At 37.5% G+C, this 72,089-nt stretch overlaps 2 protein-coding genes and 1 long non-coding RNA gene across 5 annotated transcripts; 1 reads left to right on the top strand and 2 right to left on the bottom strand.

The window, feature by feature from the left end:
* LOC109228284 (ubiquitin-like protein 5) lies at positions 34,557–35,152 on the bottom strand. Its single transcript, XM_019393438.1, has one exon. The coding sequence runs from the start codon at positions 34,984–34,986 to the stop codon at positions 34,765–34,767; it is 222 nt and encodes a 73-aa protein (XP_019248983.1). The 5' UTR covers positions 34,987–35,152; the 3' UTR covers positions 34,557–34,764.
* Positions 36,185–45,941, bottom strand: LOC109227080 (serine/threonine-protein phosphatase 6 regulatory subunit 3-like). Of its 2 annotated transcripts, none has more exons than XM_019392079.1 (19): positions 45,639–45,941; positions 45,124–45,227; positions 44,864–44,950; positions 44,680–44,755; positions 44,482–44,556; positions 44,323–44,376; positions 43,155–43,214; positions 42,927–43,037; positions 42,198–42,292; positions 41,879–42,084; positions 41,531–41,628; positions 41,078–41,181; positions 40,788–40,968; positions 40,495–40,617; positions 39,834–39,916; positions 38,360–38,501; positions 38,093–38,122; positions 37,856–37,917; positions 36,185–37,302 (listed from the first exon to the last, which is right to left on the bottom strand). In XM_019392079.1, the coding sequence occupies exons 1-19, from the start codon at positions 45,672–45,674 to the stop codon at positions 36,483–36,485; spliced, it is 2,547 nt and encodes an 848-aa protein (XP_019247624.1). In that variant the 5' UTR covers positions 45,675–45,941; the 3' UTR covers positions 36,185–36,482. The 2 variants fall into 2 exon arrangements, with proteins under 2 accessions (XP_019247624.1, XP_019247625.1); XM_019392080.1 differs by having other exon boundaries at positions 40,803–40,968; positions 45,639–45,940.
* LOC109227079 lies at positions 61,481–67,736 on the top strand. Of its 2 annotated transcripts, XR_002068219.1 has the most exons (6): positions 61,481–62,973; positions 63,048–64,475; positions 64,545–64,671; positions 64,745–65,023; positions 65,100–65,208; positions 67,187–67,736. It is a non-coding gene; the product is annotated as an uncharacterized LOC109227079 (long non-coding RNA). The 2 variants fall into 2 exon arrangements; XR_002068218.1 differs by having other exon boundaries at positions 61,481–64,475.

Raw genomic sequence — 72,089 nt, 5'->3', positions numbered from 1 at the left:
AAAATCAGAGGATTTGAAGACCCAGGCTCCCTCCTTCATTTTCCAATTTTTTTTAGGTATTTTCTTCATTCTGTTTAATCTTTTCTTCGTTTGTTTTTCTGTTTTATGCTTCTTCTCCACTTCTTGAATCATTTTCAGTTGTTCCGGAGTTTATGTATTCATGCATGAGTGATTGTAAGTCTTTTTCTTAATTAGTGTAGTTAGTCTATAATCAGATTAGTTCAAATTGTTAGTTAGTAAATCATTTAGGCTAAAGTTTTAATTGTCCCGTGTTATTTGATGTTTACAACTTGTATTTCTGATCCTGTGAGTTGGGCTTTGGGTCTATTCCGACTCATTTGGGTCTGAACAGTTGGGCCAAAATTGACCCATGACCCGTTTTGGTGCAGGGTAATTTCAGGGGTTGCAGGGGTTACTTTGGGAACTTTAGCTTAGGAAATCTTTGGTAACTACCTAGGGAAGCTTCTAGGAAGCTGGGGGAAGGGGCTATTCTATAATTCTGATATGTGAACTGAGGTTATTTGAGCAAAATCAAAAATTGAATAAGGGCTCCTAAGCTAAAATCAGAATCTAAAAAGTTTCATTTTGTAAATCTGATTCTATAATAGGCAGCCCTGATGCCTTGCCTATAAAGGCACCTTACCTTGCATTTCAAGAGAGACCTTAAGAGATTTAAGAGACAAAAAAATTCTGAAAAGCTAAAACGACTGAAAACTTGGGAATAACACTGGTTTCCCTGAATTTTCTTTGTGACAAATTGCTAAAAAAATTTTGTTCAGGGTTGATTTTCTTATCTTCTTCACTAGTTGAATCTCTGAAAACTTCGAATCTTACACCTGGGTTGAAGATGGTTTGATTTTGGAGTTTTAAAAGTTGGTTTTGGGTTGCTGTTTTATTGGTATTGTTGGTCCTTGGTCTGCTGCTGTTGGTTACTGATCCTTCATTCCCTTTGTTTTCCCTTTAATTCCATGTATGTACTGACTCCTGAGTAGCATGTGAAGTGCAAACGTGAAAGTCATGTAACCAAACTTGAAGAGAAATGACAATTGCTGGTTTTTCTGTTATCAAATAACTGCTAGAATTCATTACAGTTTATCCATGTGTTCTTCAGTTTAGTCCACTATGTATAATTCATTCATGTCATTAATGTTATATTTAATTTTAAGGTTGGAATTTGGGGTTTATTTGAATGTTGTTTGGGTCTGAGGACGTCCTGAAGTTTAGGATGATCTGTATAAATTGAGAATTAAGATTCCTTTAGTCTGATTTGGTTAAAACCTGCTGAACTTTGGATATGTTGTTTGTATAGTCGCGTGTAAAAACTCATCAGACTAGTTCTCCATGTGTTTCTCTCAAGCAAATTTGATATGCTTTGTTCTCTCTTCCATTACCTCTTTGTATGCTAGATTACTCTTTCGTGATTTGCCGAACAACTCAGGCACTTCAGTTTGTATTAAGGTTTTCAAATGAGTGTTTGGTTTACTCTCAAATTTAAGATTTCTCAGATTAGCTTAACTCTTTACATCCTGTTGTTTTCATTCGTGGAAATAATTAAGAGTATTGGTTCTGTTCAGACGTGTTGGGTCGAGTAGAATTTAGATCCACTTATTTAATAGTCTCATGAGGTTTTATTAGTTATTGAAATGAGGTCTAATCAAGTGCAGCATCTCGAGTAATTACTGTTGATTGAATCAGCTAGAGGACTAACTCGAATGGGATAAGTCCAATGTCCGAGCGTTCTTTTTTGGGGGCTGCAGGGACTCGATCTCGAGTCTTATTGTGGCTTTGTCGTCATTTTAGAAGATTTGTTATGCCTTGACTTTGGTTCTCTGAATCCAAGCTGGAACGAAAGGGAGGGGCTTGCATTCACAGCCTTTGGGCCTTGTGGTTCTAGGCCCATCTGTTCTCGCTTCAATTTCGAAATGGGTCCTTCACAAGGATGTGGGCCTGTTTTAGTTTTGGCTTTCCTATTGAACTGAATGTTTGTGAAGGGCAGCTTGGCAATTTGAACGAGTTGTTTTGAATCCCTCACTTGAATTAAGAATTCAATACCTTTGGTGTTTAGTTAATTAAATTTCTTTAAAAGGATTTGGGGTGTGCCATATTAAGCATAATCATAATTTTTGACCCTCCAAATGTAGTTGGATTCCCTTTTTAAAATAGAAATTGAGGTGCGCCGCGCCAAATAAAATCTCAAATGCGTGGCCCTCATTTAATTATTTCTTTTAAAATCCTTAGAATTCGAGGCGTGCCATTTAGCAAATTTTTCGTGGCCCTCGCAAAGTTAAAAACGCGTAGTTGCATTAGGCGCGTTATTTTAATAATATTATCTTCCTAAAATCGGGTGCGCATTTATGTGACCCAAATCCAAATCTCAACAATGTTAGATAAAATGTGTTGCGGACTGCGGGTGCATTTATGTGACGTGGTTCAAGACATATTTTAAATGACGTTGAAATCTTCCTTAAAAATGAATAAAAGCGGTTAAAGATTAAAATTGCACCATAGGCTAAAACATGTATTAAAATCAAATAATTAGCCAATAATAACAGTTGAGCGACCGTGCTAGAACCACGAAACTCGGGAATGCCTAACACCTTCTCCCGGGTTACCAGAATTCCTTACCCGGATTTCTGGTTCGCGAACTGTAATACAGAGTCAATCTTTCCTCGATTCGGGATTTGAAACCAGTGACTTGGGACACCATAAATTATCCCAAGTGGAGACTCTGAATCTTTAAATAAAACAATCCCGTTTCGATTGTCACTTTAAGTTGGAAAAAACTCCCCCATTATACCCTTCCGGGGTGTAGGTAAAAAAGGAGGTGTGACACCAAAGACACGCCCCGATGATTCATCAACCAGGGGAAATGCTTCACTCGGTCCTATCACCGTGGCCGTTTATGAAATGGGGGATGGACATCGTCGGTCCCTTGTCATGGGCACCCGGTAAAACCCGATACATACTACTCACGACCGATTAATTCTCCAAGTGGGTTGAAGCACAGGCGTTCGAAAATGTTCGGGAGAAAGAGGTCATCAACTTTATCTGGGATCATATAATATGCCGATTCAAGATACCAGCCGAGATCGCTTGCGACAACGGGAAGCAGTTCGTCGGTAGCAAGGTAAGTAAGTTTCTTGAAGACCACTAAATTAAAAAGGTCTTGTCAACACCTTACCACCCTAGTGGAAATGGTTAAGAGGAGTAAACAAACAAAACTATACTCCAAAACTTGAAGAGGAGATTGACCGATTCGAAGGAAAAGTGGAAAGAAATCTTACCGGAAGTCTTGTGGGTATATCGAACAACTGCAAAGTCAAGCACCGGTGCAACCCCATTCTCTTTAGTCTACGGTGCGGAAGCTTTGATCCTGGTCGAAGTAGGGGAACCAAGCCTAAGGTTCCAGTACGCTACCGAGACGTCAAATAGAAAGGCCATGGCCATGAGCTTGGACTTATCGGACGAAAGGCGAGAAGCCGCCCTGGTCCGGTTAGTTTCCCAAAAGTAGCGAATGGGGAGATACTACAACCGAAGGGCTAACCTTCGACATTTCCAAGTAGAGGACTTGGTATTAAGGAAGGCTACACTACACACCAAGAACCCAAACGATGGGAAATTAGGCCCGAACCGGGAACGTTCGGATAGAGTTGCCGGTATAACCAGGAGTGGTTCATATAAGCTCGAGTCAGGGAATTGTGTACAGCTACCGAACAACTGGAATGTGGCACACTTAAAGTGGTACTACTGCTAAGGTACGAACACAACTTTGAAATTTATTATGCTTTGGACTAACTCATGCAGGTATTCGGTCGAGGATAAATTTGACAATTAGGTTTGAAAGCACGTGTTGTACTCTTTTTTCCTTGGACCGATTTTTCCCGAAGTAGGTTTCACGGCAAGGTTTTTAATGAGGCAACAGTAAAACTTGCTACCTTAGTTTTGAAGACCGGTCTGAGGCTGGAATTGCGGACCACCCGTACTGGACCGATAGTATTCGAGCCCTCACGAACTCAGTTCAAATACTGGGGAGCAATTATGCTCTAAGTTAGGATCCTTAGAAGGCATTCTTATTTGATATTAAAATTCAAGGCTTGAGTATTAAAATTCATTGTAAGGGTCAAACTGTCAAATGAACCGTACCCGTTTAGCTCATTCTGTCCATGGCAGAAAGCTTCTGCGCCTTTGATTATGTACTCTACATGCAAAGTAATGAAAGAAATTTGCCATCTATATTTCATCACTTTGCATTTGCACCATGTCGAAGCCCCCTTTCCTTTAAAAGGCGAAATCGGGTTTACGACATTTGGGAGGACAACTCTCTTCCCTTTTGGGAATTGGGTTTTGGAGTTCGAAGAGTCGCCACCTAATGATTAAGTGCATTAGGACACTAAGAAGGGTTTGAGTTGAATAACCAGAGTTTGGGTAAGGGCTAGAAATTATCTCGAGGGGAAGGTGTTAGGCATCCCTCAAGATCCACTAGTGTGGTTCCCGGCCATGTTATAATTGTGACTTCACATATTCAAGTAAGCAATTAAAGGGCTCATATAGAAGAGGTTTGCATATAACAATGCAAATAAGTTGAAACTGTGAGGAAAAGTAAAGAGGGCAGAAATTTTTGAAAGATTTAAACAATTTCTAAAGAAAGCAGATAAAAAAAAGTAAAGGGAAGGGGGTCCTAGGTTTATGATTAATATGGATCACGTCAATGCAATATCCAGTAATCACTCCTCAGAAGAGGGGCTACATGAGATATTAGCGCATCGGTCATCATCTCCATACTCTACCCTTCCCACCCCGTAAAGGTTATTTAAAATGCGTGGGTTGGTCACGAGTGCTTATTGCGTGCTATTACCCGCCCCGTCCTATAAGTCTTGGAGGGTATTTAGGACCACTATTCCTACAAGGTAAGGACTAGGCTGAACCCTTAGGTTTAAAGGATAAAATGCTAAGCGACATACATAACAAATAGGACTGCACATAAGGGAACATACAAAGACAAATAAAGGCTCAAAGATCCCTCCATAAGTGAACACGTAATTAGCACGTCTCAAACACATTTAAGGTCTCAAAGATGGGAGTTTAAAAAAAGGGAATAGGTAACAGCAGTTGAGTTAGTAAAAGAACCGTTAAAGCATGGTTTTTGAAAATAAAGTAGTGACAGTATCTTAACGAGATGCAGGACAAGTATTCAAAACAACACGATTCTAAGCAGAGAATGGTAACCCAGTAGTTTGAAAATATAATAGAACAAGAATTAGAAAATCAGTAAGAGTAAAGAGATGCACAATTTCAAGATTTGTTTCCAAATAGAGCGGGAGTTTTAATAAAAACAGAGTGAACTTCAGGGAGTCAAAGCAAGAACGGGAGCGGCAGAGTTCAAAATTAAAAGAGGCTGATTAGTCCTAAATCGGTAAAAACATGGTTAATCAATTCTTATTAGGCCTAAAGTTTGCCTAGGCGTCGTACGTATTGCCTAATTATCTTAAAGGGTGAACATGCATATTTGATTTCCAGTTTTAAAAGGGGTACACATAGAGCTAACCGTACTTTTGTTATTAGATTAAGCATGCTAAATGAGGCGTTTAACAATTGCAACTCAGACAAGTATAAAACCCTAAACAACAGGATGTCTAATGCACATTGGAGTTCCTAAAACATGATTTCTAAATGCTAATAATTATGAGAATGCAGCAATAGCCTTATAACAGTTATTTGCTTGTTATTAACTGATCATGGTTAAGAAATGAGTATAATAGCAGGCTGAAAGTACAGAACCTAGATCAGGATCTCTAATGTATGAGATGCATGTCCTATACAGGTTATCTATTGCGCAGATAAGTAAATAAAATCCTATAAGCATGTTTTCTACCCATTACTTAAACTAAGCATGCATAACCCCCCCATATTCACTATCCAAACCCAAATCATTCGTTTACAAATTATTACAAACCAATGATAGCCGAATTACAGTAATAAAGAATAAAATAAGAAGTTATTCTATAGGGAGCCTTCAATCAGGCCCAATCTTCCAACCTCACTCCTTTCGAGTTTCACAGCCTTGACATGGTCAGGGTGCGGCAAAGCTCCCTAGGGCCCCCATTGGGTCCCTGGCCAATACCAGCACCCAAACACTTACCAAAATGTTGGACAAGCGCAGTGTGGAATTACCATCCTTGTGTATCAAAGTTCAGTAAGTACTCAGGGGTACTCAAGGCAATGCTTACACGAAGGGGGTAGAACCTAATCTCTAAGAGTAGTGTGAAGTGCAGGAAGGAGAGGAAAGTTTGTAGTTTAAAGAGTTTACAAAAAAGTTGGAGAGTTTCACATAAGGATAATGGGAAAAGGGGACAAATAGGTCACATAAATATCACCAAGGGATATAGAGACTTATGAAACTCACTAAGCATGAGTACACAAAATCAAAAGAGTTTTAAGAGACCTTGAAATAGTCGAATTTAGACACAAAAGTAAGTAGTAACAGAATATAGTCATAACAGGTAAGATCAAGAGCAAACAGTGGTCATGATCATGCAAGTGTCAATAGGCAACCAAGGAGTCAATTACATGTTACACAACAGAAGCATAGGTAGAAAACAATTAGGAATATAACACACTGAAGTAGTAATAACTACATTGGTTTGGAACTTTGAAATTAATCAGGACATACCAGCAACAAGAGAGCACAGCAAAATGCAAGAGCCAAATATGAGCACAATATTAGCCTTGGATTTTCAGCCAGCTAATAATAGTCAGGAGCAGGGAGCAACAACAGAGCAAAAGAGAGAAGTAGCACAAGAGAGAGAGCAATGTTTACTGCTGTGTGTGTTTGTGATATGCAATGTGTTGCTGTGTATCATGCAAAAGAGAATGGGGGGTACTTATAGTACTGAAGACGAGCAAACAAACAAGGTAGCAATCTATAATTAAGGAACTGAGTATCAATCATAATCAAATCAGTATATGGACTCCCCTTTAATTAAGGAATCAAAGTCAAACGGTAATAAGCAGTTATTTAAAAGGAAAGAAATCACAAAGCATGGTATGATCACATAAGGAAACAGAATAATATAAGGTATACAATAAAGACTAGGTACATGATACTTAGGGAGATATGTCACACAAATCAATCAACATATTTGTGCACACATATAGGGCAAAATACTACTTTAGTTCTGGAAAATAGTTTTCAAAATAATGAACGAGATTGAAAACCTAGGAGATCAGTATTAATTGAGGAAGGTATCCCACGGATTGAGGAAGCAATTCGGAATCAATACCAAATTATAAGGAAAATACACAAAATCACAATTTTTAAGGCAAGCATCACAGTCTTAAAGGGAGCTTGTAAGAATCAGTATAAAATCACCATGTAAACAGTCAGAGAAACCTTAAGCGAAGAACGCAATATGGCAGGGGGGAATGAAACACTAGCAACAAAATTAAAGCAAAGAGTACGGAACTCAGAGAAGAATCCAGAAGAACACACAAACAAGCAAACACGACAATAATACAAATATAAACCCTAAAGCTAGGGTTTCATCAGACTTAAGCAAAAATGTTTAGAAATAGTACTGAGAATCATGACTTATTACTCAAAATCAGAAGATAAAGTATTTTCGAAAAGGGGTTAAGAAACCCTAGTTTCAAAAGGGAACAAAAACGTTTAAAACTTGAACAATCATAAAGATCGAGTAGAGAGTAGTGCAAAACATAAAGGTATGAATTGAAAATCGTTAAAAATACAGAGATTTAAGAGGTTTGGGTCGAAGTTAGGGTTTCATAGGAAACCAGTGAGAGAAGTAAGAGAAACATGGCTGTGAAACTTTGGAATAATGGTGTTTATAGCACCATCGAACCAAAACCCATCGGAGAAAAGCCGGAAACAAACCCAGGCAAAGCTTCAGTGAGCGTCTTGCATGGTGGAGACTCATGGGGTCTCAGGGATGGAGGGAACCGGTGAGATAAGGCTTCAAGGCAGCTAGTGGTCGAAAGAGGCGAGGCTGGAGGTGGCCGGAGAAATGGTGAAGGCCATCGGAGAAGAAGAACCAGAAGCTTCTAGAGAGAAGGAGGAGAGGAAGAGACAGAGAGAGAGAGAGAGAGAGACCGGTCTCGAAAAGTGAGGGGTCAGGGGGGGTAGGTCAGAGTTTAATTAAGGAAAAGGAATCTGGGCCGTTGATCTTATTTGATCAACGGCTCAGATTAGTTCGGAGTTGGGACGGGTTAGTTTAGGGATTGGGCCGGGGCGAATTTGGTTGGGTTCTGGGTCAATTGGGTTTTATTAAATCTGATGGGGTGGGGTTAAATTGGGGCTAAAATTGAAACAATAATGGGCTATGTGTTAAATAGCCAATTTCCCCCTTTTATTTTATATAAAATAGTTAAAATAATTTTAAAAACAAATTTAAAGCACTGAACTAATTAATAATATATAAATATTAATCTAAAAATACTGGAAATGATTTTATAATTGTAAAATGCTATTAATCGTAAAATAGGTCATAATTGCAATTATATGCAATTAGCTTTCAAAAATACCAAATAAATTTGTAAAAATATGCAAAAATCACCTTAATTATACTTTGGTGTAAATATGAGAATGGAAATAAATTATTCACAAAAATGATAATTTTGAGAGCAATTACTGGATTTTGTACTGCTAAAATAGACAATAAATTGATTTTAAAAATCTTAAAAATTAGGGAAAAATACCAAAACTCTTGGGCATGCTTATATATGCATACACATGCTATTTTGAAAGTATTTGAGTATAAAAAAAAGACATAGGGAAAAATTGGGTATCAACAGCTGCCCCTCTTTACCCGAGAAGGATGAAAGAGTTGTCGGGTAAAGATATGATGGCCAATTTTAACCGAAAGAAACTATTTGAAAAGATTTGACCGAGCTCTGGTTCCTGAGCTACCTACATATTCCTGGTCTTACAGGAATCAGGCCATATGTAGTTCAGGGTCCATTGACGGAATATGCCGATGGAGGTTTATTTTGAAAAGAACGGATGCGATGTTTAGGTTGAGAAAAGTGGTTGAAGTCTGGTAGGCTGCGGGAACTGGAGCGGGATCGCTCCTGCTGAGACGGCTGTTGATAGCCGGTGTACCTGCAAATGAATAATACCAACATATGTTGTGCATAAATTTAAACGTGATGCAAGTTCCAATTGGACCATGAATGTTGTCTTTGGACGGTTAGGATGACGTCCTCAGACCATGACGTCCTGGGCCATGAAGCGTATAATAAAGGATTCGCAGGCTATGAAATGATGTTCTCGGGCTATGAGAATGATGCCTCCGAACCATGATGCCTTTGAATAATGATATGCAAAAGGTAAAATGAGGTCATCAGGCCATGGCATGGCGTTCTCGGGCTATGAAAATGGTGCCTCCGAACAATGACGCCTTTGGATAATTTGGCGATCTTTCAGCCCATGAAATGCAAAAGGTGGCGATCTTTCAGCCGATGCAAGACGTAAATAAAAGGTGGCGATATTTTAGTCGTGCAAGAAAGATAAAGTGGCGATATTTCAGCCGGTGCAGGGTTTAAATGAAGTGGCGATATTTCAGCCATGCAAGAAAAATAAGTGGCGATATTTCAGCCATGCAGGATGGAGACAGAACTTAGTCTCGGAAGGTTGAAAGGTAGCCTTATGCAATGCAGAGGAATGCAGATGGAGACAATGCTTAGTCTCGGAAGGCAGAAAGGTAGCCGTTATGCAATGCAGAGGAATGCAGATGGAGACAATGCTTAGTCTCGGAAGGCAGAAAGGTAGCCTTATGCAATGCAGGGAAATGCAGCTGGAGACAATGCTTAGTCTCAGAAGGCAGAAAGGTAGCCTTACGCAATGCGGGAAAATAAAAGGCGAATAGTAATGAAATCTCTTAGCTGATAGATGACGGCCGATAACTGATTGTGTGGTTTTGGCTGCTGGGGATGCCGTGTGCGGATAGCACTTGCAAATAGGTGATGATTCTGAGAAGTTGTATTCCTGAAAAAGTATGAGTGCATAGATATATGTAATGATTTTGCGACCTGAGTGCCTGCATCCAAAGAAAAATCGTGAGTTTTGTAAAAAAGGGGGGAAGGTTAGTTCGTCTTCCCGTGGACTTCGCTTGTCCTGCTCGGCTCTTGTTTTCATTGGGGTAGCGTCGCTAAACAAAGCAATTTTGATGGTAGCCATGCATGATTTAGTAAAAATATAATGTAAATACATAATTGAAAATAATAGTTTTTTTTAGATGAACCAATGACTGCGACACGGTTCAAGACATTGCAACCTCTCTCGCTTCGAAATTTTGAGGGTCCTCCTCAAAATTCTGCCCCAGTTTACTGGGCTGGTGCTTTCAACAGCTGCGTGCGATGAATGGCTGAAAAATCAACTTCGGAATTTTGAGGGTCCTCCTCAAAATTCTGCCCTAGTTTCCAATATCAGGGGAAATGAAAATTTTATTGAATTGTGACCGAACCCCATAAGGTTGCCTACGTATCCCCTCTTAAATGGGAATCAGGTCAGACGTAGTTCAAATTAGATAAGGAACTCTTAAATGCTACACATAGTATCGCTTGACTGCATCTGAATTGATCGTCTTCGGCCAAACTTCTCCGTCCATTTTCTGCGAGTATGAGAGCTCCTCTTGTCAGAACCCGATGAACCATATATGGACCCTGCCAATTAGGAGAGAACTTCCCTTTGGCTTCATCTTGATGTGGAAAAATCTTCTTTAACACCAGCTGCCCTGGTGTGAATCGTCTTGGTCTGACTCTCTTGTTAAAGGCTTTGGCCATTCTGTTCTGGTAAAGTTGACCGTGGCAAACTGCATTCATTCTTTTCCCATCTATAAGAGCCAACTGCTCGTAACGACTCTTCACCCATTCTGCATCATCGAGTTCCGCTTCCTGCATGATCCTTAGGGATGGAATTTCTACTTCGGCAGGGATGATTGCTTCCGTGCCATAAACCAACATATAAGGAGTTGCACCAGTTGATGTGCGAACTGTGGTGCGGTATCCCAACAAAGCAAATGATAGCTTCTCGTGCTACTGCTTATGTTTTTCTATCATCTTCCTTAGTATCCTCTTGATATTCTTGTTGGCCGCTTCTACAGCTCCATTAATCTGAGGTCTGTAGGTTGTAGAGTTCTTGTGCTGGATCTTGAAGGTTTCACACATGGCTTTCATCAAATCACTATTGAGATTGGAACCGTTGTCAGTAATGATCGACTCCGAAATTCCGAACCAGCAAACAATACGGTCGCGGATAAAATCTGCCACAACTTTCTTGGCCACTGCCTTATATGATGCTGCCTCAACTCATTTGGTGAAATAATCAATCGCCACTAGAATGAACCTGTTCCCGTTTGATGCGGCAGGCTCGATAGGTCAGATAACATCCATTCCCCAAGCGGCGAACGGCCACGGCGAGCTTGTTGCAGTAAGCTCATTTGGAGGCACCTTTATCATGTCTGCATGTATCTGACAGCTATGGCACTTTTGGACATACTGGATGCAGTTTGTTTCCATAGTCATCCAAAAATATCCTGCTAGGAGTATCTTCTTTGCTAAGACAAAACCGTTCATATGTGGACCGCAGGTCCCTGCATGAATTTCCTCTAATAGCCTGGATGCTTCCTTTGCTTCGACACACCTTAGTAATCCCAAATCGGGAGTCCTCCTATATAGGATTCCTCCGCTGTGAAAGAAGTTGTTAGATAACCTCTGAAGTGTGCATTTCTGAGTAGCGTTTGCAAGCTCTGGATATTCTCCTCCGGCCAAAAATTCCTTGATGTCGTGGAACCAGGGCTTTCTGTCTGCTTCTTCCTCGACACGAGCACAGTAAGCTGGCTGATCATGAATCTTTACTGGAATAGGGTCTATGAAATTCTTATCTGGATGTTGAATCATGGATGATAGAGTGGCCAATGCATCGGCAAACTCATTCTGGACTCTGGGAACATGCCGGAACTCTGTCTTTATGAACCTTTTCCTCAACTCCTGTACATGATGCAAATACGGGAGTATCTTGGAGTTCTTGGTCGCCCATTCTTCTCGGACCTGATGTATAAGCAAATCCGAATCTCCAATTACTAGCAACTCTTGGACGTTCATGTCAATGGCCATCTTGAGCGCCAAGATGCAAGCTTCGTACTCGGCCATGTTGTTGGTGCATGGGAACTTGAGCTTGGCGGATACCGGATAATGCTAGCCGGTTTTTGATACTAGGACTGCTCCTATGCCAACTCCCTTGAAATTTGCTGCTCCGTCGAAAAACATTCTCCAACCGTCATAGGATTCTGCAATGTCCTCTCCTATGAAGGATAGCTCCTCATCACGAAAATACGTCTTCAGAGGCTCGTATTCTCCGTCCACAGGGTTTTCAGCGAGGTGATCCGCTAGTGCCTGTCCTTTGATTGCTTTCTGAGTCACGTAGACAATGTCAAATTCACTTAGCAGGATCTGCCACTTAGCCAGCTTGCCAGTGGGCATGGGCTTCTGAAAGATATACTTCAATGGGTCCATTCTTGATATGAGATACGTAGTGTAAGCACAGAAATAATGCCTCAACTTCTGAGCTACCCATGTCAGAGCACAACAGGTGCGCTCTAGTAAGGAATACCGGGCCTCGTACGGGGTGAACTTCTTGGTGAGATAATAAATGGCCTGCTCTTTTCTCCCCGTTTCATCATGCTGCCCAAGAACACAACCAAACGCCCCATCCAACACTGCAAGGTAGAGTAATAGAGGTCTACCCGGTTCGGGCGAAACCAGAACTGCCGGCGTTGACAGGTATTCCTTGATTCTGTCAAAGGCTTTCTGACAATCATCAGTCCACTTGGTAGCGGCGTCCTTCTTCAACATTTTAAAGATCGGTTCACAAATGACAGTGGACTGAGCTATGAACCGGCTGATATAGTTGAGTCTCCCCAGGAAACTCATCACGTCCTTTTTGTTCTTTGGCGGTGGCAATTCTTGAATGGCCTTAACCTTTCATGGATCCAATTCTATTCCTCGGCGACTCACGATAAATCCAAGTAGTTTTCCGGCAGGAACCCCGAATGCACACTTGGCGGGGTTCAGCTTCAGATTGTACCTTCTCAGTCTATTGACGAATTTCCTCAAATCTCCCAGGTGATCAGTGGCTTTCTTGGATTTGATGATGACGTCGTCTACATACACCTCGATCTCCTTGTGTATCATGTCATGAAAAATTGTGGTCATGGCCCTCATGTAGGTGGACCCGGCATTCTTTAACCCAAACGGCATCATTTTGTAACAATACATCCCCCACGGTGTAATGAAAGTTGTTTTCTCAACATCCTCTTCATCCATCCATATCTGATGGTACCCAGCAAAACAATCAACGAATGACTGCAACTCATGCTTGGCGCAGTTGTCAATCAGAATGTGTATGTTCGGCAAGGGGAAGTCGTCTTTCGGACTGGCCCGGTTGAGATCCCGGTAGTCGACGCAGGCTCTAATCTTCCCATCCTTCTTCGGCACTGGCACAATGTTGGCTAACCATGTTGGATACTCCACTACCCTGAGAACCTTGGCTTTGACTTGTTTGGTGACTTCTTCCTTGATTTTCAAACTCATGTCAGGTTTGAACTTTCTGAGCTTCTGCTTTACCGGCGGACATGTCGGATCTGTCAGCAGTTTATGAGCTACAATAGATGTACTGAGACCAGTCATATCATCATACGACCAGGCGAATATGTCCTCATATTCTCTTAGGAATCCCGTGTACTCCTCCTTTTCTGATGGTGACAGATGAATACTGATGCACGTTTCTTTGACATTTTTTGTGTTTCCCAAGTTAACAACCTCAGTCTCGTCCAAGTTGGATTTAGGTCTATTTTCGAAATCCTCAACCTCTTTAACAACCTCTTCTGGTATATCATCTTCTTCTGAGTCTATATCCGTTTGTTGCGTTGTCTCGTTGCAAGTCACAATCGTCGGTTCATCAAGATAAGTAATAGTAATGCTGTTTGAGTAAAGTAATGAGAGAAAATAATAAGAGAGAGATTTGTAAGAAAATTGAAATACCTAAATAAATTCCATAAGTGTTCTGTACATTGGAGCTCTTTCTTGCAAAAAAAGACAAATGCGAAAAGAAAATAAACTTAATAAAGCAAAATAGTGCGTAATGCTTTGTTCAGCCTTGCTACCCCGAGGCACGTCAGGCTCTGGTGGTTCTGACAATCCAGTTGTTGAGGCGTGCTCCTCTGCTTATAGCTTGTATGGAAGGACTAAGAGAAGGGGTGGGTGGAGGGGCCCTGGATCTCGTAAAATATGATGACATTGCCAGAGTTCACGAACTAACCTTTGGGAGAGGAATAAACAAAAGGTAACAAGTCAGTAAGGATTATAAAAAATATGTTGCAATATTTAAACACGTAGTGCGGAAATATAAAGCGCGTCCTAATTTTGGGGACCTCGTTGTGCCCGAGGTAGGCCTAGCGACAAGTTGATTTGGAGAACTTAGAATGCTAAATGTCTCATTTTATTGATAAAAGTAGACGAATCCCAAAACGACACTAAATAACAGGAAATAAAAAATGTCACCAATGGTCACTGGCCTTATTACATTTTATAAAGTGGAAATGGAAACTCCTATCTATTTGGTCCCAGAAGGACCTTTCTCAGACTCGGCATAATTGGCTCTATCGAACAGCTTCCCTAGCTCGCGCAGTCCCAGCAGCAGGTAGGCTATGGATGATCTTGTTGTTGGGTTGGATTTCCAAGAGAGAAGGTAGGTTCCCCAAATATCTCTGGATGAGAGTATGATCACTGGAGTGAAAATCCTTCCACTAGCTTAGCAGTTTGGGGTGGATATTGGTGACCATCCGAATCTGGGGACTTCGTGCCTCATGTTTCTGCAAGACAAAGGGTTAGGCCCTTACCCCCACCGGACTCGACTATTTAATATCAACAATTAACATAAAAGCATTTTAGTTCTCCAAATAAATGCACAGAACATGATAAGGTCCGTTTTGGGTTTCAAGGAAACCCAGTGGACTTTGGACAAGGCTATCTTAAAGAGTCATTATGCGGACAACATAACTGANTGCTTGGCGCAGTTGTCAATCAAGATGTGTATATTCGGCAAGGGAAAGTCATCTTTCGGACTGGCCACAGACTCTAACCTTCCCGTCCTTCTTCGGTACTGGCACAATGTTGGCTAACCACGTTGGATATTCCACCACCCTGAGAACCTTAGCTTTGACCTGCTTAGTGACTTCTTCCTTGATTTTCAGACTCATATCTGGCTTGAATTTCCTGAGCTTCTGCTTTACCGGGGGACATCTCGGATCGGTTGGCAACTTGTGAGCTATAATAGATGTACTGAGACCAGTCATATCATCATACGACCAGGCGAATATGTCCTCATATTCTCTTAGGAATCCCATGTACTCCTCCTTTTCTGATAGTGACAGATGAACACTGATGCGCGTTTCTTTGACATTTTCTGTGTTTCCCAAGTTAACAACCTCAGTCTCGTCCAAGTTGGATTTAGGTCTATTTTTGAAATCCTCAACCTCTTTAACAACCTCTTCTGGTATATCATCTTCTTCTGAGTCTATATCCGTTTGTTGCGTTGTCTCGTTGCAAGTCACAATCGTCAGTTCATCAAGATAAGTAATAGTAATGCTGTGTAAATAAAGTAAACGATGAAAAGTAATAAGAGCGGGATTTATGAGAAACTAAAATGCTTTCATAATTGTTTCGAACATTGGAGCTCTTATTTCGAAATTAAAAATGCGGAAAGAAAATTGACTAGTAAAATAAAGACGATGCATGGTGCTTTGTTCAGCCTTGCTACCCCGAAGCTTTCCGGGCCCTGGTGGTTCTGACGGTCCAGTTGTCGAGGCGTGCTCCTCGGCTCACGGCTTGTATGGAAGGGCCTTCCTCCCCTTCCTCCTCGAAAATGATGCAACAGTCCATGTTATCATCTTCCAAAAACAAATTCCTCATTGCCGCCAGTGCTTCCTCTTCTTCCGACCCATATATGACATTGGCTGGCTGGAAATTCTGCTCCAGGCGAGGTATCAGATGCCCCAGTGGATAGTAGGGACTGCGCCATGGTGGCGACCAGTGGTTGAACTCCTCCCAAGTGTATTCATATCCCAGGCCAAAAGTGGTACCATGTTTCTTTAGCTTGATAGGTTTGGTGATTCCCTGGAGGTTCTTGCCGAGCCCCTTGCCAGGTTCATATCCGCTCCAATTCAGTATACTTTCAATCTTGTTATCCTACCATTTATCCTTGTCCGCGGCGTTGACTCACTCAATGTGATGGTAAGTTTCTCCGCCTATCTTCCTTCTTCCTCCGATTGCCGGGATAGTCTGGCGACTGTATATGGGATTGCTACCGTCGCCGTGAATAATCACCTCTTGGTGATTCCATTCAAACTTCACTGCCTGGTGTAGGGTTGATGCTACAGCTCCAGCTTCATGAATCCAAGGTCGTCCCAGAAGCAAGTTGTAAGATGCTGGGACGTCAATTACTTAAAAGTCAACGTCGAACCATGTCGGTCCCATTTGTAGACATAAACTGATTTCCCCAATAGTGGACCTTTGGGAACCATCAAAAGCTTTGACATTGATGGCTCCATCCCTGATCTCATGCAGGCTCTTCCCCAATGTTCTGAGAGTCACCAATGGACAAATATTGAGGCTGGACCCTCCGTCAATCAGAATTCTAGTGATGAAATGATCCTTGCACTGCACAGTGATGTGCAATGCTTTGTTGTGGCTCAGCCCTTCCGGTGGCAGCTCATCTTCGTGGAAAGTGATTTTGTGACTCTCCAATACTTGCCCTACCATGTTCGCCATTTCTCCTCCAGTTATGTTGCTGGGTACATATGCCTCACTCAGTATCTTCAACAAGGCATTCTTATGCGCATCGGAGCTTTGCAACAGAGCTAGGATGGAGATCTGGGCTGGCGTTTTGTTCAGCTGATCGATGACTGAGTACTCCTTTGCTTATATCTTCCTCCAGAGGTCATCAGACCCAGTTTCAGTGACAGTTGGTCGTCCAGAGGCTTGCTTAATGGACTCAGCTAGATGTTCTGGAGAATAAACCCTGCCGGTTCTCGTCATACCCTGTGCTGCAATTGCTCTCAGCTTGGTTTCCTTCTCTCTCTCGTGTGTCGGTGTAATCCCAAGGAATGGCCTTCATATGGAATGGTGCTATGGCTGTCATAGTTACTAGAATGGGTACCTTTGCTTTAGACGGCAACACAGCCACTTCGAATGGTACAGGTGTCTTTGGGGATCCAAACTCGACCTCAATTGGTCCTGGCGCCTTTGCAGAAGGAGGTACTTCGAACTCAAGTGGTATAGACATGTTCACTTCAGCGTCCTTAGAAGGCTGGATCTGGACAACAATCGGATTAAGTGTGACTGTTGGTTTCTTTGGCTCGCCACCTTCAGCAATCAATCCAATCGATCTTTTAGGGTCCCAATCATCTTCTATCTCTATCATGTGAATGCCCCCCCCCCCGTTTGTGGTCAGGCACGAGNGCGGACAACTCAAGAGGGCAAGGCGCGGAACCGTCGACTACACTGTTGATCGACTTGTTTTACCGCAAATATGCCTTTGCCGGATTTAGGGGGTGATAATATCGGAAGGGCGCAACCACTCATTATAAGCGTTGCTAAGGGTCTTTTGTTTGGCACGAGTGGAATATGATGTTGAAAAAATGCAATACAATAATTAACAAATTGTCATGTACTTGCACGTTCATAAACTAACGATTACAATAATTGCTCATAATTACAACGGTATTGGAGGAAAGCGGTAAAAGCATTACAGAAAAGAAAACAAAGAGCCAAGTTAGTTTCGCAGTAGAAGAAAGAAAAAATACTTAAAAACATGTAAAGAAGCACGAAGTCACAAATAGCATGAAATGGTAAAAGCCTAAAGAATTCCCCGACAGAGTTGCCATGCTGTCGAAGCCCCCTTTTCCTTTAATAGGCGAAATCGGGTTTACGGCATTTGGGAGGACAACTCTCTTCCCTTTTGGGAATTGGGTTTTGGAGTTTGAAGAGTTGCCACCTAATGATTAAGTGCATTAGGACACAAAGAAGGGTTTGAGTTGAATAACCAGAGTTTGGGTAAGGGCTAGAAATTATCTCGAGGGGAAGGTGTTAGGCATCCCTCAAGATCCACTAGTGTGGTTTCGGGCCATGTTATAATTGTGACTTCACATATTCAAGTAAGAAATTAAAGGGCTCAAATAGAAGAGGTTTGCATATAACACTGCAAATAAGTTGAAACTGTGAGGAAAAGTAAAGAGGGCAGAAATTTATGAAAGATTTAAACAATTTCTAAAGAAAGCAGATAAAAAAAAAGTAAAGGGAAGGGGGTCCTAGGTTTATGATTAATATGGATCACGTCAATGCAATATCCAGTAATCACTCCTCAGAAGAGGGGCTACATGAGATATTAGCGCATCGGTCATCATCTCCATACTCTACCCTTCCCACCCCGTAAAGGTTATTTAAAATACGTGGGTTGGTCACGAATGCTTATTGCGTGCTATTACGCGTCCCGTCCTATAAGTCCTGGAGGGTATTTAGGACCACTATTCCTACAAGGTAAGGACTAGGTTGAACCCTTAGGTTTAAAGGATAAAATGCTAAGCGACATACATAAACAAATAGGACCGCACATAAGGGAACATACAAAGTCAAATAAAGGCTCACAGATCCCTCCACAAGTGAACACGAAATTAGCACGTCTCAAACACATTTAAGGTCTCAAAGATGGGAGTTTAAAAAAAAGGGAATAGGTAACAGCAGTTGAGTTAGTAAAAGAACCGTTAAAGCATGGTTTTTGAAAATAAAGTAGTGACAGTATCTTAACGAGATGCAGGACAAGTATTCAAAACAACACGATTCTGGGCAGAGAATGGTAACCCAGTAGTTTGAAAACATAATAGAACAAGAATCAGAAAATCAGTGAGAGTAAATAGATGCACAATTTCAAGATTTGTTTCCAGATAGAGCGGGAGTTTTAATAAAAATAGAGTGAACTTCAGGGAGTCAAAGCAAGAATGGGAGCGGCAGAGTTCAAAATTAAAAGAGGCTGATTAGTCCTAAACCGGTAAAGACATGGTTAATCAATTCTTATTAGGCCTAAAGTTTGCCTAGGCATCGTACGTATTGCCTAATTATCTTAAAGGGTGAACATGCATATTTGATTTCCAGTTTTAAAAGGGGTACACATACAGCTAACCGTACTTGTGTTATTAGATTAAGCATACTAATGAGGCGTTTAACAATTGCAACTCAGACAAGTATAAAACCCTAAACAACAGGTTGTCTAATGCACAGAGGAGTTCCTAAAACATGATTTCTAAATGCTAATGATTATGAGAATGCAGCAATAGCCTTATAACAGTTATTTGCTTGTTATTAACTGATCATGGTTACGAAATGAGTATAATAATAGGCTGAAAGTAAAGAACCTAGAGAAGGATCTCTAATGTATGAGATGTATGTCCTATACATGTTATCTATTGCGCAGATAAGTAAATAAAATCCTATAAGCATGTTTTCTACCCATTGCTTAAACTAAGCATGCATAGCCCCCCATATTCACTATCCAAACCCAAATCATTCGTTACAAATTATTACAAACCAATGATAGCCGAATTACAGTAATAAAGAATAAAATAAGAAGTTATTCTATTGGGAGCCTTCAATCAGGCCCAATCTTCCAACATCACTCCTTTCGAGTTTCACAGCCTTGACATGGTCAGGGTGCGGCAAAGCTCCCTAGGGCCCCTATTAGGTCCCTGGACAATACCAGCACCCAAACACTTACCAAAATGTTGGACAAGCGCAGTGTGGAATTACCATCCTTGTGTGTCAAAGTTCAGTAAGTACTCAGGGGTACTCAAGGCAATGCTTACACGAAGGGGGTAGAACCTAATCTCTAAGAGTAGTGTGAAGTGCGGGAAGGAGAGGAAAGTGTAGTTTAAAGAGTTTACAAAAAAGTCGGAGAGTTTCACACAAGGATAATGGGCAAAGGGGACAAATGGGTCACATAAATATCACCAAGGGATACAGAGACTTATGCAAACTCACTAAGCATGAGTACACAAAATCAAAAGAGTTTTAAGAGACCTTGAAATAGTCGAATTTAGACACAAAAGTAAGTAGTAACAGAATATAGTTATAACAGGTAAGATCAAGAGCAAACAGTGGTCATGATCATGCAAGTGTCAACAGGCAACCAAGGAGTCAATTACATGTTACACAACAAAAGCATAGGTAGAAAACAATTAGGAATATAACACACTAAAGTAGTAATAACCACATTGGTTTGGAACTTTGAAATTAATTAGGACATACCAGCAACAAGAGAGCACAGCAGAATGCAAGAGCCAAATATGAGCACAATATTAGCCTTGGCTTTTCAGCCGGCTAATAATAGTCAGGAGCAGGGAGCAACAACAGACCAAAAGAGAGAAGTAGCACCAGAGAGAGAGAGCAATGTTTATTGTTGTGTGTGTTTGTGATATGCAATGTGTTGGTGTGTCCATGCAAAAGAGAATGGGGGGTACTTATAGTACTGAAGACGAGCAAACAAACAAGGTAGCAATCCATAATTAAGGAACTGAGTATCAATCATAATCAAATCAGTACATGGACTCCCCTTTAATTAAGGAATCAAAGTCAAACGGTAATAAGCAGTTATTTAAAAGGAAAGAAATCACAAAGCATGGTATGATCACATAAGGAAACACAATAGTATAAGGTGTACAATAAAGACTAGGTACATGATACTTAATTAGGGAAATATGTCAGACAAATCAATCAACATATTTGTGCACACATATAGGGCAAAATACTACTTTAACTGGAAAATAGTTTTCAAAATAATGAACGAGATTGAAAACCTAGGAGGTCAGTATTATTTGAGGAAGGTATCCCACGTATTGAGGAAGCAATTCGGAATCAATACCAAATTATAAGGAAAATACACAAAATCACAATTTTTAAGGCAAGTATCACGGTCTTAAAGGAAGCTTGTAAGAATCAGTATAAAATCACCATGTAAACAGTCAGAGAAACCTTAAGCGAAGAACACAGAATGGCAGGGGGAATGAAATACTAGCAACAAAATTAAAGCAAAGAGCACGGAACTCAGCGAAGAATCCAGAAGAACACACAAACAAGAAAACACGACAATAATACAAATATAAACCCTAAAGCTAGGGTTTCATCAGACTTAAGCAACAATGTTTAGAAATAGTACTGAGAATCATGACTTAGTACTCAAAATCAGAAGATAAAGTATTTTCGAAAAGGGGTTAAGAAACCCTAGTTTCAAAAGGGAACAAAAACGTTTAAAACTTGAACAATCGTAAAGATCGAGTAGAGAGTAATGCAAAACATAAAGGTATGAATTGAAAATCGTTAAAAATACAGAGATTTAAGAGGTTTGGGTCGAAGTTAGGGTTTCATAGGAAACCAGTGAGAGAAGTAAGAGAAACCTGGCTGTGAAACTTAGGAATAATGGTGTTTATAGCACCATCGAACCAAAACCCATCGGAGAAAGGCCGGAAACAAACCCAGGCAAAGCTTCGGTGACCGTCTTGCATGGTGGAGACTCATTGGGTCTCAGGGACGGAGGGAACCGGTGAGATAAGGCTTCAAGGCCACTGGTGGTCGAAAGAGGTGAGGCTGGAGGTGGCCGGAGAGATGGTGAAGGCCATCAGAGAAGAAGAACCAGAAGGTTCTAGAGAGAAGGAGGAGAGGAAGAGACGGATAGAGAGAGAGAGAGACCGGTCTCGAAAAGTGAGGGGTCAGGGGGGGTAGGTGAGAGTTTAATTAAGGAAAAGGGATCTGGGCCATTGATCTTATTTGATTAACGGCTCAGATTAGTTCGAAGTTGGGCCGGGTTAGTTTAGGGATTGGGCTGGGGCAAATTTGGTTGGGTTTTGGGTCAATTGGGTTTAACTAAATCTGATGGGGTGGGGTTAAATTGGGGCTAAAATTGAAACAATAATGGGCTATGTGTTAAATAGCTAATTTCCCCCTTTTATTTTATATAAAATAGTTAAAATGATTTTAAAACAAATTTAAAGCACTGAACTAATTAATAGTATATAAATATTAATCTAAAAATACTGGAAATAATTTTATAATTGTAAAATGCTATTAATCGTAAAATAGGTTATAATTGCAATTATATGCAATTAGCTTTCAAAAATACCAAATAAATTTGTAAAAATATGCAAAAATCACCTTAATTATACTTTGGTGTAAATATGAGAATGGAAATAAATTATTCACAAAAATTATAATTTTGAGAGCAATTACTGGATTTTGCACTGCTAAAATAGACAATAAATTGATTTTAAAAATCTTAAAAATTAGGGAAAAATACCAAAACTCTTGGGCATGCTTATATATGCATACACATGCTATTTTGAAAGTATTTGAGTATAAAAAAAAGACATAGGGAAAAATTGGGTATCAACACACCATCAATATATTCGTTAAGTTATTTTAGAACAAATAATTGATCAAAAATCCTAGAGCCCACGGGCCTCCCCGAGTCGGGGACTGTTGTGCGATAATAAGATCGGACTGCTCGGGCTATCGAATCCCGGAGGCACCGAGCCTATTAGGCAGGGCCCAAATATGAAAGGCTACAGCCAACTTAAAACGGCTCGGAGACGTCCAAGTCCGAACTTAGAAAGTAAGGTCCTTACACATGATTAAAACCTATTTAAAAAGGTCACCCTCGGCAAAACACCATTGTGTCTGATTGAAACATTCTACTATCTTAAAGTCTTCACTTATATCGGATATTCCGAAGCCTAAGCAACTCAGAGTTGTTATCGAAACCAGGCCTCATTCGGGATTTGGGGGAACGAGCACTCTAATTATGTCCAATTTTATGCTAAAGCATTAATGACATTCTTCAAATAAAGAAATGAAACGAATACTGAAAAGTAAACGACACAGTATAGCTGAAGGGAAAATTTTATATATATTCCAAAAAAAATTACAAAACCACGATAAAACAGCCTCAAAATAATCAAAAATGTACAAAAAAAACGAAAAATAAACTAAGGCATCTCCGCCTAGTCTTCACCAGAGCCTCATTCACTGCCGGAACCCTCGGGCTCATATATCTCTTTAGCCTCGGCCTCGAGCCTTTTAGCCTCTTCAATCTCGGATGATAGATCAAACCCTCGAGCCTAAATCTCCTCGAGGGTCTCCCTCCGAGATAGCCACTTTATATATTCGGCCTTTGTTATTAAGCGAGCCTCAGCTATCTCTATGTTGTTCTTGTATTGGGCCAACATATCCTGGACGTCGGAGGAATTGGTCGAAGTTGCCTCTAACATGGACTTCAACGTGGTATACTCCCGGCCGAGGGTGTCCCATTTCGAGATGGCCGAACCCAGTTGTGCCCGTAGCTCATCAATCAGCCGAGACCACTTGCCAGCCTTATCCTTAATCACCCTGAGCTGGTCCTTGACCGATGCCAACTCCTCTTTTGTAGCCTCCTTTTCCGAGGCCAGAAGATCCATCCTGCTCCTCAACGCCTCGGCCGAAGCTTTGAGCTCGTTCATCTCGGCCTAGAGCTGGTCGATTAGGTCTATCTTCTCTCGTACCTACGAGGTTGCAGCTTTAGCTACTACGCTTAACCTCTTATTATTAATCTCAAATATCCTTACCTTCTTGACCAGTAGGGCATGTTCCCGTTTCACCGACGAGGCCTCCTTTTGAGATTTTTCCAGCCCATCTTGGAGAAAGGGGAGGTCCTTGAGGACCTCATCTCTTTGCTCGCTGAGAGATTTGTACATGCCCTTCTGCCGGACCTGCTCATTGAGTTCGAACTCGATCTGTCTCACCTCCATCCGAGACCAATGAAAGCTTTCATGATAAAGCACCGAGGCCTTAGAAACAAATTGATGAGATCATGAATATACGCTAAGGTTAAATGAGCTACACGAAGGACACAAAGAAAGATAAGCATACCTGGTTCAGTGATTGTTCCTCGTTGAAGAGGCTCGGTGCACTCACCTCGTTCATCTGCCCCTGATCCTCTTTGGTCACCAAGCAGCAAAGATATCTAGCAACGCCAACCGGAACAGACAGACCCGGGTATCCGCAGGGATTGTAAACATGACTGTTCTTTTGCTATCGGGATCCACGCTCGGGGCGGGGAACTACTTCACCAGCTTCAGGCTCGAGCTCGGCCCGCCTGACTCTGACCACATATATTTTTTTGAGATCTCTAGGTAACCAAACCCGGAGTAGTCCTCCAATGTACCGATGTCCATGCCCTCAAAGAACAGGTTGAGGGCCTCGTCGGCTGCCTGTGATGTCTCGTTTGGTTTCTCTTTGATGCCCTGAGCCTCGTCAAATAAAGACTATGTGTGATATGGCAACTCTATAATGTCAATGACACCGGTGGCTTCTTTGGGAGCAGGAGTAGCTTCTCGAGAGGCCATAGCCACTGGCTTTCCTTCGGGCTCCCGATCCAAAGAAGGTTCGACCTCTCGGTCACTTCTCCCTGATGCTACTCACTCTTCTTCATCAATGGCCGGCCCATGGAGACGAACTCCAAGTCATCATCTTCAGGGTAGTCCCTGAGCCGGTAAAGGGATTCGGGGTCCGGTACCCAGGCCTGGGTACTCTTTTTGTTGCTCTTTCAGATATAGACCGCTACCCTCTTATTCTTGGCCTCGATATCCGCTTCCGAGGAACCCGAATACTTCCTCTTTCTTCCCTTTTTCTCCTCCTTCTTCGCAGCGGACTCAGGCTGTCCCAAAGCGAAGGGTTTAGTAGGTGAGGACGAAGCCTCTTCCTCGTCCACTGCCCGGAGCCCATTGATCTTGAGCAAACCTGTGAAAGGAAGAGAGAGACTTAGTAAAAATGACAGTTTAATATAAAGGGAAACTTGATCGGGGGGAGAACACTCACCATGGGTACGAGCCTCCCACTTGCCCTTCGAGAGCTTGCGCCATTCACGCCTGAAGTATGATAGTTGTTTGCAGATCCCTTCGACCCACTATTTGAAGTGGAGAACTATGCTGGGGACTCGGGCAACCGCTGCATGATGGTAGAACCAGGCGATGAGAAAGAAGAACAAAAATCCAAAAGGAATTCTAAATACTCAAAAAAAAGAGGAACTTATGGGCTAGGTTCCACTTTTCAAGGAACGGCAGGAACTCCAGGGGAATGAGATCCTCGGTTTTCACCCGAAAGAATCTCCCTTGCCAGCCTCGATCCCTATCTTCGTCAATGCTCGATAATGGAGCTTTCTTTGCCCGACGAACAATCTTGATTAATCCCCCTCATAAGATTCAGGAATTGTAGAGACGAAGCAGATGGTTGATGGTAAATGGGGGTGCCTCAGTGTTATTGACGAAGTGGCAGAGGAGGATCACGATCCTCCAAAGGGATGGGTGAATCTGCCCGAGGCAGACCTCGTACCTTTTGCAAAAGTCGAGGACTATGGTATCTACCGGGCCAAGTGTGAAGGGGTATGTATAAACACTTAGATACCCCTCCACATGTGTGGTGATGTCTTCATCAAGACCAGGGACGACCACTTTTTCCCTCCCACTTGCAGTCCTCCCGAACCGTAGGGCGCATGTCCTCAAAGATGGAGCATATGTACCTCCACACCTCCTTGCCTCGATCCCCTCGCCTGGAAGCTTTTTCGACCTTGAAGTCATTTTCTATAGAGCAGCTTCCAGGGATAAAATTCTTTAGAGGAGGTTCTGGGGCCACTTTAGGTACGGCTACCTCAGTATTGGAGGTCGGGTTAGAAGTTGAAAGGACGGTTTGTTGGGGCACAGATTTCGAAGTCTTCGTCATCAAATTCTGGAAAATATGAATATATGAAGGTGGGTATGAAGATTTGAAGATAAGGATGAAGGTTTGAAGGTCAAACCTGAAAATTCAAGGATGAAGTATGAAGATTTGAAGATGGGAAGAAGATGTGAGGATATGAAGAACAATGTATGAAGATTTGAAGGGGTTAAGAGCAAGTGAAAAGTTCGGGGGTAAATTAATAAGTTCTGGAATCGGAAAGTAAAAAAGTGAAAAATGGACCGAAGCTTTTATAGGAAAGAGGTAATTTAATGCGTGACATTTCGTATTTGAGGACGCTCAACTGGCGGCAGACACGTGTTCGAAGTCAGAACAACGCGACTGATGGGATATTTTATTGACCCATCGACCCGATAATTGAAGCATACGGAGAGAGGAGCCGGGGTCAATTAATCACTTCTTGTCGCTTCGATAAATCTGCTCTCCGAAAAGTGAGGGGACTATCTGTGTATGGGTAAAATCGGGATAATATTATCCCCGACTTCCCGATAAAAAAACGAGAGGGGAGCACGATTTGACGCAACCTCGAGTAAGGCTGAAGGATTCCTCGTTTCTGAAACCGGAGAGGACAGACTGCGCACCTGGGATCGGGTATGGCTGAACATCGGATCCGAGTAGAATGAAGTTCCGGGACCAAGGAAAGAGAGAAACGGTTTAGCACGATGAGCATGGAGCCGTAATATCTGCCCTCAACTAGATATTACGGTGCAAATCCCGTCCAATAACAAGGGCAGATCGACATTTATAGAGAAAGAAGATTTTTACCTTATTTAGACTTGTACTAGGATTGAAATTCCCCTACTATATAAAGGGCAGAACTTTTATATTTAAACTATTGTTGGCACACATGTCAAAGCAATAAAGTTCATTTTTATCTTCTAGCTGGTGTTCAAAAGTGTTCTTCAGTTCCCTTTTTCTTTAGTTACAATCGAGCCCATATCGAGGGCTCGATCAGAGCCAATCTCAGTGTTCAATTCAAAGCCAGGCTTGATTGTTCCATGGCGTTTGGTTTGATCGTTCTACCTATCTTTAATTTAGTTATTTGTTGTTCTTACATCATTCATATTAAATTAAATCACATATCCTTTAAACCGCGATAAATTCAATTGTTACTCATTTTTAAGAGTAAATAGGGGCAAACGTTGGGTCAAAGGATTGGGAAAAAGAAGGGAGAAATTCAAAAATAGCCAGATTTACAACTGGTCGTTTAAAAATAGCCCAGTCAAAGTAATCGAAATTTAGCCACTTTTTATGTAAAGATAAATCTGAGCGAAAACACTGTTCAAAATCCGAAAAAATACGCCAGTATATTATGCTGGAGTTCCAGCATAAGTATACTTGAACTCCAGCATATTATATTGGAGTTCCAAGATAAGTATGCTGGAATTCCAGCATAATATGATGGAGTTCCAACATAACTACACTTGAACTCCAGCATAATATACTGGAGTTCCAGCAAGTATACCGGTCCAACATAATATATTGGAGTTTGGAGCACCGCTGCTCCAGTCTCCAGTATATTATACTGGAGCCAGCAAAGTATACCGGTCCAGCATAATATGCTGGAGTTCATACACAGGTGCACCGTACTCCAGTATATTATGCTGGACCGGTCTCTACTGCAGAAAAATAGTGGTTATTTTTCATTGACTTGGTAAACGCTGGCTATTTTTGAATGATCAGTCCGAAAACTGGCTATACCGTGTTATTTTCACGAAAAAGAAGACCATAAATTAAAGCAACAGTTTGATCATCCCAAGGTTTCTCCTTTGTATTCAATTCAGTTCCAAAAGCGCCTTAGCTTCTGGACATTGGAATGAGCGAGCATAATTATTTGATCAGTTGAATTTCTTGGTTTCCATAAGAAAGATCCTACAAACACGTTGAATGATCAAACTCCTCATTTTCTGCTTCAATGTTTCATTAAATTCAGTTCACCACAACATTGTGTGTTTCAAAAGTACGACTTATTGTCGTTGGATCAAATTAAAGTTGTGTTGTCTCCTAAGCCACATGGGGGCAGTTGTTATAAGAAACATTTGTTGAAAACAATTCATTATTTCAGGAGAAAAACTCCATTTCCCAAAAAAATTGAACCAAACGTCAACCTTACGAAGAAAACTACATTGCATCTCAGCCGCTAAGCACTGAGCCGAGGCTCGGCTGGCTTGTATTATTTTGGCACAACAAGGCTGATTAAAGCTTGGCTGGGCGCACTCTTAGCAAAATTAAATTCAACTCAACTTGGTCAGACTCGAGCTCGATTTGAGCTTGATTTGAATAAGCACAAACTCGGTTATACTGTGGGTGATTGACATGAATAGACCTATACAGAGGCGGATCCGACTTTAAAGTTTATGTGTTCCTATAACGATTTCAAATTACTAATTGGGTTCACAATCAAATATTAATAAATATTTAAATAATTTTTAAATACATATATAAGGACCGTGCAAAAATTATTGAATTCCTAGGAACCCACAAGCTACCCTGTAGATCCGCTACTGGACCTATAAGAGATTTGGTCTTTAAATATTATTCATGTTTTTTATATATTTAGAAAATAACCTCCGGCAATACACACGCTTAATTTCTCTACCATTGGTAGATTTTATACTATATTTATTATATTTCCGTTCATAAACTCTACCCAGTTGGCATATCTTTGTAATTATTCAATTGTTTACCAAACCCTCTCGTATCGGTATGACTTTGTGTTATCTGTATTCGGCTTATTTGTTAAATTGTTCATAAATTATACCCTTATTGATATGATTTTGTGCTTGCTCAACTGTTCACTAAACTCTATTAGATTGGCATGACTTCGTGTTATCCACAATCAACATATCTACTAAATTGTTCATCAAAGTCAACACAATTGGATATTGATCGTAGGGGTGGACATCGGTCGGTTCGGTTCGGTTTTGCCTATCGGTTATCGGTTTACAAATATCATAACCCGATAACCAAACCGATAAGATATTGGTTATCGGTTATCGATCATTATCGGTTCGGTTATCAGTTTACCCGATAAGATGAAACAACTAAAACAGTTTCGCAATGTATAAAAATGTTTCGGTATAAAACTGTTTTGCTAAAAACATCAGTGTTCTTAAGATCTTCTTTGTTCAAACGACTAGCAGTAACTCTTTGTACATTGATATCTATTTTTTTACTCTACTACAGAATTATGTACATAGATTAAAAAGTTTATTAGTTATGAAATATAAATTTTATGACAACTGACACAAGATAACTTTGGAACAGCTCAACAATTAAAGCACACAACAAATCTCACTTCAACTTTCAAACAAACTAAGAAAAATCCAGAGCCAGAATGCTTTCAAACAAACTAAGAAAAAGATAAAGATGAAGCAACTAAAAACTTACACGAAGAATCAAGATGAAGCTGAAGAATGTGGCTGAGAAATGCGACTGAAGAGTGAAGAAGATGCGACTGAAGAATCTGATGGATCTGAGAAATGAAGTGAAGATGCGACTGAAGAGTGAAAGAAAGAAGCTGAGAAATGCGACTGACGCCGGCCTGAGTCTTGACGGGCTGACTGGTGAGGGTGTGATGCGACTGACGCCAGCCGAGTCTTGACAGGCTGACTGGTGAGGGCGTGAAGCAGAGAAATCGAGAAAAGAATAGGAAAATCAAAGAGTGAACTATGAAGTATGAATTATGAAACCCTAGTATGTATATACTTAAGGGTATTAGTAAATTAGTTAATCCTTATTGGGTTATCGGTTTTACCCAATAACAGAATTGTTAAATCGAGCTCGAACCGATAACCCAATAAAAAAAATTTAACCCGCTACGGAACCGTTAACCCAATAACCCAATACCGATAACCCAATAAATAATTAACGGTTCGGGTTAACGATTTTATCCGATATATGCCCACCCCTAATTGATCGAAAATGCAGGCCCATCCAACCCTCTCCTCCCCCTCCCCCCTTCCCCCACCCCCCAAACCAAACCGCCTATATACTCGATTATCATAATTTGTTTTTATTGCTCAACAAAGTATTTTTCGAAATTGCAATTTAAACTTTGATCAAACTACCTCTTATCTGACAAAATGTCAAATATGAATACAAATCACCAATTTAGTCAAATAACATCAAATCAAGGAGACTCATTTTTTCTTGTTCAATAGTACTTTTTAAGGACCAACAATGAAATTTTGAAAATTTTAAAACAATCACTAAAACAATATTTGAATAACAAAATTTAAGCACAATTTATCAACATTCAAACGATGAACAATAACCAATCAGACAAGAATTTCGAGCTTCCAATCTTAAAGAGCTTTAGTATTCTCACAATGTGGAAAATTTTTATTTTCACTACAAAATAAAATCAGACAAAAAATTTTACTGGGTCGTTGTTGTTGTTGTTACAAAATAAAAGCGGAAACGCTATTTAAAACTCAATCCTTTAGGAGGATAATCGGTGCAATTTTGCAGTTATACTGTAGCAAAGTTTAATTAAACTCGATTCAAATCAAAAGTATAGCAATTCAGTTGAGCTCAACTCAAGTTGAGAAGTTTTATTGTGTGTCTCATACAATTGACATTAATTGTGTGAGACTCTTTTTTGTCTCATAAATTTGTGAACCCTAATCTTACGCTTTTGGGTCCACAAAAATTTGGGCCCATTAAATTATGAGACAAAAAAGATACCCCATACAACTAGTGTCAGTTGTATGAGACACAAAATAAAATTTTCCGCTCAAGACTATTATAATAAACTTAGTTGGACTTATCTCAAAACGTCCTTTATCTAATTACATCATTTTTTTTCTTTTTTGGGGTAAAACAAATGAAAACTTACCGACCATGAGACGACATAGATTTGGTGACAAAGGCAGGCGTGGCTCGATCCATGCCTCCACAATATGGTCTTATTCAGAAACTGAAGTGTGGGGCCACAGGATTAGACCGCTCATCGTGTACGTCTCTTATTATTCAATTCATTTGTCCCTTCTCCTCATAGTATAGACCAAAAATTTCTTGCTCTTTTGAAAAAGCTAACCTCTCCTTCTTTTGCCAAACGCCAACTTCTCCTGAGAAATTGAGCTCTCGAGATATACCTACTTTATCATTTCACCGACAAAATGGTAAACTCTTGTATTACTACCGTGGTAACTCGTAACTGGTAAATCACGTTTTTGTCTAAGTTTAATCCTAGCATGTTGGTCAAGTTTCAAAAATTAGTTTATTTCAAAAAAGTAATAATTTTTTACTAGTAAAGTATTTTTTAAAAAAAAAATTAAAATTTAAGTTGTTTGTACTACTTAAATTTTAGTAAAAATAAACTTTTAGTAGCGAGTAATTAAGTTATTTTNTCACTTCTTAAAAGATATATCTATTTTTACTCAAAAAATTTTTTTTTTCTTCTAAAACTTGGCTAAACACAATAATTTTGGAGGAAAAAAAATACTTTTAAAAAACAACTTTTGACCAAAAAACTGGGTCAAACAGGCTATAAGTTGATATACGAGCAAGCTCTACGTTGATTTATTTTTTTCTTTTTTCTTTCTTTTCTCGAAAGGCTAGGTAAATTATTAGTATTTTTTATCTAGGTAAATCATTAAGTGAGAATTGTGACGCACAAGTCTATTATCCATGGTTGTTTGGTCCAGGCACAAGTTTTGCAAGGATTAATAACACAAGAATTGTAATGTTGAGAATATAAAAATTAATAATAGCATTATATATTATAGACCTTTAAATTTGCCATGACTTCTCATTTTAGCACCTCATTTCTGCAAGTACTTATTATGTAGATACTTATTAAACATCTCATGTTAACCCAAATCGTGCATACATTTCAAACTTGCCATGATTTCGGCATAATACACAACTATCCCCTTGGATTGTTCACTTTACTAGTTGCAACTTTAAATTTTGCGGGAATCCTATAACCCCTTATCTTTGTTCAAAAAGTAATAAATACTATCTTTTGCGGCTAGCACCACTTTGGACCAAAATAATATGACACGTACCAATCATGTTTTGACATGTACTTTTTTTTAACTATTTATTTTTTCTTTTTATTCATTGTTTATTTAAAATTATCTTTTCTTTTCCTTTTCCTTTTTTTTTTTAAAAAAATAACTCTTTATAGCCGCTCTCAAAATAATAGCCAAAAAAATGTATATATTTTTTGTATATACACATTCTGTATGTTATATTCAAATTTTGTACACTTTTTCTGCTACCGAAGATAAATAGTTTCTGACATGGCTAAAAGTGAAAAAATCCCTTCTTCTTTCTTTTCTTTTCTTTTCTTCTTCTCCGTCACATTGCCACAACTAGTCATTTTTTTTCTCATCTTTGCTATTGCAAATTGCTTATACTCAATTTTTCTCAGATTTCTTACACGTAATTTAATGTATCAATTTTTGAGCAATTCATCCATATTTCTAAAAAAAAAAGCTTTACAAAAGCCACCACCATTGAAGAAAAATGACAGATGGCTTTTGAATTTGACTTCAAAATTCTATTAATTGCATATTGCTTTTCTTCAAGTTTCAGATCTTCAAATCAATATAACCTCGAAATCTAACTTCAAGTTTCAACTCCCATAAGGTTTGAATAGCCAACTTTTTTTAACTTTGAGGATTCAAAGTTCAAACCACTTATGTCGCACTTTCGAAGAACCCGCAATGGAGTTTAAAATTTATAATTCGAAAATCCTCAAACCTAACAAAAAAATCAGTAAGTAACCCGAATTTCAGTCCCGCTTTGATTTTTGGACTTCAAAAATAAGTACCACGGTTTCCTTCGATAACCTAATTCGTTCTTCAAAACCCAACGACTAAATTTTCGTTCTTCACCTTCAATCCTTTTCATAAGTAAGGATATTGAACAATGACTTGAGAGTGAGCTCAAATAAGAACTAATGGAAGTCTGGCCTTCTATATGAAGAACAAAAAAAAAATGAAAACGCAGAAATAACTAGAACGCGGGTGCAAATGAAAAAGAAAAGTCAACGGAAAAAAAAAATAGAGAAATAACAAGATTTGGGAAATTTTTATTTCTCACGCGCTATGATTGCGTGCAAAATGTTAAAGGTACCACGTCAGCTCAAAAGGAGAAATTTATTATATGTTGAACAAATACGAGGGGTCCTAAGACTCCCACAAAGTTAAATGGTACAACTATTAGCTACAACCCCAATAACATACTTATGTATTTCCCCTTTGTTTTGAGGATTTTACAAATTACTTTTGAGGATTGTGACATCTGCCTACATTTCATGAAAGTCTGGAACCCAAACATTAAGTTAAAGGCAAGCCAAAAAACCAAACCTATAGATGTCAATAGGGATGGCAAGCGGTGCGGGCGGTGCGGGTGCCGGGCTGATTTTTTCTTAACCCGCAAAATTTCAACTCGCCTCACCCCTCCGCGCATAGCAGTTGCATCCGCGTTAACCCGCCCCGAATCTACACCCGCGTCCACCCGCCCCGCCCCACCCGGGTATAAGTGATTTTTTTTCATTTTGTTAGTTTTAATTATTTTTTTAAATCTTTTGGCTGGAATCTTTTTTTACACTTTTACTATATGAACTCATGTTTTTTATTAATTCTAAAGATTATGAAAGACTTCAGTTATGGAAAGAAGACGATTAGATACTTAAGAGAATTAAATCTTACACATATGCAGCAAAGTTACTAAACAAACATCGTTGATATTATAATACCTCTTTGTTTTTTTAACTTTTATATTTGTTAAAAGTATATATATTAATTTACCCTATTCAAGCTTTCGTTATAAATACAAAAAATCTTTGTGAAGATCAATTAATACAAAAATACAGGATAAAATTGCGTACAATAAACCCTTGTGGTCCGGTCCTTCCTCGAATCCTGCATATAGCGGGAGGTGATTGTACCGAACTGCCCTTTTATTATATACGGAGGTGCAATTTCACGTAAAAACACAACAACCGTTAGACAAACAACAAAAGGGACTATAGAAAGCAAGAGTAAAAAAGTTGAAGAGTCACTTGCAAAAAGAGCAGAACAAATATCAGTAAATATAATTGTACTTAAACCCACATAGCCTTTTTAAACCTGCACCCGCACTTGCAACGCCCCTGCATAAATTTTAAATGCTTTTATTTTGACCCGCCCCACCTCGCAATGGCATATGTTTAAACCCGCACCGCCTCGCACGTGTCTAATAGCTTGTTTGGCCAAGCTTTTTTTTGGGCCAAAAGTGCTTTTTTGGCCGAAAGTGCTTTTGGCCAAAAATTAAGGCGTTTGGCCAAGTTTTTGGAAGGAAAAAAAGTGCTTTTGAGGAGAAGTAGAAGCAGTTTTTGAGAAGCAGAAAAAAATAGCTTCTCTGCAAAGGCACTTTTCTGAGAAGCACTTTTTTGAGAAAAATACACTTACAAGCAGTTTTCAAAAACTTAGCCAAACACTAATTACTGCTTAAAAGTGTTTTTCAAATTAATTAGCTAAACACAAACTGCTTCTCACCAAAAGTACTTTAGAAAAATGCAGTTCTCAAAATAAAATGCTTTTAGAAGCTTGGCCAAACAGGCTATAAACCCGCTCCGCCCCATTGCCATTCCTAGATGTCAAAGTTGTCAACAAGCTTGAACGATCACTTTCCTGTATGCTACCTTAGCTAAAACAAAGGTAAACCGTATTCGTATATAAACATTACAATTCAACAAGTCTAATTATTTTCCATCACCAAGTTTATGTTATATATATATGGTCACTTGTCATAAAGGAACAAACTGGGAACAAGCAACCTTGTAAACGTGAAAGTAACACATGCAAACAAAAGGCCAAACGCGAAAAACAGAGAAACTCAGAGACTCCAGAATGTGTACAAACTAATAAATCGAGATATAAATTATCAATTGTAGTAGAGCTCGAGACCCATTCCATCGTGAATTTCGTAGTCCTTAAGGGCGATATGATCCTTATAGATAGTATACCATTTTTGAATGCGGATTTTATCGGCACGAGTTCCTGTTTGTGCTGCCACCAACTTCTTTAGGTCTCCAATCGTGTCGTCCTCATTGCATTTCACCCTCACCTTCTTCCCCAATCGATCATTCAACACCACTTCAATCATCTTTAATTTGCAGATATTGTTTTTTCCTGAGTAGATAGATTGATCAAGTTTGGATAATCTTTTTTTGGAATATATAAGTGAGACCGAGATTGCGTTTGTACATATAAGTAGCAATTTTGATAGGACTCTGGCTCTAGATTCTTCTCTTCCAGATACTTCCAAAGCCATAGGGTGATTTTGTCCATTCATCTCGGGCAAAAGCTGCGTGAATAAGAACATTCTGGAACATGCTTTCAACTGCTTTGGTCTCTTTTAAGTTTTTGGAATGTTCAATTTGTGTGGTATCAAATTCTCGATTAATTATTATATCAAATTATTATAATCTTTTAGTAATTAAAATAAATTCCCAATTCATTAGATTATTTTATTCTACACGACTATCCTCTTCCAGAATTTTGAGGGGGAAAAAAAAGAGAAATAGCGCATGCGCTAATATTTCCCGGTCCTGGAAGAACGACATTATTTGAAGTAGTAATGAGAATTAAATAAATTTGAATTCCTAACACAGGAGTATATCAATTAAACCTTCACAGGTTTGTTTGCACGTTTGTTATATAACATATTGTTACTTTAAATACAATAATTATTTTAATTGTTATTTCAATTTTATTATATCATGTTGTTAAATTCATTCTTATATAATAATTTTAATACCCCTCTTATGTAAGGATCGATTTGGTGTGATCACGTTATTACCTTATTCTTTTCTCATCTTGCCGTTACAACAATTTTATTTCTCCACCTACCTTTTTAATAATTACTTTACCTTATACTCTAATTTTTCTTTGTAATATTATATGCCTATTCTTCAAATATTTTTCTAATTGTTGATATATGACAAAATGACGAAGAAATAATATAATATATCCAAACATAATATACACTTAAATAATACAGTACAGTACAGTATAATACGATACATTATGAAACGACATGCAACAACCATCAAGACAAACTATCAAATATATTGTCCTTCTTAGTGCATTCGCTAATATTTTAACCAAATTGCTAGAAATATGAATAGTTCACGCATGTTTTACCTAATACCTTGCTTCCATTCAGTCCCAACAGTAATAGAATCACCAGGCTGAAGATAGAACTATTTCATCCAATCTTTGCATGGAACACAGTGAGGCAGAGAAGTTGACGATATACTATTTCAATCAAGCATCCCACAAGTGTGCCTTAAACTGAACAGTTAGTGAGGAAAAAGATATGTATAATTATTCATGACGGAGATTACTCCAGAATCCATACAATACTCCCAAAACTAAATGAATATGCGATAAAAACCAAAATTTTAACTTAATGAAAAGAAAACCTGAACAGTAAACATAGTTTAACAATAAATAACCAATATGTTATCCTTTTGTTTGATCCCAACTGAAACACAAAGTACACTGTACATATCTGTATAACCTCACCAACTGAGAATGGGTATCCTGCCCATCAGCTCTGAATTTCATATTCAGATAATGATCAACAGAATTGCACAGTTACTCCAGTACCGCGACTTCTTGGTCAACTCTCCAATAGTTAGAATCATTGAACTCTTTTACCCCTGACCCGCCCTCATCTGTACTATCTTTTTCTGGCATCTTAGGAACTAGGCTCCTCTTCAATGGAGCTGCTTCCCCAACAATCCCCTCCTTAAGAGCATGTTCCATTGCCTTTTCCGTACCCTCTAATTCTACACCAACAAATTCAACATCCTCTTCAAACAAAGAAGGCACAGCGGCTGCTTTCTGACTAGAATCAGAAACAGATGAACTTTTGCTAGACTCGGGAAATGACGATACACCATTCGGAATAGACTCTCCACCATTACAAGTGGAACTAATTGGGGGAGCTAATGCCTCCCTTGAGTTCACGAGGTTGTCATTACAGTCACCATTATCTTCAAAAGGATTCACAGATCCACTCACTGAGCCATCCCCCCACGAAACCCATTCAGGTATAGGCCTGTCTCCAAACGGGTCATCATTGTCTGACCTCTCGAAATGGAAGAAACCCACATCACCTGACACACCTGCTTTCTCATTCTGTTGATTGAAATCTCCACCATTAGCAGAATTGGCTCCACCAAATCCATTAAAGGCATTTGAACTAGAACTGGCTGTTCCATCTGTAGAACTTTTGCTTTCAACCAATTTATCCAGCTCTCCAACTACCACCTCTTCATCACAATTCATGTTACCGTCGTTTGCTGTTCCATTAGGGTTGATATCTTCCATGACCTCAGTAGGTGAGGTGCTCTTGGGATCTCCAGTTCTATCATCTCGGAAAGCAAACCAATCTGAATTTGTGAACAAATTGCTGCAAAGGTTGTTTTATTTTTTTTAATTTAAAATGCGTTACACAAGATAATAGGTTCAGATACCAAGAAACTGATAGAAGCTAACACTCTGAAGCCTACAATAAGTACCATATTCTTAGCACTCAATTTAAAACAAATCAACATAAGACCATATACAAGTTGACGTCTTATTTAAGATATATTATTCAAGCATTGGCATATGTATCATTTACATCTAATGTATGGTCCTCCCATCCCCTGGAAGCACTAAAATTCTAGTTAGCTGGGACTAGTTTGCATCATAGACTTAACAGTTTTACCAATGAAAGAGATGCCACAGAGACAAAACAGAACGCATTCCTCCGGTCAAACAATTGGAAGTAGACACATGTTTCCTCTCAGGTCTCAGCTACCCTACTCCTTTCAAAATACGTGATTTTCCTTTGGTGGGCTAAGAAATTAATATCATTTGCATATGGCTAATTATAGTATATACATCAACAGTACTGAAAGTAAATATGCTCAATTGTCCCTTGACACAAGTTTCCTTCAGAAAAGACAACCAGAACTCACCTCCCTTGGTCATCTCCCAATCTCAGGACAACTTCAGCAGACTCCTCATCTAAGTAAACATCCTACACAAAGGCATGGGCATGAATGTAACATCATGATGAACACTATGCATATAATGAAAAACAGATAAGTGAATCTCACACAAGTTAGTTATCAATTCACTATGCATTTTCTAACTACTCCATTTCTCATCCAAAAGAAAACAAGTTAGCCAGAAAAGAAAAAAATCATTAGTACCTCATCATCCCGATCAAGAGCTCCATGACCCTGTTAACATGCAAGAAAAAACAGGGATGAATAAATCTAGACTGAAATTCAATCCCAACCACAACCCAAAATTTGTGTTGAGGTTGCAGAGCACTAGTCATTGAGTTCTTTGGATTCATTGCCTCCTATACCTAGAGAACACCACCCCTCCCCTAAACTCAAACTTCTTTTCCGCAATAAGAAAAAGATATGTTGGAATAGTAAGCATGACTAGAAGGTATTAGGCAAACCAATTACCTCTTCGGCACCATTATTATCATATATGGTGTATTGGAATGCTTGGCTCAGATTATTTGCTAAAGCTGCTACGTCATAATCTCTGCTATGAGCATCTTCCTCGTCGCTGTCCCTTGTCCTATCTTGAAATGCAGTTGGCCGGCTAATTATATAAAAAAAGGAAGATAATTATGAATTTATTCCACTACTTGCTTCAGGAGCTGAGAAGGACAGTGAGAGGATGTGAGAACACATCAGCAGATCTTTCAGTTCTCTTTTCAAGTATATTTCCAAGTTTGAACTTCTTTCTTGATTACAAGAGTTTCAGTCAAAATCCATCTCATCCATTTTGTAAGAAATCTAGACAGTATATAATCTCATCAAAGGACGCATTCATGTTAGCTTGTGACCGACAAAAGCACATCCATGTTCCCTACTTACTCGCTACCCCACCCATTTCTTCTCTGCCCCCATTTTTACTTCCTTCTCCTAATATTTGAAAATTCAAATATTGAGCTAGAAAGTACTACAAAGAGACAGTGCTCGTTATGACACCAAAATATGTTCTAAGAAAATTGACATGCGTGAATTATTCAGAGTAGCTGCATACTTTAAAGATCTTTGTTTTTGTTTTCTACATGCCCTGAACATCTCTTCATTTATTTTTCTCAATTATGTCCTTCCTCTGTAATGCATGAATTATTGGTTACACCCTAAAACTATTTGTAGTCTTAATAAACCCCACCCCCAAAGTTGGATATTCGGTAGTTGTTACCCCCTTAGAAACAATCTCATCTCAAGAAAGTGGCATGCACACACCTGCCACATGGATTTTTTGCATTTTTTAATAATAAAATACATTTTTTACCTTTATAAATGTATTGATCTTTTAGATCATCTTTTTTAAAACTTGTAATGAAATTTGGCTAGAACTCCATTATTTAGGCTAAACTTTTTTATTTGGCTAAAAATGATGAAGTTTCAGTTGAATTTTTTAAAATTTTGACCTGAAAAAGAAATACATTGTTGAAACAAATAACCATAGCATCTAAAAAGATATTAAAAAAATACATAGTTTAAACTTCATTATTTAAACTAAAACTTTTTATTTAGCTAAAATAAGGAGCTCTAAGCAAGTATCTTTTTTTACAGAATTTACCTGAAAAAAGAAAAAATACACAGTTGAAATAAATATCCATAGCGTCTAAAGAAGAAATAAAAAAGTACACAATTGCAAGTTCATTATTTTGGCTATACTTTTTTATTTGGTAAAAAAATAATGGAGCTGTAGCCAAATTTTTCTTTTTACTGATTTAACTCGAAAATAAAAAATACACATTTGAAATAAATAGCCATTGTATCTAAAGAAAAAATAACAAGAAATACACAGTTGGTGTTCCGCCTTTATCATTTAAGATCTGTCTCATATTACAAGATTTAAAAACTAAGACTACAAAAAAATCAAGTTACAGAATCAGAAAGGGCAAAAACTTACCCACAAGCCCATCGATAGACATTTTCGATTATATTACGCTCCTGTAAGATGTTAGTGTGCCAATCACTCCATTCCATATTTTTCTGGAGTAAAGAAAACACGTTAGCATAAGCAGAGTTGGAACTTGTGCACGAAATCAGATGTCAAATTATAGTTATTGAAGGGAACACTATGTAACAGCATCTAGCACCAAACCTACACAATTATCATCAAAAGCACACAGTAGCAACAAAACAAGAGAAAAGTAACTAGATGTAGCATATACAGTATTTACATACAGCACCGCAAAAATATATTTTTATTAGAACACCACCAAAAAAATATACAGCCATTAAAATAAAAATAAGGTTGGATTTAGTTTACTAGAATGAATATTTAACACATGAAGTATAAATTCCATGCAACTACATTCCTCCCCAAGGACTCAGATACAAACCAAGCTTCAATTCTTAAATAATTTTTTCTATTTGGAGCATTGGGGTGGGTAGGTATTTGTATGTTCAGAATTATCTGTCAACATCCATCATGAAGTTATCTTGACTACGAAATAGTAAGTTCGAACATTAAAGCTTCAAAACCTTTTAGCAATTAGATTCAGAGAACTTCAGAATTCAACTTTTGTGATACGTATCAAGTAACAAGTTTTAAAGCTATTACTCACCTCAAGATGTGCTCGAATGCGATTGTCATTGCTTTCCAACTGAGCAAGTTTGTTAGAAATCCGTGTTATATGTCCTATGTTACCCACTCGGGGTGCTCGTTTACCGGTAGCAGAAAATGTGGGCTGCAGCAATTAAAAAACAAATAAAATATTCTATGTTATTGATTGCAATGAGAATACAAGGTTACTGTTGAATATATTCATATTCCATAGGGAACTTGGGATAACTATAAAAGAAAAAAAAGCACATAATATTGCAACCTAAAAACTTCAAAGAAAAGGAAGTCAGTTACTTCTCTAAGATCAACCTGACTTCCATCGCCAGAAACTGTGGGCTGTTGATCTGTTTGAAGAATTTTTCCAAGCAAATTACACTCTTCAAAAAGATGATCGACAAGGATATTGTTTCTGCTTTCCAAGCATGAGTTTATTATACTCTCCACATGATGATGCAATGCATTGTTATATGGGTACCTATACAGCATTTATGCAACTTGTTAGAACATCAAAGAAGAAATTAGCAAGATCAATGATTTTTGTGCACCCAATAAGTTCGAGAGTCCAGGAGCATAAAGAAACTTACTCAAAAAAGAGATCCAGGACTCTCTCAATTGTCCCAGAGCTGATCAATTCTTCTTCTGCAGCTTCATTGTTGGTTTTTAGTAGAACAGAGATAAATTCCACAATCTACAACAAAGAAATAAAGCAGTCTAAGATACAGAGTAGGAGACTCAGCTGAGATTATCTGCCCAACAAACTAGCAGTACTAAATGAATGCAGACATGCATTACATGTAATTTCATGCCAGTACCTTGTCTAAGCTACTAGAAGCTGGAAAATGTGTCACAACAAATCCAGTAAATTTAACAAGCAGACTTTTACAACTGCTTGTGACAAAACAGTTGATCCTTGAAAACTATGAAGGAAAGCCATAATAAGGAACATCTAGCTTGGCATATCCTTCTCGGGGATCCCTATCAAATTGGAAATGGAAAGACGATCATCTCTTTTTCTATAAGAATGTAAACAAGCAAACCTTTAACCGATGCTTCCCTAGAGGCGGCCTGAGTTCACCATACGTTGTAGGAAGAATCTTGTCATCAGATGATATGTTCAACAGCTTTAGCAAGTTGCCTGTGTCATATATGGCATATTACATATTACAACTTTCACAAGGAGAGGCAGTGACAGAAAAATCATCAGCAACAACCACTGATATAGGATTATATGTGACCTGTGGCCTGTTCTCTGATGCCTCATTTTTTATGACTTTCTTACCACCCTTTTTAGACAATGTTAATTTAATTTCCAAAGGGAAGAAGGATATTTAAACAAGTATGCAGCAATTAGAATTTGATTACACATTTCCAAACAGGAAAATTACCGAGTTTGGGCAGCATTGCACTGATAGTCTCAGGATTGACATGCACGGATGACTCATAAACGTACTGGCAGCGGTAAGAATACATCATAGGAGATGGAATTGATCTTTTAGGATCCAACAAAGATATGCATACAGATAATGAATGGACAAGGGCAGACTTCGAATGCGAGTCTTCAAGGGCATGACCAAATATCCTTGCTACAAAACTACACCCAAAGAAAGTTGTAGATCTTAATCAATTATAAATTACTTTCAGCACAAATACAAATGATAATACAGATGGTTATTTACTATTAGCATCAAGAGAAGCCCCACAAACCTTGGGCTTGATAGTTTAGTAGCAAGAGGAGATGGTGCATTTCGGGTTATTGTGCATAGACTCTCTGCTGCATTAGCATGTTCTTCTGGAGAACTCTGAACAATAGAGCACTAATCAGAAATGTTCTAAGCTAGCGTACAAGAAGTACTTCAGGAAAAGACTAGATTGTTCAATTGCATTAAGTAATCCTGGAATCAAGACTGTGAATCTATGAATATCACGAAAAGGATGTAAAAAAGAAAGCCAGTTAAAATGAGCTAAGTGTAGTCAAAGGAACACAAAACTAAAATTAAAAGGATTTTGTGTCCAAATTGAGTGCCTTAGGAATAGGTAATTCTCATCAACTATAGTAAAAGGAATTTTGTGTCCAAGTTAGTGCCTTAGGAGTAGGTAATTCCTATCAAGTATCAACTATATATCCTAGTTCCTCTTGCTCCCAAGTCTCATTTAACATTTTGTTTACTGTTCAGTAAGCAACAAACCAACATTAAGAACTAGCAAATCATGGAGCAATAGATCACCAGCAAAGGCACTGCCAAGGAATAATATAACCAGGCAGACATAATAAAATACAATTAAGAAACCATGCCAACAAAGCCGTCAGTAATTAATGCCCGAAACATGCCCAGAACATAGACAGTCTATATGACTACAACCGTAGTATATTAATTATCACCAGTGCCAAAGAAAATGATCACATAATCAGGTAGCTCCATATTTTGGACTTACAGAGGGGCTCAATTTATCCACAATCATTTCTAATAAATTGCTGTCAGCCAACCATTGCATGACATCCTTAGTATTGGGGTAAATATCAGCGCCTACAAGTCGCACCAAAACCTATAAGAAAGAGATGATCAGAGAAAAAAGTTTTTCCTTCGCAAGTGAAATGATTAGTCTATTTATATGTACAAAAAAAGATTGTGGTAGACGGTAAACTGAAAACTGGGCTACAACCTCCATAATGGATGTAATACCAATCAAATCCACCATCTGACGGAAAACATCATGATGGGCCTGCAAATAAAATAAGAAGAACCAATGTAAATACCGATTTTATTAGAAGGAAAAAGGAGAAGAAAAAAAAAACGCAAACGCCTAGCAACTGTGTCGTGAATCCATATGGCCATACCCTTAGACATTAAATCAGTTTCCTTTTTACGTCAGAATTATAAGGACTTTGACTTGGTCACCTTACAAAAAGGATTTGATATGATCTCCAATATATATCCCATAACCAAGCTGCCCGAAGCCAATTAATTCCAATAGGTGCTTCAAATAGTTGCAGCATAAAAAAGTTAAGCAAACAGTGAACTCATGACGCTCATAGCTCCCACCTTACCACGTATAAGAAATCTGAGGACTTAGATATAATCTCCTGTGTATCAACCCCTCCCAGTAATCAGAATGTTTGATGCTAGCAGCCATTCTTCCATAAGGGTAATAAAAGTAGTCTTATCTTCATTCGTCTAATCAATTATAAGCTAATGACCCTCCTAGTTCCACCATCCATTTACCATGTCTATGAAGGTGAGACAAGAGCATAAAACAAGTTATACACTTATACTACAACTTTACTGCTTCATGAGAACCCACCATAAAATTGCACCCATGAAAAGTTCAATGATTTTGCAACTTTTAGTATCAAATGAGGCAGGCTTTTAGAACCTAGTCAACCTACTTAGGATGGTTAATAAGTAAGAGGATAGCAGAGCGACTCTGAAGATACTAACATGGAAAACATAAGTAAGACAGCATGGAAAAACTATTAGAAGTAGGAGCGGAAATTTTTGTTTTCCTTTTTGGTTCCAAAACTGAAAGGTTAGGAAGGAAGATATACATATTGTGGTTTTATATATAGTGAAAACGAGTCGGGGAGAGCATAAAAGCAAGTGGTGTAAGAGAGGGTAAACTGGTAAAGTGAGAAAGAGCATTGGACAAATAAGGAGCAGAGATTTTGCAAAAGTAAGTCACATGGGGAGAGGAAAAGCAAGAATAACTGGATGTTCAAAAAAAGAATAAGGATCCAACAGCACAATTTTCATGGTCTGCTAATAAAGTAGAATAACTACAAATATCAACTGTGTGTACTAAGTACCAACTAAATAGAATTTATCAGGCCCACCTGAACATAATTCATCAGTGGAATTGTCTTCCGCAACATGAGGCACACTACAACCTGCGTGCATCAAAACTACATTAAGCTTCAGCCAAATAACATTTCATCAACAAAGGACAAAGGAGTTCTTTTATACACGAAGGATGTGGATGAATCAGGTTGTACCTTGCTAAAATACCCAGCGAGCAATGCGCTATGAGGACGGTTGGGCTCCAAGAAAGAAAAGAGCAAATCCATTAGCTGTGCCACAATAGAAAAATGACCAAATTATCAGGGCAGACTAACTGCATTATTGACACAAACTTTTGTTTTGGATAAAGTATTGACACAAACTATTACAACTGCATCTTAAGAATACAGTACCTCTTCCTCATCCACTAGAGTTTTAAGGATGACATCGATTTCACAAGTGAATATCTCACATGCGATGAAAGGAAACCTACAGCATGAAACAGCATTCAGAAGTACTGCTAAATTTTCAAAGATAAAGGCATGTACATTTTATAAAATATTGACACAATTGAAGCTCGGTCATGTCAAAACTTACTTAAATTTCCAATTGCTATCAGCATCCTCAGACGGCTCTTCAACAATGTATCGCAGCAACTGCTCAACCTGAGCTCTATCTCTCAAACTGAAATCAAAATCATAGTCTCCCAATGAACTTTGAAACTATTAATGGAAATAGTACTTGGTTAAGACATTAGTGTCTTCCCTGAAAGCAGTATGTCAATTGACTGTTGAACTGAAACTATCAACTGGACTACATAATTTAAATTTACAAGCTAAAACTGGGAGGATGTTTACAAATTTATCAGACGGCTGTTCAAAGCTTTGCATTCTTGGATTATCTCTTCTTCGTCGAGAAGCTCTTCTAATGTGAAGTTTTCCTTGTCTAACACTGCTTCAACCTACTCATCAAAAAACACGGTTTCAACCTAAACTTCCACACAAAATATATTTGAACAATTAGAGCATCGAGTTTGAACGAAATCAAACGTCAGAGCAAATAAATAAATATCACGGCTTTTTGTTTCGATTGGCAAAGGTAAAAGCCAGTAATCAAGCTTTCAGAATTACATATGTTTGACATGTATAGTAGATACACCAAAGTAAAGCACATTCATACAGCATAGTATAACTTTACACCAAATTTCTCCCACTCATCTATAAGCAGGGAATTCAACTGTAACTCAAGTAATACATTCAACCACCAGATTAACACATTGAATGAATCCAACACCAATAAAATGCTTAAAAGAATGAAAATTTGTTCGTATAATTGAAATACAACGAGGAAAGCATATAAATCCACTACATACCGGCGAACAAGACAGATTAGTGAGCTTCCAAAACATATTGAATGATAATAGATCTGTAAGACCTAAACTGAATCAAGACAGGGTTTTTTGAGGTTCTGGAGCGAAATAGCGTCAGCAGTCAGCAAAACCCCCAGCTTTTGAAGATCATACGACACAGATTTTAAAGCCGAAAAGATCGAGAGGAAAGAGAGGGAGCTCTGCGGGGTGTGTATGTGAGAGAGAGAGAGAGAGAGAGAGAGAGAGAGGAGATTCCTAAAAGTTTGCAGCGGAGAAACAAGGGTTAATGTTTATTGTTGATGAAGAAATGAGGGCGGAAAAGTTAATAGTCACAAATTGAAGGAGTCAGAATTCACAAAACTCAAAAAATATAAAACATAAAGTAATTATTTTTCCCTCATCACGATTTGTTTGATATAGTTTGATGAGATGACGAATTCAAGAAAGAAATGACGCATTTTGACATGTGAGCTGAATATGCATAATTTATCAATCTAAGTACCAACATCTTGTGGTATTTCCCACAGGTCAATTCTAATTTAAAAGTCAAAAGTTTTTGTAACTTTTAAAAAGGAGGAAATGATTTTTTGTGGCCACCTACATTTTGAATAGAAGAAAATTATTTTTTTTCAGATCTCTTATGAGTTATTTCAAATCTCTTATATGTAAAAATAAAGATATCTTATAAAAGGGATATAAAATTAAAATACTTTTGTAAAGAATTAAAAACCAGTTCTCCCTTTTTTTTTTTAGTTTTCCAACTGATGTCGGATATTCGCATTGGAGCCCGACTATATCCGGAATCGCCCCGCCTAGGATCCCGTTCGGGGGAAGTGCTCCCTACCAAGTTTTTTTCATATCCAGAGCTCGAACCCAAAACCTCTGATTAAGGGAAGAGCGGCCTCATCCGCTGCACCACATCTTTTGGTGGTAATTCTCCCCTTTTAAGTAGTCTTGAAGCTATTCCCAAAAGGAAATAATTTTTTGTGTGAACATAACGAAACTTGTTTTGAAACAATTATCCAACTTGTTTTGAAACAATTATCCAAGTGTTATGAAACAATAAAAGAAGAAAAAATATTTCAGAGAAAAGTAGAGAAAGATAATTCTTATTGAATAGGGATCAATTACAATGGAAAAGAACCACTCTATTCATAGAGAAAGAGTGACTTTACCACCAAGTAATAATCTCTAAAATCTCTCTAAAATATAGACATTCACCATAAATACAATTCTATTTATAACACTCCCCCTTGAATGTCTATTCACCAGATATTGTGCCTCGTTAAAAATCTTAACTAAAATAAAACTCAGTGGGAAAAAATTCTAGAAAAGAAAAAAGAGTACACATATCTAACAGTACATATATCTGAACCTCTCCTGAGATTTTATGAAGTATTATGTCATGTGATCTTCTAGATCACTTGCCTCCTTATTATGATCAGTTTCATCATTTGCTCATCTTCTTTATCAAGAATTATTCTATAGGAGCATACAACAGTTGAGAATATAGTTACTTTCTTTGGGTCAGCAAATGCGTTTGGCATACTTTACAATGTAATGCAGATGAATTATTTTTTTTGTGAACTTCAAGTTCATATTATCTTCGAGGATCTAGAGGTACAAATGATAATTCATTCCACGTAACTTTTTCTCAACTGTTTATCATGTCTCACCCTCGTGTTAGAAAAACTAACTTGCTTCCTCAACTTTGAAAATCCATCTTTGTGCGTTATGGTGTTAATCAAAATATAGAAAAGGGTCATATTTGTCCCTGTACTCTTTAAAAAGGGTTATATTTTTCCTTCGTTATACTTTTTTGATATATGTATCCTTACTGTTATACTTTAGTATCATATTTGCCCATGTACTCTTCAAAAAGGGTTACAATTGTCCTTCGTTATACTTTTTGATATGTTTATCTTTACAGTTATACTTTAGGATCATATTTGCCCCTCATCTATTAAATCCCCATGTCCCACCTTTGTTTTCCTACATGGAGCCCATGTGGATTTCTTTTTCTTCCAATTTAAATATGGTCACTTATTTAAGATAATTTAAATATGGTCACTGTCACGATCCAAGTTCGCCCTCCGTGAACAGTCGTGACGGCACCTACTTTCTACGACTAGGTAAGCCTAACAAATGCGGAAAAAGAAATAATTGCGGAAAGAAAACTAATAAAAACCATGATAATAAAATATAACAGTGTTTAAGATGCCGCCCGGCATATAACAATACAAGATTTCCAACTGAACACTCCCAAGACCCGGAATCCCATGAATCACAAGCTAAGAGTACATAAAAGGCTCTAACTTCACAAATGTCTATCAACAAGGAAGATACATAAGGGCTATTACTACAAGGGAGAATTGAAAGGGACTCCTCGGTCTGCAGACGCGGCAGATATACCTCGAAGTCTCTGGAGAATCACCTCGCCTCAAGGGTAGTAGGGCTGAGTCGAAGTACCTGGATCTGCACACGAAAAACATGTGCAGGAAAGGGCATGAGTACACCACAGAGGTACCCAGTAAGTGCCAAGCCTAACCTCGGTCGAGTAGTGACGAGGAAGGTCAGGGCCCTACCGGTCATATACAATAATATATAAGGAAGATGAGCAATAGTAAAGAAATACAAATAATGAGAGAACAACAACCACAACCGAGGCAAATAATCACAAAAGGTATACAACTCAACTTAGAGATAACAACCGGGGGTCTACCAGGATCCCGTCCTATAGCCCCCAAAAGTAAATAATCAGTCATTTAGGCATGCTTTCCTAGGCTAACAGTAAGCTCAAAGTTCAAGTAGCGTAAACAGTGAAGTAAAATACGAAATATAGATACTTAAATGGAAAACGGGATTTTCAACAATCAGCACAAGTACGCACTCGTTACCTCACGTACAAGGCATTTCAGATATCACAGTACCAAATCCTAAGGGGAGTTCCCCCACACAAGGTTAGACAAGCCACTTACCTCGAATCAGCTCAATCAAGTCTATACCACGTTTTTTCCACGAGTATCCGACTCCAAATGGCCCAAATCTATTCAAAGCGATTGCATAATGTAAATAACACTTCAAGTAACTAATTTAACTAATTAATTCTAAGCTAATACGCGCAATTAGAAAAAATGACCAAAATGCCCCCGGGCCTACGTCTCGGAATCGGGTAAAATTTATAAATTCAGAATCCTCACGCTCTCACGAGTTCATTCATACCAAAAGTACCAAAATCGGACATCAAATGGTCCCTCAATCACCACTCAAAACTCTCCAATTAACCAAGCCCTAACCCCCAATTTACCACTGATTTTCCTTCAAATTTCATGCTTAAAATGATAAAAATCACCATAATAACGAGCTTAGGAACCAAGGACCTTACCTTAATGAATCCCTCTAAAAATCTCCCTTGAAATTGCTCCCAAAAACTCCACCCCGAATTGAAATATTGAGAAAAATAACCAAAATCGCGAAGGAAGTCTTTTATACTTTCTGACCCAGGCTTTTCGCACCTGCGGTACCGCATCTGCGGCCATAGCACCGCATCTGTGGTTTTCACTTAAAAGCCCATTTTCGCATCTGCGACAAAACGCCCGCACCTGCGCTATCGCTGGTGCGCTCCAGTAGCCGCTTCTGCGGTTCCAGCTGACCTCCCTCTTGGCTTCATCTGCGGCTCCATCTCTGCTTCTGCGAGTCTGCACTTGTGGTCTCCTAGCTGCAGGTGCGGTTATGACAGCAATGGAAAAAAACTTCAGCTGTCAAACCCAACTCAAAATTTTCCGTCAACCATCCGAAATCACCCCGAGGCCCCCGGACCTCAACCAAAAGCACAAACAAGTCATATACCACTATCAAAACTTATACCAATCTTCAAAACACCTCAAACAACATCAAATCAACCAAATCACATCGGATTTAAGCCTAAGGTTCTAAAAATCTTCCGAATTTTGCTTTTGATCAAAAAGTCTATCAAACCTCGTCCGAATGACCTGAAATTTTGCAAACACGTCATATTCAACACTACGGAGCTACTCCAACTTCCGGAATTCCATTCCGACCCCGATATCAAAATCTCACTATCGAACCGGAAACTTCAAAGATTCAACTTTCGACATTTCAAGCCTAAATAAGCTACGAACCTCCAGAACACAAAATCCGAACACGCTCCTAAACCCGAAATCACCCAACGGAGCTAACGGAACCAACGAAATTCCATTCCGAGGCCGTCTTTACACTGCTCCAACGACGGTCCAAATTCTAAAACTTAAACTCTCATTTAGGGACTAAGTGTCCCAAAACTCTCCGAAATTCCAAATAAATCTTCCCGACAACTCACAATAGCAGAAACAAACACGGGGAATGCAGTTAATAGGGAATCGGGGCGTAAACTCTAAAAACGACCGGTCGGGTCGTTACAGTCACATATTTAAGATAAAGTTCTTTTTCAGCTCACTGTTTTTCGGATAGCTCCGGCAACATATTGGTAAACAAGAACTTTGAACTAAGGGAGTCTAACGGGTGGGCCGGGCCGGGCTGGTTAGAGAAAAGTTGAAACCGTCCGGGTTTCGAACCGGGCCGGTTACGGGTTAGGGGTTACCGGGCTTAACGGGTTCGGGTTCATTCGGGTAAAAAATAAACCGTAAGGGTTACGGGTCCAAGAGGCGGGGCAGGGTTAGTGTTTTTTTTTTTTGTATTTTGTATAACTATTGTAATTTATATTAATATAAAATAAAAATATAAAGAATACAATGAAGATGGAAAAAAATTGCACTTATAAATTGCAAGTGCTACATTTATTTCAAAAATTCAAACTTACAAATTGAAAGGTTTACATTTAACAACAAGTAAATTAACGAAAAAAGAGTAAATCAAAGGTTTTGCATTGACTTAGACTCTAAAACCTTAAAAAAAAGATATAAATTGAAATCTAGCCCTTAAATTAGTCCGGACCGGGCCGGTTAATCGGTTCTACAGGGATTTTGGTTGATCGGGTTTGACAGGTCCGGTTAACCGGATAAATTATAGTGAACGGACCAACCCCCTAACCCCAGTAACCCAGCCCACCCGTCCCCCTAAGTACCGAGCCGGTCTGGTCCGGGACCTCTACTTTGAACTCAAAATCACTAATTTAATGCAACTCACAATTATTGCAGTAACCAAAGTAAATTACGAGAAGTTGCACAACAATGGAGTTAATGACAAAGGTCAGTGCTTAGAATAGAGCACTGGCAGAAGCCTAAAACTCGAAGAAAACATTCAAGTTTATATGTCAAGGTGAGTGAAGTTTTGAATAGCCTCCATAAACGAGACTGAACCGAGTTGTCGTCGTCGTCAGATGAATTAGAGGTAACACTATAGTTTCATTCACTCACTGTCCAAAATTTTCTCGCTCAAACTTGATTTGATAGGTTGCAGCTGCTATCCGGAAAACATGGAGCTAATCCGGAGAAGAAAGATGGACCAGTGGGGGTTGGAAATTAGGATTTCAGTTTATTTTAGTTAGTGGGTCTGGTTTAATTTGGTGGGCGGGTTAAATTATCTTAAATAGGTGACCATATTCAAATTGGAGGGGAAAAAATCCACATAGGCGCCATGTAAGAAAATAAATGTGGGACATGGGGATTTAATTGATAAGGGGCAAATATGATCCTAAAGTATCACTGTAAGGATAAATATGTCAAAAAGTATAACGAAGGGAAAATGTAACCTTTTCTGAAGAGTACGGGGACAAATATGATCCTAAAATATAACGATAAGGATAAATATATCAAAAAAGTATAACGAAGGACAAATATAACCCTTTTTGAAGAGTACACGGGCAAATATGACCCTTTTTCGATCAAAATATATATTGCACATCAATAATAATATTAAGATGAAATTATTTGGTTCCCGACCATAAACCACTTGTAAAGGGAGAATGTAATATACTTTCGTATATAACCTATACCAAACTGATATAGATAACTTTGTTCTCATCAACAACAATTTAGCTATTAAGTGGAGCCGCTCAATAAATTATTTTGATAAACCAGTTGTGATGTAAATCAACTTATCAAGATAAACTTTCTTGAATAGAAAATCTAGAAATTATACTCTAAATTAAATTATTGAGCAAGTTACCTCGCAAACACCAGGTTGCAGGTTAATAATAATCGCACATGTAACCATCTCATAGATGCATCTTATGTGGTATACATGGAAGGTGAATGGGCTCATATTCACCTTTGAGATTTCTGGTATTCAAAGGAATTGTATCCCAATTTTAGTTGGTCTATTAATTAATGAGAACAAATAACAAAAGATAATTCGTAAAGAACTTTCTAGTTCTTCAATATTGATCCATGTGAATTCTCTTTTATTTTTGCATATCATACTTAAATTAACATGGCTAAACCAGTTATGCCAACTGAATAAATTATCAATATAGATAAACTTCAGGTTTACACCATGACGTGTGCAATTATGAATAAACTCCACGTTTATTATGATATGGGTTTTTATATCAATAAACTTCTACTTTATTGTGGCATTCTTTTATTTATGTAGTACAAATTGGAGAATAAAGCGGGTAGCTTTTCACATACATATTACCCCGCTACAAGTTGTAGTAATAGAAGATATTAAATCTTTCCTTTATTTATAGTCTCAATATAACCAACCGCTTTCGCGAATACTTTAGAAACTTAATAAGTTTCTTTGAGACTGACTACGACACAATAAATTGACATGATAATCAATTGTATTCTTCCAAAATAGTAGTTTCAGAGCTCTCAATTAATTTTGTACTGCGACAAATTCATTAACATCCATATGGTCAATATCTATTTCGAAGAGAAAGTTATACCATTATGGTTATGGTCAAAATTATATGCAAGATATGTTTCTTGCATTAATGTTATTCTTTAATAATCATTACCAAAATATTTTGCCGTACAATAGGTATGTGACCAATGACCATTCATGCCATAATAATGACATTATTTTCTTATCTCATTCTAGAGGTGAGTGTGGTATATTCACGACCACTAGCACATTCATATTCTTCCAAGAATGAATAAGTATTCATAAATCACATGTTGTCACATTCACATCATGAATGGACCATAATTATCTATATGCGCTTTACAAAATCTCATGTCAAATCGATAACAAATATTACTTTCACAAAGTGACGGATTATTTTGAGAATCCTTATTGTTCTCATTACCACAATGATGACGATTATAATTCCGTCTATTGCCACGTCCACATCCATTGATACATTCATAGTAATGTTTACCCTAGAATCCGGATAACAATTGAATTTATATGGGATTTTAAGGATCCGTGAACTAAAAGATACAAAAGGTTTATGTTGAGGAAAATAAAGATAAAGACTCAACAATTGCTGTTAAAGTAAATAATCGCAGAATATAATATTGCTTAGAACAATTGTGCTTGATAGCGTACAAGAATTTAGAGAGATGGTACTGTAATCTAATGGTTTTTTCCGGTCCCCTCTTTATGGGGTCTTCTCCCCTTTTATACATTCTGATTAAGGGTAAAAATAAGGTAGGTAAATTAATTACATCGTGGATCCCTGTAATTACGCCTTAATGGCCTGAAGTGGTTGAGAAAATCACGTTTGGGCGAGATATCCGGCGACGCTTGGTTATCCGTTACGAGTCCGGCTTCCGACCTTGTGTGTTTCTCCATCCGGTGGTGACTCATATCGAGCTCTGCAACGGTCTCGAAATGACTCGACCTCGGTTGTAGACGTGGCCGTCGTTCTACCTTGCATCCAGGTCGGGTTCGATGGCCCCGACTTGCCCCGGACCGGACCCAAACCGGTCGGGCTCAAGCAAAAAAGGGTATCACCCAATACAGATAGTCCCCTCGTTTATTAGAGAGTAATGATAATAAACGATATGATCGGTGACGTGATGCCCGTGACGTATNACTCGATTTCATCATCTTCGAGACTCGTTTCCTTAATCGCGCATGTGTATGCTGTCACATGCTCGTTTGGGTCCGAGGTCCCATTATACTTCGGGATATCGGGCATTCTAAATTTCTTAGGGATAGGTTTTGGGGCGGCACTGGATGGGAACGGTTTTTGTACAAACTTTTTAGCGTCAAGGCCTTTCAGGACCGGAGGTGCACCTGGTATTTGGTCGACCCTGGAGTTGTATGTTTCTACTTTTTTATTGTTGGCCTCGATCTTTTCCTCCCCCTTTTCGATTCGTTCGGTCAGTTCTTCTAGCCTCCTAAGAACCGCAGAATCAGCATCCGGCCCACCCCGTTCCGGCTGTACTGGGGTCGGATTGATGATTGCAGCTGCACGGGGAGCCTCCTCGGACCTGACAGGCTCCTGGACCCGGCTCTGGAGCTGAGCTATAGCCGATTGCTGGGCTTGCAGCATGTCAAAAATCATTTTAAGGTTGATAGTCTCTTCGCCGACTGCCTGGGCCCTCGAATCGTCCTCTCCCCGGACGCTATGCGATGATCCGGAGGCCTGATCAGTGTTGAGCGCCATCCGGGAACCGGCATCTATCGGGTTTTCGAGCCCGGGCATTCCATTGTTTCCTGTCTGCTGTTCAAGTTCGTTGTTGATTGATTGTGCCATTCTATGAGTTGGTAATTTGAATGTAAGATGGACTCTTTTGCAAAGAACCAGTGTATTGTGATGCGTCAAGAAAGAGTATCAAAGAGCTCACTAATATCCTTAGCCCCACGGTGGGCGCCAAACTGTTTACCCTGGAATCCGGATAACAATTGAATTTATATGGGGTTTTAAGGATCCGTGAACTAAAAGATACAAAAGGTTTAGGTTGAGGAAAATAAAGATAAAGACTCAACAATTGCTGTTAAAGTAAATAATCGCAGAATATAATATTGCTTAGAACAATTGTGCTTGATAGCGTACAAGAATTTAGAGAGATGGTACTGTAGTGTAATGGTTTTTTCCGGTCCCCTCTTTATGGGGTCTTCTCCCCTTTTATACATTCTGATTAAGGGTAAAAATAAGGTAGGTAAATTAATTACATCGTGGATCCCTGTAATTACGCCTTAATGGCCTGAAGTGGTTGAGAAAATCACGTTTGGGCGAGATATCCGGCGACGCTTGGTTATCCGTTACGAGTCCGGCTTCCGACCTTGTGTGTTTCTCCATCCGGTGGTGACTCATATCGAGCTCTGCAACGGTCTCGAAATGACTCGACCTCGGTTGTAGACGTGGCCGTCGTTCTACCTTGCATCCAGGTCGGGTTCGATGGCCCCGACTTGCCCCGGACCGGACCCAAACCGGTCGGGCTCAAGCAAAAAAGGGTATCACCCAATACAAGTAATAATTTTGTCTTCTTTCAAACTTATCACATACTGCTATCACATTCTCTTAAGGGAATGAGAATGATGCAAATTCAATGGACGGGTTTCCAATTCTTTGCCCACAATCATACATTAATTTGATCATGGCAAGGCATAGAAATTTTACCACTTTGGGTGGTTATAATTTCTGTCAAACTCCATTAGAGTTACAATCAAAATTTATCGTCTTTTCTTGTATTTAAAATCAAATTATAGAATGTCAAGAAATTAAAAGAGAAAAATAAAATAAAATACTTACCTTAAATCCAAAATTTAATCATGAAGGAAGTTCATGGAATAATGGACAATCATTATGCTCAATCTCAAAGCTTCTACTCAATTGGATAGAGTCTCGTGCTGATAACGTGTTATGGAACAATAAAAGAAGAAAATAGTATTTCATAGAAAAGTAGAGAAAGAGAATTCTTATTGAATTGGGATCAATTACAATTGAATAGAACCCCTCTATTTATAGGGAAATAGTGACTTTGCCACCAAGTAATAATCCCTAAAATCTCTCTAAAATATAGACATTTACCATAAATATAATTCTATTTATAACACTAAGCATATTTTTGTTTCTAGAAATACCTTTGCCCAAACGGCAACTTTAGTATAGACAAATTGAGTGGTTTCCTTTAAATCGTAAATATTATAATTTATTAACACAGAAAATTAGCAATTTGAAAAAATATTTTTATGTTGAAATATACAAAAGTTTTCGGATAACATATATTAGTGCATTTACATTACAACAAAAGTCTCCATATTATGCAGACATATTCACCCAATATGAGAATAATTCTGTTGTCTCATATGTTAGGTGACTAAAGCGCGTGTTTTTTATATCAATAAATATACCGTCTTAGAAATTTAAAAAAAATTAAATAAAGCGTTTGAGACACAAAGTGAGTTCACAAAATTGATAGAATGTATAATTTTACTTTAGTTAGTTCAATAAAAGAAGAAATTATGCATCATAAAAGTAATTATGCATCATAGAAGTCCTTAGAATTATGCGGAACATCTTATAAAAATTGTTAGTAGTTTTGTATCTAATATTAATATCGAAAAAAAAGTAACACAAAAATTTTTTTGCAAACAACACCAATTTAAAAATATAATCTCTTGGTCCTTTAGAGATTTGAGCATGATAGATTTGCCCTATGGCTCTTAGAAAAAAGATACATGTGACTAAAGTCAAAAAATGATTAATAATAAATTATTTTACAGCAAACAACTAAATATATTAAAAAAATACAGGGAGTTCAATATGTGGGAATGTTTACAAAAATAATAAACAAAAATAATTAATGACTTATATATATATCCTAGTAGTTTTTTCTATTTGGAAAGTACTTTTACTTATATGATAATTTTGAGAAAAAATTGAATTACATTCTTTTGCTACTTAGATAATTTAATTATTTATTTTAAACTTAAAGAATTTTTTTTTTCATTAATTAAAAGCTAAATATTAATTCATCCCATGTTTTAAAATTTAGATATAATCACAATTTGGGATAATTTTGAAAACTTTCCTCTGAGATTCTCCTTATAACACAAACTTCTATTGCGGTTTGAGAATTACGCTCGCCTCTCTTATTTTTATTTTTTTTATAACAAAACAAAATTCACATGATAAAATTTAATAACATCTATGTAATATTCTAATTGCCCTTTAATGGCATTAAATATTTTTAATATTAAATTTAGTAACACAAAATTCTTTACATGAGTACAAAATAAAAGTAGTTGCACTTCCAAAATGATAAAAACAAGGATTACAACTCTTTTATCTCATGCACAAATTCTAACCTAATCCATGGTCCATGTTGCATATTTATTTACCTCAATTGAATATTGATATTTAGAATGAGATAAATCAATCTTCTTTCTATTCGATTATTACTTTCAATTTATTTATTAATATTATAAAATTATTGATGTACGATAAAAATTTAAACCCTTGATTTTAGTTAAGAATCTAAATACCTGAAATATGTCATATTATAAAAGACATTAGAAGGAAAATAGCCCTAGAAAATTGTAAAAAACTAAATCAAATATTAAAACTCAATTTTAAAATTGAGTCCTACGTTTTATGCGTGCCTATTTTCAGTAGCTTTAGAGTTTAGAGTAGTGCTAATTGGACGAAAAAAAGGTAGTACAAATATAACTTCTTAATTTCTAAGTTTTGAATGGAAAAAATATATTATAGTTTACTATAACTTTAATATTAATGGGCTTTAAATAAGGAAATTTATAAAAAGCAAAAGTTTATTAATTGCTTTTATAATCCTAAATATTAGGATTCTCTATATAGTCCAATATGGAAAAAAGTTAATAATCAGAATTATAGTTGATTCCAATATCCCAGATATTAGGAAAATAATTAAATGATCATTCCTACATAAATATTAAAATTACTATTTCGCTAGTGTAAATTCTATTTTAAAGGGTAAAAAAGGCGAACGACATTTCGCTAAGAGTCTTCGTGCTTTTAATATAGTATAGATTAGTTGAAAGTAGAGATGGAGATTCAAATAGTTATTTACTCCTTCCGTTTCAATTTAGAGTCCGTTTGGTCAAGTTTCTCGGAGGCCAAAAATACTTTTTTTTGTCAAAAAAGTACTTTTTGAAAAATTTAATGTGTTTGGCCAAAATAAAAAAGTACTTTTGGCCAACAGCAGAAGCAATTTTTCTGCTTTTGGGAAGAAGCAGAAAATTCTAGCTTCTTCCAAGAAGCAGAAGCAAAAGCAGAAAATTAATTTATTCAAGACAAAACTATCCTCATCATAAATTTATATTTTCCAAATTATCCTTTAATTTCTTCCCATATATATATATATATATATATATATATATATATATATATATATATATATATATACTACCATCAGATACCTGAGTCGTGTAAACTTTTCAAATTCGTTTTTTGTCTTTTTATTGGTTTTTGCTTCTTTCGCTTGAATAGTTCTTTTTTTCTTTTTTTTTTTATTTCTACCATTATTTTAAAAATTAAAGATATCAAATACATGAATCACCTTGTAACTTTCCAAATTCTTTTTTGACTTTTCTTGTTTTTGATGTTTTCTCTGACTAATCTTGTTTTTTTATTTCTCTAATTATTAAATCTCCTAAAATTCTCCCAGTAACTTTAATGGATTCATCTCCTTGAATATTTTATCCAAAATGAAAAGTCCTATCTATTACTATAAATAAACTTCTTCTCCCTTTTTCTTGTGCAGATTCTTCTTCTTTGTCTCATATTCCTCTTTAAAATAACAAACTAGCAACAAGTACAAATACTTTTTTCATAAGGTATTTTTTTTGTAGTGCACCAATTTATTATACGCAATATCTAGTATGTACTTTTATTTTTATTCTTTTTTAACGTACTTGCATGTACCAATGATAACGCTGATTTCTAATAATATGAGTGATTAATAGTTGGAATTTTTTCCCTTGATGCTCTTATTTTTTGTATCTTTCTCTTCTTCTTTTTTTTTTATTTTGTTCTCTATTTGTTTAATATTATTATTAACCACATATTCAATATTATTATTAACCACATGTTCTTAATGCATGAAAGAAAATGAGCAAGAAAATGACAATGGATAACAACTCTGAGAAGGCTAAATTCACTACTAGAAAAACATCAATTTGTGACCGAATTTTGCGACTGAAAATGAAGTAGTCGCTAATGGGACTACTTTTACGACCGCAGTAGTCGAAAAGGGATTGAATTTTTATTACTTATTTTTTTTTAAAAAAAATGACTATTATTCCGACCAAGGCAGTGGGAAAACAGCGCGCCAACTTCCCGCCTTCACTTTTGTGACCAATTCGGTCGGACATTAAAAAGTCAAATACTTCTGTTGATCCACTAAGTGACTGTGTCGGACGCAAAATTAAAATTAAAATGATAAAAAAATTTAAGCGGGTTTGGGACTACTGTGGCTGTAACATTAATCTAATATTCCACATCCCAACCCTATTTCCCCAATTTCATCTGTCTCTCTCTCTCTGCTCGCCGATAACCCCCCCTCTCTCTCCTCGACACCGGTAACCCCTCTCCCCCCAAATTTTTGAAGGTAAATCACTAATCACTCAGCTCTCTCTCTTTCTTTTCATACTGTAAGTTTTTTTCCCTTTTCTGTTTAGTTTTTGCGTTCATCTGAAAGCTCAGATCGAATTTATTCCACTTCGCTCAAACCGTTGCCCTCTTCCGTCAATCCCAGCACCGTCTACTTCGATCCAGTTCTATAGTGAGATAGTTGACACGTGAGTTTTCTCATTTTTCCTATACTTGTTACCTTATGAAATTGGATCAATTATCTCTTGGTACTTACTAGTTCTGGCATTTTGATAGAACTTTGAAAGGTTGATTTTGAATTTCAATTTTTCTTTTTGATGTAGCTCTATCTACGTCGTGACATAAATGTCACAATTTCAACTCTGCAAGTGTAGTATCTTGGCATAATGTATTACTGTATTTGATGCATAAGTTGTATTCGTCAATTGTTAGTTTAGGATAAATGTAAGATCTGTTTCTTTATTCCATGATTTATTATATCTGTTGTTGCAAAAGAACCATTAAATAAGACAAGTAAATAAGCAACACTGTCTGTTTCTTACGTTTTAATGTTTAGTTGTTGACTTTCATTATGTGTATGCATTATGAGTCAAATATCATATCCTATTCAAATTAGTCTTATAATTTTCTTGTTAGTTCCCTTTCCACCGGCTACACACACACACTCTTTCTCTTTCGAATTTCTCTTTCATTAATGTTTGGGTTCTTTTAAAATAGAGTGTTGGTTTAATCTTTTTCGTATCTAGTCTTTGCAAGCCAAATGTTTGTTTTGTTATGCTTCTGTTTCTCTGTTTATAGTGCTATTTCGTTGCTTGCCTTTTTGTAATTTGTGATTCAAACAGGTTTTGTTGTGGATGTGCTTTATGTGGTTGAAGACTACTCTATTATTTTGGAATTGCATTTAGTCGGTGATGTTTACAAATACACATTTTTGGGAATGTGTCATTTCTGGTATTTAGATTTGACTGTCAATAAGCTTTGTTTTGTATTAGGTATAGATGTCACTCCCTATTATCATGAGAGTGTCTTGTTGTTGTAAATACCATGTCTATAAGGCTTTGCTTGTTTAAGTTCCAAATAATATGATGAAGCTCATCTTGTCCTGTTCTATTAGCTTTTTCTTGTTCTCTGTTAGCATGGCTCTCGTGAAACTAACTATAATCCTGAAGGCACTTGCCTTTGACTGTTAAACATCTTTTGAAGTTTGAGCATGAATCACTCTTCATGATCCATGTGTTTGGATAGTTTCTTTTGAGTGACTGCACTTAATCTGTCCTAGGTTCATCTAGTTCCCAGTTTAATGACTTAGACTCACTAAGTGTAAAAATCATATTTATGTGATGAAGGTTATTATTATGTTCTTTAACGCATTTGTCTGACCATAGTGAAAACACCAGGCCTCTGTTCAACCTTAATAAATGAATGCGTGGTTGTGTGTTTACTGATTATAGAAGAAACCTGTTGCTAGAACCTTATTTAATGTTTTTCATCTGATAGATGACTTAGATTAGTATTCTAAGTTAAGAAATCATATGTATGTAGAGCATGCTTATATGACTATACTGTATGATAAGGTACCTTTGTGTAAGTCTCATTTGATAAGTCATATTAAATATCTTGGATTTATTTTGTGTAGATGGAGCTTGCACATCGTAGATGGATGTATAATCGAACTTATCCTAATCGTAGTGGGTTGAGGGAAGAATTTATAGAAGGGGTTGCCGAATTCATGGCTAAAACAAAAACACTTAATGAATTTCTCAGTGAAGGGGTGATTAGGTGTCCTTGTATGAAATTCAAATGCGAAAAGTTATTACAACCAGATGTTGTTAAAGTTCATCTTTATAAAAAAAAGATTTATGAAAAATTATTACATGTGGACTATTCATGGAGAGGATGTTGCTAGTGTTGGTAACGTCGATTTTCAAAAAAAATTTGGTAGTGAGGGTAGTCCATTAGCAAAGAATAATGCTGAAAATTCTCGATTCAGTGAAATGGTTAGGGATGCTTTTGTGATGCACCTGGGGGCTCAGTCTGAACCAAATGATGATGCTAAGCGCATCTATGAACAGCTATAGGAAGCAAGTCGCCCATTGTATGAAGGCTCAGTGCATTCTAAGTTGTCTGTCGCAGTTAGATTATTAAGTATTAAGTCAGATTCAAGTATCTCTCAAGCGGGCATGGACTCTATCATTGGCCTTATGAATGAACTTAATTCGAATAAAATTGACCTACCCAAAGATTTCTACACAACAAAGAAATTAGTTTCTAAGTTAGGACTTACATCAGAGAGGATTGACGTTGTGAGAAAGGTTGCATGTTATTCTATAAGGATGATGCAGCCTTAGAAAATTGCAAATTTTGTAACCAACCTCGTTACAAGAAAGTCATAAATTCAAAAAAGAAGAAGGTTCCAGTTAAGGCGATGCATTACTTACCCCTTATACCTAAGTTAAAGAGGTTGTATGCATCAATGAGCTCTGGTCCTCATATGATATGGCACTATGAAAATAGAAGGCCACCTGGTATTCTGTGTCATCCGTCAGATGGAGAAGCATGAAAGCATTTTGATAGGGTGTTTCCGAATTTTGCTAGTGAATCAAGAAACATTAGGTTGGGTTTATGTGCAGACGGATTCACTCCTTTTTCTGTCTCTGCTGCACTATATTCATGTTGGCCAGTATTTGTTACGCCGTATAATCTTCCTCGTGAGCTGTGTATGACAAGTCCATATTTGTTCCTAACTTGCATTGTTCCAGGTCCGCGCAATCCGAAAAGTTTGATTGATGTATACATGCAACCTTTAATTGATGAGTTAAAGTTATTGTGGCATGAAGGTGTGGAAACATATGATATATCAACCAAACAAAAATTGCGTGCTGCTTTGATGTGGACTATAAATGATTTTTCTGCTTATGGAATGTTGTCTGGGTGGTCGACTGCAGGAAAGTTAGCTTGCCCAACTTGTATGGAAGACACAAAAGCATTCACGTTGAAACATGGAGGAAAGAATACATGGTTTGATTGCCACCGTCGATTCTTGCCTATGGATCACGAGTTTAGGAGAAATACTAGTGCATTTATGAAGAACCAAACTGATTTTGAAGAGCCACCGTCACCATTGTCGCCAGAAGAAATTTGGAACAGAGTTAGGTTTCTACCAAAGGTAATAGAGTCTCCAATGTCTAATAAGATACCTGGTTATGGTGTTACGCATAATTGGACTAAACAAAACATATTTTGGGAGTTACCTTATTGGAAGCATAATCTTCTTCGACATAATTTGGATGTCATGCATATCGAGAAAAAACTTTTTTGACAACTTGTTTAATACAATAATGGATGTCAATAACAAGACAAAAGATAACTTGAAGGCTAGGATGGACTTAAAGGAATATTGTAGGCGAAGTGAGTTGTACCTAACATACTTGAACAACAAGATTCACAAGCCCAAGGCCAGTTACACATTCACTTTGGATGAGAGAAGAGAGATTTGTGATTGGGTTAAGAATTTGAGGATGCCTGATGGATATGCGTCAAACTTATCCAGGTGTGTTCACATGAAAGAAGGGAAGTTGACGTCTATGAAGAGCCACGATTGTCACATTTTCCTCGAATCTTTGATGCCTATTGCATTCAAAGCCTTGCCTGATAGAATATGGAAATCCATTATTGAGATAGGTTTATTTTTCAAGGAGTTGTGTTCTAGCACATTGAAGGTGGAGAACTTAGCTTACATGGAGAGTAATATTTGCTTAACTTTAACAAGCTGGCGAAAATTTTTCCTCTTGGGTTTTTTGATGTAATGGAACATCTTCCAATTCATCTTGCACAAGAGGCACGACTTGGAGGGCCTGTACAATGTAGATGGATGTATCCTTACGAGAGGTAATGACTTTAAATTATTTTTCCTCGACTTGTTTTAATTAAACTTTATTTCATCTAAAAATTGTGCTATGTAGGACTATTGGAAAATGTAAGCGGGCTGTAAAAAATCGATACAGGATTGAGGGATCAATATGCAAGGCACATCTGGCTAAAGAAACTTCTTCTTTCTGTTCATATTATTTTGAACATGATGTGTCATGTTTGAGAAATAGGCCAAATCGGCATGATGATGGAGGTGTTAATAATCCTTTGGCACCACCATTTTTCATATTCAATCAACCAGGTAGAGGTTCAAAAACTAGTAAAAACCGAAATTTGACTGAGATGGAGAAAAAGTCCGCTACAACACATGTATTATTGAATTGTCCAGAGGTCCAACCTTATTATAAGTAAGTCTTAATTTGTACTAAAGGCGATTATTACAAGATCAAAGTTATTTTAACTAATGAAAGGTATAATTTTGTGGGCAGTTACTTAGGTGTAAATGGGCATGATGCTATTTATCCAAGATTTTCAGAGTGGTTTAAGGAGTTTGTAAGTTCTATTTTGTGGTTACAAATTAAGTACATGTATATTTAAAATTCTAACTTTTCTTTAACTTTATATATGTTCATAATCCAGTGAATGGAATTAATGACCCATTTTTGCGCGATATAGCTTGGGGATCTGACCATAAAGTCAGAATGATGTCTAAGTACTTTGTCAATGGGTACAAGTTTCATACAGAAGAATGGTCTAAGAATAAGAAAACCAAAATAGTGGGGTGTGGGTAAAGGGTGATGGAGATGTTGATTATTATGGTGTGCTCCAAGAGATTTTAGAACTAGAGTATTTCGGTTGGCCGAAAAAAATATTGGTACTCTTTCGGTGTAAGTGGTAAGATCCAACACCTACTAGAGGGTTTTTAATATACTTATGTTACACAGATGGCGCCGGGTAAAAAAAAGAAGATAAGACACGATTCCCAGCTTCCTCAGTACACTTCAGGTCCCACTACCTCGTCTGTGCCATTTATGGGTCCTCCTCATCCTCCTCCGCCTCCTCCTCCTCCTCCTCCTCAGCAAACTCCTCCTCCTCCTCCTCCTCCTCCTCAGCAAACTTCACTGCCACCTGGCTTTTTCATTTTGCCCCCTTGTGATCCAGTTCGATATAAGCCTATCTCTAATTCCCAGAGCATGCACACTATACCATCTTCTTCGCCAACTTAGCGTACTAGTCAGCATGGTGGCTCCTCATCTATGCCTCCGTCATCATTCACTCCATACCCAAGCTACCATGTTAGTCAGAATGGTGGTTCCACATCTATGGCTCCATCTTCATCTCCATCATCATCCACTCCTAGTATTTCTAGGCCGCATGTTGGAGACTCTACCATACCGTCATCCCCATCCATTGATACATCTACACCTGCTCCTGATGATACACAGACTCAGACTTTTGAAGAGATTGTATCATATGATTCCCTTACACAGACTGATTATCATTCCTGATGGGACTACTGGGTAAGCAATTACTTTATTATTCGTTTGAATTGTTGAATATATTTTTAACATATGTTAATTTTAATGCAGGTTTGTTCCCTCTAATGAATCTACGAAGGTTGTTGTGGATTGTGTTAAAGGATTTTATCGAGATGCTTGGAGTAAATGGTCAGATATACCGTATATTTACAGAGATCATATGTGGAATCAATTTAGGGTACAAAATCAATAAATTTTATATTATTTATCAAACTACCCTTATTTCATCTAATATTTTAAATAATTTGCAGACAAGGTGTGCATGGATTCCCAAATATCATCAGCAAATAAGTCATAATTTCGAAAAAGAAGCTGCTGATCGGCTTAAAAATCTCCTTTATAAAGCTCGATAGAAGGGCGAGATGCTCGGTTGGATACTAAAAGACATATGGGATAGACTTAATGTGATATGGGCTTCTGAAGAATTTAAGAAGAGAAGCATTGCTGCAAAGGCTGCCCGAGCCTCCAATACGGGTGACTCATTGCACACTGGGGGTTCAATTAGTATGGAGACCCATCGAAGGAGAATGGTAACTTTCTTATTATATTTGTTTTGATTTTAACTAGATGCAATTGAACTTTATCTAACTTAATTTTTTTTTGCAGGAAAAGAAAAAAAGAGAGACTTGTGACTTATGTTGAGGTCTTTGAGGACAAACATTTGAAAAAGAAAAAGGATGGGACAAGAGAATGGGTCGAGCCGCGTGCTGCGAGGGTATATCCTTCTATTTCCTTTTTGTCTCTTCTTCTTTCTTTTTCTTCTTCTTTGATTTGTTGGGGTTGATGATTCTTTTAGTCATAAGACAGGTACCTTACACAATTTATGATTTTTATACTGTATTTTATATATGTTACAATTTACTTGAAGTTAATTAGCTCAATCAACATGTTGCTTTTCCTTTTGAACCAACTAGTGAAGAGTCAGTTCTTGATTTTGCTGCAGGACTAAGCTCCTTTCCAAATCTTTGTGATTGCTGATGCATATACTTCTATAGAAAAAAACCAAAAATTAATGTAGTTACCATAACATTTTACTTGTGTTGGATGGGAAATGTGTGTTACTCCGAATCTTCTACATCCAAAATTTCTGCATTATCCCGCGCATGAGATGATATGCTTGAATTTTGTCTCTCCAATAGATTCCTGTTTGTCCTTTGTTGTTGATCAAATATCCTTTTCAATTTTTTTGCTTGTTCTCCAATCCTCATTTGTAACGTTCGCTGAGTCTAGCAACATAAGGAGTATACGGTCGATTCAGAAAGATTAATAGTTGTGCAGATTCTTTTACTCTGACAAAGTACTATCATATTTTTCAGTAGTATCCACTAATGATATTCTCAGTATGTTAAAAGTGGCTAAATACACAACAAGATACCTCTAGTTGCTCATGAAGACACCTCTGGACTTCTAGTTGCATTTTCATTTGTGACTATCATTTGTGATTTTCATTGTGCTTTTTGTAGATACCTCTCAAACTGAACATATGGTTCCTGTTAATAGGTAGAAAATGAACAATGTTTATGGATTGTCATGATTAAAGATTAGTCTTTTTCTGCTGCTTCCTTCACAGCACATCACATTACAAAGACAATTGCATTAATTAGAGCAAGTGTTTACTAGTACTATGCTCTTTCTTTTTTCTTATGTGTCAGGCTTATCTATACTACCCTGCCAACACCCTGACATTCTACTTGATTTCAATAAAAATGACATTGCTATTTCTTTTTACTACATTCAAAAATTAGAATCTTTTGGTTCGTCCTCTCAATTGTAATTTGTCCTGTTATAGAGCCTGTATAGGCTTTGATTATATTTGCAGTAAGTGTATGAATAAAATGATGAAGGAGTTGGCATGCAAAGTTGCATTAATTGCCAAAGATATATCTACACCCAAGAAGAGTGGATTCTGAGAAGAGAGTTGTCTGTTTTATAGGCTGAAAAAGTGTACGAAATGATGTACAATAATAACTGATTAAAGCGTGTTTGGTTCTGATGACTGGTGAACTCAATAAACCAAGCAATTGAAAATCCATATTGTATTAGATATTTATAGGCCTGGCCTTTTGGGAGTAACTTTTTCCATTGTCAGCATTGTATTGTGTCTAGTGACACTAAATGACAGTGGAGGGAATAAGTGTTTCCATGTTAACCCATTGACATGGTTTAGACATATTTTGTGATCAATTCATGCTCTTTGCAATTGGACTATTTCCTCTGTATTTGTAATGTTCTTTTTCTTGGTGACTTCTACTCCATCCCTTGAACCCTAGATTTTCCTATGTTAAGAGAGCAACTTTAAGCAGAGGAGAAGTGAATGTGGAGACATCGAATGTCTATGCTAAAGTAGAATTTTTCAATCTAGAATGCCAACAAGCTAAAGTAGATATATTTGTATTATTTTTTCATTTGCCCTTTCTTTCCCTTTGAGGCCAAACATAGCACTATCAATTATTATAGAAAGAAAGCATCAATCCAGAGAGACATATTTAGAATTGTAAGGAATGTTAAATTTTTTATAAGATAGAAATCTGGAAGTTGAATAGATCATCAATTTTACTTTCATCATACTTGCACCATTTTCTTCCTTGTTTATGTGTGTGTTTGTATTTTTATAGATGCATGCTTCATCAGAAAACTGTGAAACGTACATTTTAATTTCTTCAAGTATCGCTTTGACTCCATTTTAATTTCAGGAAGCCTATCAACAACGTTTTGAGGAGTGGCGTCAAAGTCAAACCGATTCCGGGGATGGTAGCTCAACCCAAGTGTCACTCAATGATGTAGCTTCAATATGGACGCAGGTGGTTGGTGGCACAAAGAAAGGTAGAACCTACGGTCTTGGATCACAATATTCTGTAGGTCGTTCTACGACATTGTTGTCTGGTGGTGCGAGTTATTCGCAAGATCACGAAGAGGTGGAAGCATTACGAAAAGAAGTTGAAGAGTTGAAGGAGGAACAGAAAGAAGATCGCGCAAATTTTAACAAATTGCAGAGTCTAGTGGAGAAATTTATGAGCGGACGTCCATTTGGTCCTTTTAATGGCGAGTATGGCGGGGATAATGAGTTTTAGTTTGTTATGGTTATGATGTTTGAGACATTATTATTTGTTGTAGTTGGATGTTTAGACTTGGTAATATTTACACTTGACTATGATTGTAATATTTTAGACTAGATTGAATGGTGCCAGAATAATTAACTCTTTTTGGATGTTTTAGTTACAAATATTTATGTTTTGCATTTTATGGATTTGATTAGTTGCAATGGTGGATTGATATGTTAGCATGGTGGATTAATTGATTGTTGTATATTTGAATTGGTAGGTGGTACTGCTTTAAAAGAGCTGGTTGGCAAAAAATTCCAGTTTTCCGACTTATTTCCGACCATAGTAGTCGCAAAATGTATCAAAATATTCCAGATTCAGGAACATCTGCGACCACTGTAGTCGGAAATATAAATAAATAAATAGTTTAAAATTAGATTTGCAACCACGGTAGTCGGAACTATAAATAAATAAATAATTTTAAATTAGGTTTGCGACCACAGTAGTGGGAAACTCAAATAAAATTAAATAATATTATAATTATGTATACCATTTGCGACCGAAGTAGTGGGAAAGTTAATATAAAATTAAAGTTTAATTTATACTGTTTGCGACCGCGTCGGTCGGAAACTTTACCACATTTATTAGTCATTTTTCTATTTTGCCTTAGCGACCGCTGTAGTCGCAAATTACGGACGGATTCGGTCGCAAACTATTTCAGGCCAGCTATTTTGCGACTACGATTTTTCGGTCTGAATGTAGTCGGAAATAGCATTTTCTGACCGTTTTTGCAGTTGCAAAATAGCCATTTTCTAGTAGTGAAACAGGGATACAGAAACTACAAAACTATTTCTAATTATATGTGTGAAAGAAATTTTAGCAGAAAATCGTCCTGGAACTCACTTCAGTAGATTAGGATGGTCTAATCTGGTGCAAAAATTTAATGACAAAACCGGAAGAAACTATGATAAAGTTAAGTTGAAGAACAAATGGGACATCCTCAAAGGTACATGGAAAGAATGGGATACTTTAGTTCGAAAAGAGACTGGTTTAGGACGGGATCCCGATAAATAAACAATTCAAGCGAGTGCAGATTGGCGGGATAGGAAAATAAAGGTACTTGTAATTCTACTACTTAATTTTCACTTAACATAATTTTATTTACTTATTTTGCTTTGGTATTTTAAATTCTCTTGTTCTTCTTCACATTTGTAGGAGAATCCAAATGTAGAGAAATTTAGAGAGAAAAGTTTACAACATCGACAACTGATGGAGTACTGTTTTAAGGATGTTGTTGCAACCAGAACAACCATTTGAGTTTGGAACTCTTGTAGACAATGAAGAGTTTGTGAATATTGATGCCATAGAAAATAATACGGAAAAGGGATTCGAACAAACTAATCCAGAAGAATCGAATGTGATTGAAAAAGTGCATGGTAGTGAGAGTGCTAAGAGAGGAAAAAGAAAAGCATCAACTGCTATAAATGAAAAGGAGAAAAATAAATTCAATACCAGTCTAAGAATTACATCATCAATAGAGAAAATTGCTGAAGCTATACAATCACGCTCTTCAATGAATATGGGGTCAAAAGACTCTTCGCTTAGTATTAAGTATGTAATGGATGTTGTTTGTAATTTACCCGATATGATTGTTGGTATCGAATTATGGTGGAAAGCAAGGGTGCTACAAGTCAAGCAACTAATCAGAGAAATATTTTTAGCACAAGAAGATCCAGAGTTACAATTGCAGTGGTTGGAAAAGATGTCTGAGCTTCAAAAAGAATAAATTTAGTTATATCACCTATTATTATCTGCATTTTATTTTTTCTAGTTATTGAAACTTTATATTTGCTTTAAGATATTGTTCTAGTTATGCTTTATGGTTATTGGAATCTATATTTGACTTTTATTCAAGTTACTAATATTTATTTTGAAATATTAGAATTTTATGTCGTTGTACTTAGGTAATTTTTATTTTTTATTTTTATTTTTTATAATAAGTATATAGATTGTTATTCAAGTAAATTTATTTTATTTTTTTTCTTACAGATATGTCATTCACCGTAAATAATGATGAGCATGTTGACGAAGTTCTTATAAATGAATTAGGTGACGATGATGTACTTGATTTGGTAATTTTCAGTGTAGCTCTCACATCCGAATATTATTTAAAATTTTGTCTAAAAACTCCATGCAGAACTTCTCCTCATACAGGATTTAATTTCATCAAGGAGATACTTGAAGGGCATGATAAGAGATGTTATGAGATGTTTAGGATGGAAAAACATATATTTCTTGACTTATGCAAAACACTAAATAACAATATGATTTGAAAGCAACAAGAAAAATAACCATAGAGGAGATGGTTGCTCTATTTTTACTGGTGGTCGGACATGGAGTAGGGAATCGAATGATTCAAGAACGATTCCAACACGCTCGAGAGACTCTTAGCAGACATTTTCATCATGTTTGAAATTGGCTATGGATATTATAAGCCAAAAGATCCAATATTTTCTGATATTAATCCTAAAATAAGAGAATGATAGGTATTGGCCTTATTTTAAAAATTGCATTGGAGCTATAGATGGCACACACGTGCCTTGTATTGTTCGCTCTAAGAAACAAATCAAATACATGGTAGAAAAGGCTTCACTTCACAAAACGATAATGGTTGTATGTGATTGGGACATGTGCTTCACATTTGTATGGCCTGGGTGGGAAGGTACTGCACATGATGCTAGAATATTTGATCAGGCACTTAGAAGGCAAAACCTCAACTTTCCTCATCCTCCATCAGGTAAGCAACACTAATACTATGCCTTGTGTTAGTTTAATATGTTAGATTTTATTTTATTCACCTTAATTAACTATTTTTTACTTGATGTATAAAGGGGTATTATTTAGTTGATTCGGGCTATCCAACAACGATGGGTTATTTAGGACCGTATAAGTGTGAGCGATATCATCTTCCGGATTTCAAGCGCAACTCTAGTTTTAGAAATCCAAATGAAACATTCAATTTTTTTCACTCCAGTCTTTGATGTACAATTGAAAGAACATTTGGAGTCTGGAAAAATAGATTTTTTATTTTTTGCTCAATGCCGTCTTTCAAGTTTGACACTCAGATTTATCTTGTTACAACTACCATGGCTATACATGATTTCGTCCGATGACGTTCTTCTACTGATAAGGAATTCAACTATTATGTTAATGAAGACATTACAGCAGAGTTTGAAGAAGGAGATGGGCCTTCTGGTATTCCTTTAAAAATGCAAGACAAGTCTTATACTATTATGGAGGCGTTGCGTGATAGAATTAGAGATGAAATTATTGAGAAATATTATCATGTGTGAGTGACTTTGCTTATTATTTCATGGTGTAAATAACAAGTAATTATACTAGATAATATTATTTCTTTGGTATAACTATATATGTTCGGTGATTTAAATATTTAGTATGTATATTTACTTTATGTTTATATCTTAATTAAATTAAATAAAAACTAATAACAGTCTCTTATAATAATATTAAAATTTATTTTTCTTTTTAAATAATTATAAAAGTTTGGCACTATCCTTTTTGGTAATTTGACACTCAAAAGTACTTTTTATAAAGATTGGTCAAACACAATTTGTTTATCAAATATTGTAAAAAGTACTTCTTAAATGAATTGGCCAAACACAAATTATTATTTTTGTATTTCGCTATGACTTGTTGTTTTTCACTAGGACTTGGCTTACTGCCATATTTGGGGCTTATTGCCGACTGTTTTGAACTCCCCTACGAGCTATCATCACTGTTTTCTCACTATTTGAAATATTATTTGAACTCAGTCCTTGTCATTACACTGTTTCATAGAACTCAGCTATATTTTTACTCAACCTCGAGTTTAACTGATATTTAACTACTGTTTGAGCTGAGCATTATGTTTCTTTTACTGATGCCCGAGGGCTTATGATTATTCTGGACTGATTGAGGCCGAGGGCCATATGTGAGGATATGCTGAGTGATGTGAGGAGGCTTTCAGGCTTCGAGTGTATTGTGAGGAGGCTTTCAGGCCTCGAGTGTGCTTGTGAGAAGGCTTTCAGGCCTCATGTTGATATTTTGTTCAGGCTTTCAGGCCTTGTTGATAGCGCTTGGGCTGTTAGGAGCGCCCTCCGAAGTCTGCACACCCACAGTGAGCGCGGGTACCCATCTTAGGTGATTAAATTGAACAGTGGAACAATGACACTTGTTATACGCGGTTTAGTCAGGTAACAATGAACTGAGCCAGTCAGGTAACAATGACTGACCAGTGGTAACAATGGCACTGAATACGCGTTGGTTCAGGTAACAATGGTTGACCGGTCAGGTAACAATGCTGACTTACTGGTTGAGTATGATTGATTTTTAACTGTTTCAAAGATTTCTTACTATACTTCACTGGATTCTACTATTTATCTGATGTTGTACTGTGTGATTGATATGACCCAAGGGGCTGGTACTGTTTTGAGAGGTGCCGAGGGCGTACTTTTATGTGCTCATCTTGCATATTATTGCCTTTTTTTTACCTGTT

The sequence above is a fragment of the Nicotiana attenuata genome, chromosome 6 (genome assembly GCF_001879085.1).
Source record: "Nicotiana attenuata strain UT chromosome 6, NIATTr2, whole genome shotgun sequence".
In the NCBI taxonomy this organism is placed as follows: domain Eukaryota; kingdom Viridiplantae; phylum Streptophyta; class Magnoliopsida; order Solanales; family Solanaceae; genus Nicotiana; species Nicotiana attenuata.
Note: the sequence above shows the minus strand (reverse complement) of the source record. Positions and strands in the feature narration are given on the sequence as shown.

Bases quoted from the DNA above. Each gene is read 5' to 3' on its own strand.
- LOC109228284 (XM_019393438.1), bottom strand. From the start codon at position 34,986: ATGATTGAAGTGGTGTTGAATGATCGATTGGGGAAGAAGGTGAGGGTG.
- LOC109227080 (XM_019392079.1), bottom strand. From the start codon at position 45,674: ATGTTTTGGAAGCTCACTAATCTGTCTTGTTCGCCG. The intron at 41,629-41,878 runs GTAATTTTCCTG...TATATGACACAG, and splicing joins TGCAATGCTGCCCAAACTCG to GCAACTTGCTAAAGCTGTTG. The intron at 37,303-37,855 runs GTGAGTTCTGGT...CAACCTTTGCAG, and splicing joins TTGGGAGATGACCAAGGGAG to CAATTTGTTCACAAATTCAG.